The sequence below is a fragment of the Hemicordylus capensis genome, chromosome 3, assembly GCF_027244095.1.
Source record: "Hemicordylus capensis ecotype Gifberg chromosome 3, rHemCap1.1.pri, whole genome shotgun sequence".
Lineage (NCBI taxonomy): Eukaryota > Metazoa > Chordata > Lepidosauria > Squamata > Cordylidae > Hemicordylus > Hemicordylus capensis.
In genome coordinates, this window is record NC_069659.1 from 1389700 (window position 1) to 1458821 (window position 69122).

A 69122-nucleotide genomic window follows, 5' to 3' on the forward strand; every position below is an offset into this window, starting at 1 on the left:
ATGGGCTTCCCGGGCCTGGAGCAGCTCCACCCTTGGCTCTCCATCCCTTTCTGCGTCTTGTATGCCGCCTCCATTGCTGGGAGCTGCACCATCATCTGGAGGGACCGGCGCCTTCACGATCCCATGTACTCTTCCTGTGCATGTGGTCCTTCAAGGACCTGGGCGTGTCCCTCTCCCCCCTCCCCCCAGTGCTGGCCCTCTTCTGCTTTGGGTTGAGCGAAGTTGCCTTTGATGCCTGCCTGGCACAGATGTTCTTCGTCCACGCCTTCTCCTTCATTGAGTCGGGGATCCTGCTGGCCATGTCTTTTGACCACTTTGTGGCCATCTGCAAACCCCTCTGGTACTCCTTTACTAACTGAGCAAAGAGGCACCTTTTAAAAGTGGCGATTCTCTTCTAAAAGCAACTGGCCCTTTTCACCCCCAGCACAGCATCCCTCCAGTGGCTGTGGCTGCCTTCTGTTTCTTTTTTAGACTGTGAGCCCTTTGGGGACAGGGATCTATCTTATTATTTCTCTATGTCAACCACCTTGGAAACTTTTGTTGAAAAGTGGTATATAAATATTTGTCATAGTCATATGAGTAAAACACAGAATAAGTCAAGATGCCATTTGTGTTGTGCTTTACTCATGCGCACCTGCGCACTGGGATGGAAAGGCTGCATCATGGTTGATTTGTTGTCATTGTTGACTAGCACATGTGGGCACATGGTGTGTTATCCCTGTGTGCACCTGTGCGTTGATGATGAAGAGGAAGGGGGGGAAGGTGGTGGCCAGGGGTGTAGCTATAATGGAGTGGATGGGCTCAAAGCACATGGGCCCCCCAGCTCCTGAGGGGCCCCCCAAGGGTTAGGCCCCCCTCCCTATTTTATCCATTTTCTCCCTCACTCCAAAGGGCTGCAGGGTAGAGGGGTGAACACGAGCCCCCTCTCCCCTAGCTACATCCCTGGTGGCGGAGAACAGAAGGAACCAAAAACTGACAAACTGTCCCTGCTATTAGTCTGGTGGCCATAGACCATCTCCAGCCTCAGAGGCAAGATGCCTCTGAGTACCAGTTGCAGGGGAGTAACAGAAGGAGAGAGGACATGTCCTCAGCCCTTGACTGTGGGCTTCCCAGAGGCATCTGGTGGGAAACACTGTGGGAAACAGGATGCTGGACTAGATGGGCCTCCTTGGGCCTGATCGGCTGTTCTTATAGAATAGCAGGTCTTTAAACATGACTGCAGAACCATAGAATGATCCCCCTGAAAGAGTGGCTGCACATATCTGCTATAATGGCTAATGGACATCTTGGACAATAGAGTGTGTTGAGAAATAGGAATATTATTTCCATACCATGAAGAAGATAAGAGCAGCCCTGCTGGATCAGGCCCAAGGAGGCCGATCTAGTCCAGCATCCTGTTTCCCACAGTGGTCCACCAGATGGTGCCTCTGGGAAGCCCACAGGCAAGAGGGGAGGCGATGATGATGATGATGATGATGATGATACAATATAATAATAATAGCACCCATAGTTGTTTGTGCCCTTTGGTGCAGTACCCAAAGAACCTGAACACCATCTCGACACCTTGGGCATTCATAAAATTACAACACATCAACTACAGAAAGCCACACTACTCAGGACAGCATGAATACTGCAATGATATCTTTAATTCTTTAGTTATCCTAGACCCTTGGAAAGGGCCTGATAATTAAAGTACCAAATACAGATAATAACATCTGGTAGACTGTGTGTAAATAGCATAATAATACAACCTGATTTATTAGCCACCCCATAGAAAAAATTGTTCTCTGGGCGGCTCACAGCAGAGGATTAAAACATACAATAAAACACACACATTAAATCATAAGACAACAGATTGTTCCAGTAAGAACTAATCAGCCTGCTTTCCTTTCACTGTCTCTACAATTGGACTAAATTTGGTTCAAAACGGTTAGGCGGTTCACAAGTCAGCCCACTTGTGCCTCAAGAGTTTACACATCTGCCACCTTGGATCGGGGTGGATGACATCATCGCAAACTACGTCGTTGAGGTGTCCCTATGTGTCCTTACAACTGTAACCAATTTGGTTCATATTGGTTCAGGTGTTGTGAAGTTGATGGGGGGGCACACACGGGGACACACACAGAGAATGCTGGGTGATCTCATAAGCCTACTGGAAAGTAGGCTAAAAAAAAAAAAGTGAAAAAAATACAATACAAAGCAGCTTAAAAACTCATTTCAAAATTAGTTAAAAATCAGAATCAAAACTGAAAAACCCGAATTTAAAAGGCCTGGGTGAACAAAAAGGTCCTTACCTGGTGTCTAAAAGAGCAAAGTGATGAAGCCCAGTGAACCTCACTGGGGAGTCTATTCCATAAACAGGGTGCAACCACCACACGGCATGGCCTCTCTCCAGCAGTCGCTCCCCCCTGCAACGGATTTGGGGGCATCTTGCCTCTGAGGATGTTGCTGGCAGATAGCATCAAGCAGTAGCCATTGATAGACCTGTCCTCCGTGAATGCGTCTAAGCCTCTTTTCAAGCCAACCAAGTTGGTGGCTATCATCATATTCCGTTCAAGAGAATTCCATAGATTAGTTATGTATTGTGTGGAAAAGTACTTCCTCTTGTCAGTCCTAAATTTTCTGACCTTCAGTTTTATGCGATGACTCCTGGTTCTGTTGGGAATTCTCTCTGGTAAGAGATACCCTTCTATTACAGCAGAGTGCACAGAGGCAAAACACAGCGGAGTCTGCCTAGGCATGTGCGTATGCTGAGAGTAAAAGAAACTTGGAGCCAGTTCATAGTCCAAGCCCCTTTTAAAGCCATCCCAGCTAGTGGCCACTATCACCACATCCCGTGGCAGAGAATTCCATCGATTAACAAAGTGCAGTGTGGAAGCACTTCCTTTTTGTCGGTCCTAAATTCCCCAGCCTTCAGTTTCATGGGTGACCCCTGGTTCTGGTGTTGTGTGTGTGGGAGAAAAATCTCTGCCTGTCCACTCTCTCTACTCCGTGCATAATTTTATACACCTCCCTCCTGTCTCCCCTTAGTCGCCTCTTTTCCAAACTAAGTCAGAATCTTTCATGCCTCAATCCACATTTCGCCCAAACAGCCGAGGAATCCCCTTTCAGCCTGTTGATTGCACAAAAAGCAAGTTCATGGATCTTGTCCCGTACTTCACACCAGATGCGCTTGTATAGTTCAAACAACTGCTTGTTAAAGGAGAGACGGTTTGGTCAGCACACACACACACACACACACACACACACACACACACGCAGGGGCGTAACTATAATAGGGCAAGGGGAGACAGTTGTCTGGGGGCCCACTGCCTTGGGGGCCCCCCAGAGGCAAGTCACATGACTGACTCCCCCAGCCACACACACACCTGGGCTTCCTTCAGTTGTATTCATCCTCCGAAATTGATGTGACTGTTAAGACCTGGAGCTACCCAAACAGCATCTAGTACCATTCAATGACATGAATTGTTCACAATTTACAAAACCTACTATGCTTTTTGTTACCACTATTCAGTCTCATTTAAGATTTCTTTACTTCATGAGCTGAGCTTCAGTGAAGGGGGGCCCATTTTAAAATCTTGTCTCTGGGCCCACTACAACCTTGCTACGCCCCTGCACACACGAAGCTTATTTAGTGTACCCTCTGGTATAAAGAAAGAACCAAATTACCCAAGATTAGTTGCGGCCAAACTCTCGGCTAGAAACAAATAAGTAAAAGAAAGTAATCTTCCTGCTAAGCCCAAGTCATTCAGGTAATTTCATATTACTGTTTTGTGCTAGTCTAACCACCCACGGTATGGCCAACATTAAGTTACTTCAAATCTATTTTGTTCTATTGTCTCTACTACTACAATTACTACTGATATTTATATATCACTTCTCAACAAAAGTTCCCCAAACGGTTTACACAGACAGAGGTGCACCTAGGCAATTTTGGAGCCTGGACCTGAAGGCCTTTGGAGGGCCCCCCGCCCCGCTGCAAGTTAAGCATCATCTTGTAACATGTAGGTTCTTGAGGGCACAAACCACACACCACCCAGGACAGACTAAAGATGCTTTGGGGGGCCCCAGGGGGTGTGGAGGCGGCCCTGGACTTCAGCCCCAAAGTCCAGGGGTAAGAGCGCCTCTGTACACAGGTATAAATAAATGAAAAGGCTCCCTGTCCCCGAAGGGCTCACTGTCTAAAAAAGAAGCATGAGATAGACCCCAGCCACTGGAGGGATGCTGTGCTGGGGATGGAGAAGGCCGGTTGCTCTCCCCCTGCTCAATAAAGAAAATAGCCACTTTTAAAAGTGGTTCTCTTTACTCAGTGAGCAGGGGAACCCTCTGTCCCCAACAGGAGCCGACTGTGCAGTCAAATGTCTGAGCACACACTACGGACACTGCTGGGCAAGTCTGTACCAGCCATTTAGCTGAGAATCCGTTGACCTCAGATCAGAGGCAGGGAAGAGACTCATCTCTCCATATTCTAACAATACTCTGCTTTCTATGTATCCAGTTCTCTCTTCTCTCCGACAGCAGCTTCACTCACTGTGCTTCAGCCAGAATTTAACTGTTTGCAATATCTGAACCACCAAATATATCTGCAGAAGGTCCACAACTTGTGTTTTAACACTCAACTCAGTTAACACTCCAAAGAAATACCTTTAAAAGGGTAGCGTGCTGGCACTGACTCACTTAATCTGGGAGTTTTTTGAACAGAAAAGCCATTCATTATTTTGCTCTCTCGTCCTGGAGAGAATCTATCTACAGGTATGTGGTCACTAAGAGTCGACACTGACTTGACGGCACTTATCAATCCAAGATTCTGCTCTCACCCTGACCTTCCCTTTGTTTCATTTGTTCTTCTTAACCACCGACAGTTTTCTTCCGCAAGAAGACCCACTTGGAAACAGACACTCTTCATTGACTAAGAATAAACAGAGTCCCTGATGCGAGGAGTTCTCTTTGGCAGCACCATTGGTGTAGATGGCAAAATTGGCCTTGCGTATCTCATGCCTAATCGTAAGCTTGCACAAACATTCCAAACATTTTGTACATAGTTTTCTTGCCAGTTTCTGTGAACAAGCACCTGTAAAGGAGAGAAAGCAGATCTCAGTACCAACTGCATCCACATGGTTGCCCTATTTCTCTCATATCCTAGAGCAACCTATTGATAATGTGCCTGCAATGCTCAGTACAGAAAGGGACCATGTGACGAAGGCCATGGCGAAGCAGTCCTCAGCTTAAAAGGTTCATGCTAAAACCAACGCGGTGTCAGAAGTGGGGTTAGCAATGAAATAACCCCACTTGTTAGCTGGGCACACCCTGAAGCAATCCTCGGGCTGGTTCCCCATATTCCAAACTGGATACCGACCCACGCAGCCCACATCTTCCCATTTGCCCACAAGACTTATCCCAGAGGCCAGCTTGCTTGCTTCCACTCAGAGGCTGTTTAGTGTAGCTTCAGCTTGAAGAAGGGACTTCTCATAGGCGATGGGGCGGCATCAGTCCTATTCCATTGTTGAGGGAAACAGATGGAAGTTGACTAGGAATTGGGTAGGTGAGAAGAAGCCCCCACCCATCTCTTCAGATTTGCCACACCAAAAAAGCAAGCCCTGAGCAGAGGAGCCCCTCTGGTGAAAACTAGTCCGTGCATTGTGCCATTTGTGCTGCTTTGATCCAGTCCAGGCACACGTCTCTGTCACCCAAACAAAGTTGTTCTTATCATGTATTCAACTCCCCTCTTTCTCAGCTCTATGCACTGCCAGCATATTACTTGCAATCAAACTAAGCCCTTTGCTTGTCTGAGCAACCCACCTTTTGTGTTTTTGGGGGCCAGGCGGGTTGCCTGCTGGTTTTATTGCACAAGGACCGATGGTACTCAACCTTATGTAGGAAGCCTGTAGTCAGACAGTCAAGCCAGAACATGTTCTAATGAATTCAACACATTAGGAACATAGGAAACTGCCATATACTGAGTCAGACCATTGGTCTATCTAGCTCAGTGTTGTCTTCACAGACTGGCAGCAGCTTCTCCAAGGTTGCAGGCAGGAATCTCTCTCAGCCCTCGCTTGGAGAAGCCAGAGAGGGAACTTGGAACCTTCTTCTGCTCTTCCCAGAGAGCGGCTCCATCCCCTGAGGGGAAGATCTTGCAGTGCTCACACATCAAGTCTCCCATTCAGATGCAACCAGGGCAGACCCTGCTTAGCTAGGGGGACAAGTCATGCTTGCGACCACAAGACCAGCTCTCCTCTCCATTGTCAGATTAACCGGTGTGTGTCCTACTGCTTTAATTCATAAGTAAAGGTAAAGTGTGCCATCAAGTCGATTTTGACTCCTGGCACCCACAGAGCCCTGTGGTTTTCTTTGGTAGAATACAGGAGGGGTTGACCATTGCCAACTCCCACGCAGTATGAGATGATGATGATGCCTTTCAGCATCTTCCTATATCGCTGCTGCCTGATATAGTACCAGTGCAGATTCGAAATGGCAACCATAAGAGATGCTATAAATGCACCCAATCCAACTTCCTTTGCAGGGGATGGGACACCTCCAAGTTGATGCAAGCGTCACAGACAAAGAAAGTACCAGAAAAATGAAAAGTTTGGCTTGAGGCCCAGATTTATGAGAAGTCAGCTGTTAATCAGCCTACATTGCGTAGACTTGGCTGCTGTGGTTTACAACAAGAGCAAAGCACAGACAACAGCACTGCTCTTCCAAAACCAACTTGCAGGTTCATCAGCAACAGAAGAGAAAGATATTAACCGGCTGCTTCACAGTCAATATTTTTTTTAAAAGTCTATTTTCATTTAGGCATCACCATATACACCATCAGGCATGATACATACATACTCTTTTTGCGGGGCGGGGGGGGGAACTGTGTGTATTGGAATTCAGGAGAGCTGGACTTGTGGTAGCAAGCATGACTGGTCCCCATAGCTAAGCAGGGTCTATCCTGGTTTGCATTTGAATGGGAGACTAGAAGTGTGAGCACTGTAGGATATTCCCCTCAGGGGATGAACCCACTCTGGGAAGAGCATCTAGGTCCCAAGTCCCCTCCCTGGCAGCATCTGCAAGATAGGGCTGAGAGAGACTCCTGCCTGCAACCTTGGAGAAGCCGCTGCCAGTCTGTGAAGACAATGCTGAGCTAGAGAGAACAAGGGTCTCACTCAGTGTATGGCAGCTTCCTATGTTCCTATGACTGCCCATGGGACCCCCCAGGCGGCCCTCAAATATTCCCTATGGACCCCTGGCCCATTTATATATTTCCATGAGGGTCTCAGTAAAAATTAGAGAGGACAAGGACTCGGTAGTTATTTTCAAGAATTTTCTTCTGGCTCAGCAGGAAGCACATTCAGTTCAGGGCAGCAAAGCTTTTCCGGGGGCCTCCTGGAGCTTCCCCTGGGACCCACACAGGCACTCCACGGAGCCCGGGCCGTGTGAACTGTGGTGTGAGAGTGAACTGTGGGACGGCCGGGGGGGGGGGGGGCGGGGAGGGGGCGGGCTCCCCCCCCCCGCTCCGGTTGCCTGCTCCTCTTGCCTGAAGCCCCTTCTGCGGTGCTGGAGTCCTGGGACAGCTGCCTCGGATCTGCTGAGCTGCCTTCTTTGCCGAGGGCTGCATCTTAGCAGGAGAGCAGAAGGACGGAGGCTCCAGCCCTGGTGACTGTCACGGTCTCTGGGTAGGGCTGGGAAAGACCCCTCTGGGGAACCCGGTAGAGCTGCTGCCAGTCAGGGCTGACCATGCTCAGCTAGAGGGACCAAGGCTCTGACTCAGTAAAGGGCAGCTTCCTAGGTCCCTGCCCCCACGACGGGGGTGGGGGGGGGCTGCTGCTGAGAAGGTGAGGGAAAGGGGCCCTGGGAGTCCAGGCAGGCCCATCAGGAGGGGGGCTGAGAGGGGGGTCCTGTCGCCCCCAACCCCTGCGAGCGTCTGGAGGAGGGAGGGGGCCTGGCTCCTTCCCAGGAAGGAGTCTGCGCCTGCAGGGAGCCAGCGTGGCTGGGAGGGGAACAGCCCCACTGGCCCAGTGACCAGGCTGGCTGGAAAGAAGGCAGGTAATGCCTGGTGACCCAGAAGAAGAGGAGGAGGAAGGGGCCCGAGAGGAAGACCAGTGTGGGTGGAGCCGGAAGCAGGGGAGGGAGAGAAGGAAGACGATGGGGAAGGATGGAGCTGCGGGCCCCTCAGGAGCCAGAGGCCCCGGGGGCTCTTGAACCCATCGCCCCTCAATTGTAGCTACAGCCCTGGCGGGAGGCAAACAGGGAGGGTTGCCACACTTTTGGACAAGCCTTGCTGCTGTGCCTTTAACAGCAACTTGGTACGCAGGCGCTGAGCTGGTGGTGTTTCTCCCACTTCTTGAAAAGACCCCCGACTCCCCCACCCCACCATGCTTCTTTTCTGCACTGCCAGGAGGAGAGCGGGGGGGGGGGGGAGGGCAGCCCAGAGCCAGAGCCTGCAAGCCCGGTTGGGTCTGGGGCCCTGAAGCAAAGCTGGGTGGGGGTTTTTTTTGGGGGGGGGAGTCTGTTGACTGGAGGGAGGGTAAGAGGGAGCCCCAGAGCTTCGGCCCAGCTGCAGCGGGGAGACCCACAGCTTCAGCTCTCTCTGTGGACCAAAGTGGCGTGGGGCTGCTGGGGAGGGGGAGAGTGGTGCCCTCCCGGTGGGGGGTGCTTGGCTGTGCACGGGCTGCCTCCCCTGAGTCCTGTGGGTCACCCCCTTCCTTGGACCCCCCCCGCCCTGCCCCTTTGCTCTCAGAAACACACCAGCACCACCTCTGCCTGCCTGGCTTGCAGGAGGCATGATCCGGGAGCATCACAGGCAGGAGACAGAGAGCCCACTTTTTTTTGCGGGGGGGGGGGGGGCTAAAAGCTGGGGATGGGCGGCTCCGGCCACTCGGCTGAATGGCTCCAGCTGTGCCGCCTCCCCCCGGCCAACTGATACGGACAGGCCTGACCAGAGAGAAGTTCCAGGAAACGGGGCACTGGTGGGGCCTGGACCCCCCGCCCGCCCCGCCCCGCCCCTCAGGGCCGGCAGAGGGCTCCTCACGCCGTTGGGCAGGGATGCCCCCCCCCCGCCGCCCACAAAGACACCGGACTCCGCTCGGCTTGCAGGAGGCGAGTTTTATTAGACATTCCCGTCACATCGTGCTTGGGGGGAGGAGGTTGCTCTGGGCAACGGGGGGGCGGCGGCGGCGGCGGCTCAGTGGTACATGCGGGCCAGGCTGTGGGCCACCGTGTGGTTCAGCTTGTTCATGGCGGCGTGGAGCTCGGGGGTGAAGTCCCTCCCGAAGTGGACGGCCAAGCGGTTGAGCAGGACGTCGCCCAGGAGCTGGAAGAGAAGGCGGGGCGGGGCGGGGGGAGAGCGAGGCGGCGCGCTGAGTCCCGCGGCGGCTGCTGGGGGGGGCGGGGGGGGCGCTCGGAGCTCTGCTGCTCCTCGGTGCCCCCCACGCGCGACAGCCAAAGCGAGCCACACGCGTGACGACGGAAGCAGGGCAGGATGGAGACGCCCCCCCCCGCCGGCCCCAGGACACAGAGGAGCGGGTGGTCTTCCAGGGGTCGGGGCGGGGGGCTCTGGAGGAAATGCCCCCCCTCGCTCGCCCGCCCGCCTCCGCCTCCTGCTGCGGAGGGACTCCCTGCCTGGCCAGGGACGAGTCTGGCCAAATGTTCGTCCGCCGCCTCTGGAAAGGGCCGGCAAGCCGCCCTGCTCTCGGCTCTGGCTGGCGGGAACCCAGGGCCCCGTGGCTGGGCAAGAGAGTCCCTCTCTCACCCCCCCGCCGCTTCCAATCCCCTCCTTGCCCCCCTTGAGGAATTCCTTCTTTCTTTTCAATTTTCTGCAAAACTCAACTCCCGCAGAGGCCGGCCCAGAGGACACCAAGAGGAGAGTCTGCAGCAGCAAAGTGGCAGAGGGGGGGCCTGCAGGCACCCCTCCTCTCCCCCCCTCCGGCAGCCCTCCACAAAGGGGCAGCCGCCTGCCTGGCGCACCTTGAAGTTGTGGGGGTCCACGTGCAGCTTGTCGCAGTGCAGCTCGCTCAGCTCGCAGAAGGTGGCCTTGATGTTGTCCAGGTTCTTGATGGCGTCCCCGAAGGCGGTGAGCACCTTCTTGCCGTGCGCCTTGACCTGGGGGTTGTTCAGGATGTAATCGGCACTGCTCAGGTTCCCAAAGTGGGAGAAGTGCCTCTGGGTCCAGGGGTACCCGATCAGGAGGCTGCAGAGAGACAACGGCACCAGTCCGGTTACGCGGAGCAGGGGGACCCACAGAGCCGGGGGTGGGGGGCCTGGCCACTCTGGGCCTGCCTGGGACTTACGTGCTGAGGGTGGCAGCCCCTTTCTCGGGCACATTGACCTTGGCCCAGCAGTTGGTGATCAGCTGCTTCTCGTCTTCGGTCCACTTCACCATGGTGCTCGGTCGGGGCTTCGCGCGGCTGTTAAAGGGAAGTTCTAGAGCTGAGCCCAGGAGGTTCCCCTGCCAGCCCTTTATACCCTGAGGAGAAGCTCCTCCTGGGCCGGGGTGGTGGGGGCCGCCCCACTGGGTGGAGCCGGGGGGGGGGGAGCACAGGAGGGGGGCTGGTGGAGAGCCGGAGGGAGGGGGCCGGCCGCCCCCATGCTGGGGTGTGGCCCTTCTTGGCAAGCGGGAGGCCCAGATAGCGCCTGGCCAGGCCGCCTCCCTCAGAGCTTATCAGGCTCTGGACAGAGCCCAGCAGTGGGGCAGGGGCCTCCTTCTCCTCCTCCTCCTCCTCCTCCTCCCTGGGGGCTGGCTGCTGCTGCTGGAGGCCTGCTTGATTCAGACCCCCCCCCGCCGCCCCCAGCACATGGCAGCACCTTCCACTGATGCAGCCAGGATGGTCTGGGGGTGGCCCAGCCAGCAGCTGAATGTTCCCTAGAGACTAGCCCGGGATATGGCTGTAGGCCCCCGCCAGCCTCAGAGGCCTCTGAATGCCAGCAGCAGAAGCCAGGGCCGGCCGGCCTGCCTGTGGGCTTCCTTCCCAGAGGCCTCTGGTGGGCCACTGTGGGAAACGGGGCTGGGCTAGCGAGGCTTCCTTGGGCCGGATCCAGCCGGCTCGCCTCCTCTTTGGCCAGCAGGGCTAGTTGAATCCAGAGTCCAGTCCCCCTCCTCAACCCCAGGATATGGCCCTGCCCTGACTCCAGCTCAGAAGAGTCCGCTGTGGGCCTGACACGAACGGAGACAGGGACCTCGTCCTCCCGGGGCCGCTGAAGCCAGTGCTTGCCAAACAGTCAAGAATACACCACCAACCCCCCCCCCCCACTGGTCGCCTTTCAGCTGCAAGAGCCTCTGTCTTCTCCAGGGAAAGAGACCCCCTTGAGTCTTTCTCCCCGAATCTCATCCCCACCGGGGAGGGAGCCTTGCCCCCACGCAGGCCTCCGCTTCAGCCCAAGCCCCAGATGGGCCCTCAGCCCCCTGGAAGAGGGTGCGGTGGAGGGAAGCATGCTCTGGGGTGGCCTGTGGGGCCTGGAGTGGACACCGGCTGCCCCCCTGACTTCCGAGCCAGCTGCCCCGGCACTTCCATCACATCTCGCCCTGCGGGCATCCCCCAGGGCTTTCCAGGCCAGCCCCCCCGCCCCCCCTTGCTTCTTGTGGAGAGAAACCAAAGCCACGGCTCTTGAGGCCAGGCGGAGATGTGCAGCAGGGGCTGGGAAGAACAGCTGGCTCCGGGCACTGAGGTCCAGGGCGGCAATTTCGTTCTCCAACATTGCAGAGTCGGGCACAGAGACCGCTGTGTGTTGCTAACGCTGGTTCTGCACCAAAGCCTACAAACTGAGCCTCCCCCCCCCCGCACACACACACCCCTGCTAAACTCTGCAAGAGTTTCCTGGCCCTGGGCGAGCTTCTGAAACAAAGCCTCCATTCACCACCTGACCCACAGAGTTTCCCAAGAAGGTTGACCCCGCTGGGACCCTCGAGTCCCTCACAGATGATGGAGAAGGCGCCACTCCAGAGACACCGAGCAGCATTCAGGCTCTGCATAGGCACAAAGGGGGGTGCAAGCATCTCGCAAACGCTGCTCCAAAGGAGAGCACGCCCATCTGTGCTAGAATGGCCAGTTCCAGGCATGGGGTCATTAGGAAGGGGACTGGAAATAAAGCCGCAAATCTCATAAAGCCCTTCTACCAATCGATGGTGCAACCACACTTGCAGTACTGCGTGCAGTTGTGGTCACCACACCTAAAGAAGGCCACTGTAGAACTGGGGAAGGTGCAGAAGAGGGCAACCCAGAGGATCAGGGGGCTGGAGCACCTCCTTTCTCTCCCCCTCATGAAACTGATTGCTAAGACATTTAAGACGGACAAGAGGAAGCACTTTCCCCTACAACACATAATCAACCTGTGGAATTCTCTGCCACAGGATGTGGTGACTGCCGGCAGCTCCTGAGAGCAAGACTCCCTCACGTGGTGGAACAAGAAAAGAGCACCCCTGAGTCCTCAGCAACTTCTTCAGTGGCATTGCGCCATGTGTGGGATGAGAAGCAAAGAGGGCAGAGAAGGCCTCTGTGATGGAACCCACGACTGGAGCTTGGGCAGTCTGACTCACACACCCCTGCTCCAGGGCAGTGCCTGGTAGTTGCTGCCACCCCTCTCTGCCTCCAGAGAGAGCTCAGGGGTGGGTCTGAACCAGCCTTTGGCGAATCTCCCCATCTCCGCAGAGCTCAGGGCCGCCCTGCAGCTGAGTGGGCTGCTCCAGAGTCTCTGCACAACACGGACCCAATAAATGAGACCGTTCTTCTCGCTCCGAGGTTGGTCTACAGGAGCCGGGGGGGGGGAGCAGGAGGGGGAGCAGGTAGGCCTGGGGGGAGCAAGCCAGAGGCATTCCGAACTCCCAGCAGAGTCTGCAGCCTCCAGCAAAGCACCTGCACATCGCGATGGAGAACGGTCCAGCGGAAGATGGCAAGTGAGCCGACAACAACCCAAGCAAGGGCCACAGACCACTCAGGTAACACACCAGGAAGGGCAGTGAGCCCCCCCTCCCCCCAGGACAGTCAGGAGGGCTCCGGTTGACAGCTCCCCCTCCGCGAATGAGCAGCTGGTGGGTGGGATGTCCCAGTGGGCAGAGGCGACGGTGGGGTGGTGGACACCTCTCTGTCTGTAGGCCATGGGTTGTGCAGCCACAGGTCCCGCAGGGCAGGTGGGGCGAGAAGGGGGCCACTGTGTGGAACAGGGCGCTGGACTAGAGAGGCCTCCGTGGGCCTGATCCAGCAACAGGGCTGTCCTTCCGTTCTAAGTGTCCATTTCTCTTGGGCTGGACTGGGCTAGGGGAGTGCGGATGTCACGCCCGGCAGATGTGGTGACCGCGGTGCTCTCTCTTTGCGATGATGACGGCTCTCTCCCAGCACGCAGGTGGCTGCTCTACAGCAGGCCTGCAAGGAATGCACCACGGACGAAGAGCCCTTCAAGGCCAAGCGGAAGAGAGGTCATCTGGAGAGAATCGGTCGATGTGGCCGCGACGAGTCGGCCCCGACTTGATGGCAACCAGTCGCTCAACCCATCAATCAGGCCTGCACAACATCAGGCCCAGGGGGACCCCCCCCCCCGGTAGTGATCTCCTGCAGCAACCCAGGAGCTGGAAACTGCCTTAAGGCACCATCCTCTGCACCTTCACTCGGAAATGCACCCCACGGTGCCCCCAGCCAGACTTATTTCCCAGTAAACATGCCTAGGATTGCAGCCGGAAAGCAAGAGTGACTCAGGAAGAGGAGAGGACGGGGCATTTGTTTGGGGCTGGCAGGTGCCCCACTGACGGAGCAGGGAGGATAGGGCCATTTCTGGGCCACTCTCCCGAGTGGGGGCAAGAGCCACCAGCCACCAACCCTCCTTTGAATGGATGGAACCGTGCGTGGACCACGGGCCTCGGCGGCCCCTGCCCGCCACCTGGGGGCTGCTGCTGGCCTCCGAGGGCATGGGGGCTCTGCAGCCTGCCCTGCTCTCCCGCCTCCCTTTCCCCGCAGCCCCTCCTCTGCCCACTTCCCCGAGGGCTGCTGGGCTCTTTCTCTCCGCTGCTGGCTCTGCCAGGGCCCCGGACTGGCAGGCCGTTGTGCCCAGCCTGCTTGGCGTGCTGCGCAGGGCTGGCCATAAGCAGACCTCGGCAGTCCCGGCCTCGGGTGCTAAATCTTGGCGGGGGGGGGGAGCAGGCGCTGCTGCTGCTGCTGCTTCCCACGGTGCATCGCCACGGCAGCGGCTGCTCCCACTGGCCCCAGCCGCCATGCGCGCGCACCGGCCATCGGAGTGGCCAGGCGCACTGTGGGGCGGACTCCCCCCCGGGCATTTCTGAAGGTCGGCTCTGCTTCCACACTCTCCTGAGGAATGGCCACCCTGCAGGGTGCACGAGAGAGAGAGAGAGGAGCAGCCCCAGCTGGCTCCGTTGCCCCCTGCGCCCCCCCCCCCCGGCCGGGGCTCCTTAGGACCAGCTGCTACTGCCTCCGCCGTAGCCAGCCAGAATGAAGCTCTCTTGAGAACGGGGGGGGGGGGGAGCTGGGCTGAATCCCAAAGGCAGAAGCAGTGCCCCACACCTGGCAGAGCAGCTCCGTCCCGGGGCCAGGAGAGGCCAGCCCCCAGCCTGCAGGCAAAGGGGCTCTGGGGTGGGGCAGGAGAGGGAGGAGCTGCCGGAGCTGCTGCCGGGAAGCAGAGGCCACTGCCCCTCCGTGGGCACCTCCTATGCCCCCCACCCCACCCCCCGCGGCTGCTGGAAGGAGGTTTGCCACTTTCCGGTGTGCAGCAGCCCCGTAGCAGGCGGTGACGCTGCTGCCCAGAAGGTCCGCTCGGGACTGGGAGAGGTTTGGGGCTATTGCGGGGGGTGGGGGTGGCGACAGCCATGGCCTGGGGCGCTGGCCCACCTGGAGGAGAGGGTGGCCCCGTTGGCAGTCAGGGCCAGGTGGGGGCTCCTTCCGCCCCTGGGAGCCAGAGTCAGGGCCAGCCTCTCCTGGGCAAGCGAGAGGCTCTCCTCAGGGGGGGGGCAGCCTTGGTGCAGGAGGCGGGGTGGGGGCTTCGGAGCAGGCCGCCTCCCCCTCTGCTCCCCAGCGCAAGGCTGTGTGCAAGAGAGCCGGAGGCCTGCTGGGGCCGGCCTCAGGTGGGAGGCGGCGGCAGCTGGGCTGCAGAGGCCTGATAAGGGCAGCCCCCCCCCCCCCGCCCGCTATCAGGCGGAGGGCTCCCATCTCCAGGCTCCTGCCTGCAGGCTGCTGCCGCCGACAAGCTCTCTGCCTCAAGGGCGACACTCGAAAGCGCCTTGCGGGGAGGACTGCGGGAGCCGCTGCGGGTCGGGGCCTGCTAAACAGGAAAGCCCCCCTCCCCACAGAGGCAGGGGATTGTTAGACTTGGGCATAAGTGAGCAACCGGCAGGGAACGGGGCAGGCGGGCTGCCGGGGGTGGGGGGTCTTGCGTGGCCAAGCCAGCGAGAAACACTCCGAGCCAAAGCAAGACAAAGGCACCTGCACATCCCTGAAGCTCGCGCCCGCACAAATAACGTTTCTAAATGTGCCTCATAAGGGGCCGGCTGGGGGGGCCTCTGCGCCCCCCCCCGCCCCTGCTCCTGTGCATGCTGGCCCTGGCCAGCTTGGGCCCCTCGGCCTTCACACCGCCCTCCATGCTCAGCGCAGTGCTGGCCAAGGCCTGCTTTGCCCAGCTCTTCTCCGTGCCCCACACCTCCTCCGCCCTGGAGTCTGCCGTGCTCTTGGCCCTGGCCTGTGACCGCTTCGCGGCCATCTGGAGCCCTCTGAGGTTTGCCTCCACGGCGACCTGCTCCGCCATTGCCAAGAGGGGCCAGGCCACCGTCTTCCGGAGCGTCAGCCTCCTCCTTCCTCTGCCCTGCATGCTGCAGCGGTTAGGGTTAGGGCTAGGTGTCCCCGCCAACATCCTCAAGCTGGCCTGGCTGGACACCCCTGTCTGGGCTGCTTCCCACACTCGGCCCGGACTCCGCCCTCCTCCTCCTCCTTTCCCGAAGACTGGGCCGAGCCTCGCCCCCTGGAAGGAGAGCTTCAAGGCCCCGGACACCTCTGGGCCGCTCTCCTCTTCTACGCCGCCCCGCAGACCTCCCTGCTGCTCTCTTAGCTCCACTTCCTCTTGCCACCCATGCTCAGCCCCGTGACTGGGTCCTCCTCGGGATGGTTCCTCTGAAGGGGCTGGGGAGGTGTGGACGGAGGGGGAAGCCGGCCTGGCCCTGCAGGCTGACGTCTGGGCAAATGGCTCTGTGTGGCCTCAAAGAGCGGCTTGGCCTCGGCACACCCACGGCTGACCGTGAGGGGAGGGAACACCCGGCACTGCTGCCGGGGGACCCCCAAGGAAGCTCAGCGCAGGCCCAGGGGCGGCGCCATTCTGCTCAGGAAGCGAGGAGCTCAGATCTCTGGTCCAAGCAGCCGGACATGGCGCCATTCTGATCCCAAGGATGGCCACTCTGGGAGCCCGGCACGGAACGCCTTCCCAGCAGGGAGACCGGAACAAGCACAACGGACGGTGCACGGACGGCCCATGCTGGGTTAGGTGGCCTGGTCCACAGTCTCCTCACCTGCAGGGGAACGCTGAGCAAAGCTCACGATGCTCCTAGGAGTGACCCAAATCACACTCACCCATGCCCCAGAGGCTGTATTATCCCATCCAAAGGGGTGCCCCAGGATCCTTTCCAAGTACTCTGTCACAAAAGCCATGATGGCCTTTGATGAAAAGGCCAATGCAACTGCAAGGTCACCGCAAGCAAAAAAGGAGCGAGCATTCTTCATCAAGAGCAGAGGTGAATCAACCACACGGTTTAACCAGAGTAAGGAATGTGTCTCAAATCACACAGTTTGGAAGATGGAGCTCCTCGGATGGGGAGAAGAGGCTGCTGCTGGTATCTTGTGCAGGCTGGCAAGTGGGGCGGAGAGTTCTTTGGGCAGGGATGTAGCTCTCATGGAGCGGATGGGTTCAAAGGACCCTGGCCCCCTGCCCCCAGCTCTTCTTCATTATCTCCCTCACTTTGAGGGGCCACAAGAGCTGGGCTCGTGGGAGCAGCAAGCATGACTTGACCCCTTAGCTAAGCAGGGTCTGCCCTGGTTGCATAGGAATGGGAGACTTGATGTGTGAGCACTGGGAAGAGCAGAAGGTTCCACTTCCCTCCCTGGCAGCATCTCCAGACAGGGCTGAGAGAGACTCCTGCCCGCAACCTTGGAGAAGCCACTGCCAGTCTGGGCAGACAATCCTGAGCTAGATGGACCCAGGGTCTGGCTCAGTAGTTGGCAGCTTCCTCTGTTCTGTGTTCCTATGAGAAGGGTGAACACGGGCCCCCTCTCCCCTAGCCCTGCCCGTCTTTGCGACAAGGGGAATGAGTTATGGTTGGCTGTCGTGGGCAGGGAAGGGGAATCTGGAGAGTTGGGATGTGCATGGAACCAGGCGGGGGTGTCACTTTAAGGGCAGGGGAGGGTGCACATAACCTCCCCCCGACACACACCAACACTCAGTGTCTGTAAAAGCCTTCTGGGTGGCAGAGTACCTCCCTGCCGCCCCTTCCCCCTCTTTGGCTGGACGTACTGGGTGTGCATGCACCCGTCGTGTGTGCGGGCCGTCTGATGTGCATGCACGCAACATGCACATGTGCACTTGATACTTCGGGCCAAAGATGAGGAAGGGGCAGCAGCGAGGTATTCTGCCACCCTGAAGGCTTTTACCGACACCGAGCGAGCGTGGGGGGGGGGAGGTTATGTGCAACCCCCCCCCCCGCCCTTAAAGTGACACCCGCCCCCCGTGTTTGTGCACATCCCCACCGGAGAGACACAGGAGGGAAACACGGGAGGTTTGGGACTCTTTGTTTTCAAGAAACGCGGGATTCCTTCTCGAGCTGCGGCCACTCTTGCTGATCGTGCTTTTCGGAGCGCTTCCGGCACGCGAAGCTGGCGGGCCGGCCGGCCGTGTGTGAGCGAGCGTCAGCCGCTCCTCGCCTCAGGCATCCCGGCTCATCTCCATCCCATCCGGCCGAGGCGCAGCACCGCCCTCTTCGTTCCCCGCAAGCCCACCGGCCCGCCCTTTGCTAGACGGCGGAGTCCCGGCCCAGGCGCGACACGGGATCCCAGGGGCGGCGGGGCAGCCGGCGGGCCCCCGCTTGGCACGGCCCGCCGCTCTGGGTCGGGGCTGCCGCCGCCCGTCTGCGAGGGGCGGCCAGCCTCCGCCGGCACCCCGCCACCCTCACTCCCCACGCCGGGCCCCGGCTGTGGCCCCCGCAGCAGCAGCAGCAGCAGCAGCAGCAGCAGCAGCAGCTCGGCGGTGTCTGCGCGGCTCTCGCCCTCCTTCCCTGCCCCAGAGTAGCCGCGCTGCCTGCAGGCTGGCCACTCGTCTGGTAGAGCTGAAGGCTTGAGCACGCGGCTCCATCTGACGGACGCCAGCCCAGGTAGCTGGCTTGGCGCCCCTCTCTCTCCTACTGCCCCGCCCGAGAACCACGCAGCCCGCGAGCAGCAGCAGGCCATTCGTCAGGTAGAGCTCCGCCTGATGGAAGGCCAGCCGGCAGGGCAGGCAGCGAGGCTCGGGGAGGGTGGGGACGCTGGCTGCCGCAGCCCGGCCGCGCGCTGCTCTCTGCTCTGGGCGGGACTCCGGCCCCGCCGCCGCGTCCCGGAGCTCCTCCCGTGCCAACGCAGAAGCGAGGGACGCTCTAGCCTCCTCCACGCCCCGTCCCCGCAGCTCTATGGCCGGAAGGTGGACTCTCTGGGCTCCCCGTGACAGGAAGTGGCGGGGCGGGGCCTCCCCGGCCTCTGGCGGCGGCGCTGATTGGCTGGCGCTCCGGTTTGAACGCAGAGGCGGCGGCGGCTCGGTCGAGACGAGAAAGAGGGAGAAAGCCTGGAGGCGGGTGAGTGGAAGGCCGGCCCCCTCCCCTTCCCTCCCCCCCCACCACCCATGGCCCCCGAAGGACCGCCTGGCCCGGCCTCAGCAGCCCCCCCCCCACACTAGCTGGCTGCCCCTGAACATGGAGGCTCCATCAGCCCGGCCAAAGGCGGCGCCCCTCTCGCCCCCTGCCCGCCGGCCTCTTCCTCCAGGCTGCTCCTGGCCGGCCTCCGCCCTGCTGCTGCTGCTGCTGCTCCTGTGGCAGCCCGTTCCACAGAGCGGAGGGAGGGAGCCCCTCCTTCACTCTCTCCAGCCGGTCCCCGGGGGCAGGGGGGCAGGCAGGCCCCTCTCTGCCCGTCATTGCCCTTTTGTGCTGCTGCTCCTCGTAGTAGGAGCCTCTTCCTCCCTCCAGACTGGGTGGGAAGCTGCCCCAGACAGGCAGACCGAGGCCTTTCCTCCCTGCAGGGGCTCCAGCGGCCGCAGCCGTCTCCTCCTCCGCCTTTCCTGCCCTTTCCCTGTGTGCTGCAGGCAGGGGGCCGAGCGTGGCCACCCCATCACCGCTCGGGAGGAGGGCAGGCTGGGTCTCTTCTTCGAAGCAGGGTCCCCTGACAGGGACCCCCAGGTGTTGTTGACTACAACTTCCATGGACCCCCAGCCAAAGCCATTGCAGCTGGGGATGCTGGGAGTTGTAGTCTGCAACGTCTTGGCATCTCTGTCAGAGGGGGCATGGGTTCCAAGTGTGGCGTTTGCCGTCCGCGTGGCTGCCGTGTCGCTGCATGCAGTCACTCTCCACAACCTCAAGTATGTAGTACACCACTCTGGGCTCCTTGGAGGAAGAGCGGGACATAAATGTAACAACAACAACAACCACGCCAAGATCTCCTTCGGGGTTTGTTGCCAACTGCTTGGATTCCAGCCGTGCACATATGGGATCTGCCCCAGCGTGCATCACTCTACACTTATTTGCATGGAATCCTGACTGTATCGCCTTCCTCATGTTTGCAGAACATCCCTTTCTGCCATCCTGACTGGCTGCTCATTTCCATCTAGCATGGCATTATTATTATTATTATCATTATTTATTTTCCTTTCCCTAAGGTTTGACCTCTCATCATGGCTCCAAAGAAGAGGACCACACGATGTACCAATAAGAATTCTGTGAAAAGCAAAAAGGTGGATGCGTTTCTAAAGGATTTTGACCAGGAAGGTAACAGCCTCTTTTGTTTGAAAGACAAGCAGTGTTCAAGGACCCCAGAACCCCTGGGCTGTTAAGGAGGGAGGGGTTGTTCTGAATCTGGAGACGGGGACTCTTACACGGCATGCCCAGGGTGGCTTCTAAGCCCTGCAGGATGAAGGCCGCTGAGCCTCCTGTAGCCAGATGGTCTGCAGGACTTAGAAGCTGTTCAGGTAATTCCAGATATCAGTTGAGTGTGTGGGGAGCAATGAAACGGGGGCTTTGTGAAACCAGGTAAAGGGGCCAAGCAGATGTACAGTGTTTGCCACCCCATTGCTTGTGTGGCCCCGTTAATTATGGCACAAGGTGAGGGTGTGGGCTCTCTCTTAAATCTATAGCCAGCCTTGCGGTAGTGAGCATAGATTTCTGCCTTTGCTAAGCAGAGTTTGCCCTGATTTGCATTTGGATGGGAGACTACAGGTGACCTCTGTCTGCTGCGAGATACTCCACTCCACATAAGGGAGCGGGCCACAGCTCAGAAGCAGAGCATCTGCTTGTGTGTAGGAGGTGCCAGGAGCTGGGAATGATTCCTGCCTGGAGCCTGGGAGAGCCCCTGCCAGGCACTGTACATGGACCATGAGTGACGTGGTATCAGGCTGCTTCCTGTGTTCCTACCCCGCTGCCTTTCTAGGTTGCAGAAGTGGATCCGTGCCCTTCTACTTGCCCCTGCTTGCTAACTAAGGCTCCAAATTAGGCCTCCTCGTAAAGTTCTGTAATCTTGGAAGTACACACGTTTGATTGAGTTGTTTTTATTATATGTAACTTGTGCCTTGATTTTTCTGTTTTATAGAAAATGCTCAATGTGTCTAACAGTATACCAATAAAACACACTACACAGGTGGACCTTGTTATCTGCAGGGGTTCTGGTCCCACTGATTTCTGCAGGTAACACAACTGCAGATAATGCATCAGTTGATGGCAGTTGCCTGCAGGACCAAAAAAGGCTAAAAACAGTGAAAACGAGAGAGAAAGAGTGCTGTACCCTGCTCTGCAAGTCAACAACTGTCCAGTGATGCCCTCCCCACAACCCCCAATTTCGGGGATTTTTGGTGTACAGATTAAAACAATTGCTTTTAAAGAGCCACAAAACAGCTCCTTTATGCAAAATGGTGGTCAGAAATGACATATGAGGTTTTAAACCCTTTTATATACCATGTATACTGAGGTTGGGTGTCAATTGCCTGACCCTGGAACTGCGGATGTTGGGACCATGAGTGACGAGGTCCACCTGTAGTTGCTTAAACACAGTACATTAAAACAAAAACAGTAAAAGGCATCAACACCAGAATGTAAAGTGGCAGAGGTAAAAATGACATTAGTAGCATCGGACCAAAGAATAGAACTGCACCCAGAGACAAGAAAAGCCTGTTGGATCCGGCTAATCTTCTCTTGGTGGTGAAATGCCTCCAGAAGAGAAGTGAGGCAAGGCTCACTTGGGAGGGAGCCCTGCAATCAGGGCAAAGCCACAGAGAAGGCTCTACACACACACACAAACACACCCCATCATCAATTTTATTACAGCCATTGGCCAGCAGGAATAGAAATAACAAACATATCCAATACAACAATACTAAAACACAATAAAACAAAATACAGTCATTCATAAAAAAATAGTTTAAAAAGCATAAACAGCTCCCACAGTTAAGCACTTAATTGAGACCTTAACCTAATGGCAATATAAAAAATTTTTGCTACAATTTTTGTAATCTCAGAGCTTACATCCTTGAGATGGTAATATGTATAAAAACGCTCGCACCTCCCAGGAAATTTGAGTAACAAAGGGGAGATAAGTTCTTCACACACACACACACACCAGGTGCTCTCCCAGGGCATGGAAGATACCCTCTCCTACACTGGAATGTAATAACACTCGTGCTGGATCAGGACCAAGAACCTTCTAGTCCAGCATCCTGTTTCCCACAGTGGCCCACCAGGTCATGCCTGCCAACATGAGACTTGCGTTTTGGGCGGTAGACAAATGTGTTAAATAAAATTAACATGCCCCTATTTTCCCATTTGCTGGAATGGAAAAATAGGGACATGTTGGCAGGTATGCCAGGTGCCTTTGAGAAGAGGAAGAGGTGAGGCTGTGTCCTCTCTCTCTCTCCTGCTGTTGCTTCCCTGCATCTGGTATTTACAGGCTTCTTGCTTCTGAGGCGGGAGGTGGCCTCTAGCCATCAAGACTACTAGCCATTGATAGTCCTGTCCTTCAAGAATTTATCTAAGCCTCCTTTAAAGCCATCCAAGCTAGTGGCCATCACCACATCCCATGACAGAGAATTCCATAGTGCAGTGTGAAAAGTACTTCCTTTTATCTGTCCTAAATGTCACATCCTTCATTTTCATGGGATGGCCCCTGTTTTGAGTGTTGTGAGAGAGGGAGGGGGAAAAATCATCTCTTTCTACTCCATGCATGGTTTTATAGACCTCCCTCATGTCTCCCCACAGTGGCCTGTTTTCCAAAGTAAAGAGCCCCAGGTGTTGCAATCTTCCCTCATAAGGAAGGTGCTTCAGGCCCTGGTCATCTTGGTTGCCCTCTTCTGCACCTTTCCCAGTTCGACAATGTCCTTCTTCAGATATGACTGTATGCAGTACTACAAATGTGGCTACACACCATAGATTTGTATAAGGGATTTTCTATACCAAAACAGGGTGCTGGACTAGATGGGCCTGTGGTCTGATGCGGCAGGGCCGTTCTTACGTAGATCACTTTTGAACCAGTTAAAGAGCACCGGTCCCAGTACAGATCCTTGGGGACCCCACTCCTTACTTTCCTCCATGGTGAAAACTCTCCATTTATTCCTGCCCTGTTTTCTGCCCTTCAACCAGTTGCCAAACCACACATGAACCTGCCCCCTTATCCTTGACTGCTAAATTCCCTCAAGAGCCGCCTTAGCCAGCAGGTTGCAACCTCTGGGCAAGTTCATATGGAAAAGGCTGCCCTTCCGGTCCCTGGGCCCCAACTGTTTAGGGCTTTCCACAGTCAAAAGCAGCACTGGGAGTTGTGTTCTGAGCCCAGGGGTGGGCTCGGGGTGGGCGTGGGCAGGGCTCTCCTTGCAACCAGGGAGGTGCCTGTTGCTCTGTCCACAGCCTGCCTGCAACGTTTTGAGCCAGCTGCAGTTTCCAAATTCTCCTTGAAAGCCACACATTTGCTCTGCTATCTGGTAGTGCTGCACGGGCTTCTTATTTGCTTGTTTGATGATGCTGAGACCCGAAGAATATGAGTGAGGATGAGGCTCTTATTGGCTACTAGCAAATATAGACTCTTATTGGCTACAAGTTGGTGGCTCTAGGCCACCTCTAGCCTCCGAGGCAGGATGCTTGTGAATACCAGTTGCAGGGGAGTCACAGCAGGAGGGAGGGCATGCCCCTCTCAACTCCTGCTGTAGGCTTCCAGTGGCATCTGGTGGGCCACTGTGTGAAAGAGGATGGGCTTCCTTGGGCCTGACCCAGCAGGGCTGTTCTTCTGTTCGCGGTGCCCAGTTGCGTGTATGACTGTATAGATCAGATGTGCTGTTTCCTGTTTGAGCTGCAGTTTGTTCATTAGATTCTTGGGTTCTCTGAGTCTGGGGAGAGCAGGACAGAAGTCGATAAACGTTTACAGGAGTGTCTCTCCTTCTCTGGAAAGGGATGCATCGTTGACTTGTCCTACACCGGGCTCCTGGCTGCCAGTGCTAAGCCTTGTGGGGAGGTCAGAGGCCACCGGCCGGCCGGGACCCCGTAGAGCAGATCTCCAGCCTGATGGAGTCTGCAGCCAATTCTCCCGTGGAGGCTGACTCTTGCCCTGCTCCGCTTGCCTCCTAGTCAAGACACGGGTTGACCGGATCAGGGCGGAAGGCGAGATCCTTCTGAAGGAGATCAGCACCCTCTACAACATGGAAGTCCTCCGCCTCCCGACGGCCCTGAGGGACATGAACTGGCTCACCTACCATGGTACTCGGCTCCAGTCCTCGTTCGCAGAGCGGTGGGGGGCAGCAGGCTAGGGGGGCTCCCAGGCGCAGCGGCACTCCCGGTGGGCGTGTCTCGCGGCCAGCTTTCTTCCCTTTCTTGCTGTGTGTTGTTTTGCCCCAGTACTAGCACCGCGGCTCCAGTGTGCGCAGGCGCTCACTGTCCTCACCCAGCTGCTGGGCTCGGTCTTATTTCTGATCTGTGTGACGGGGTAGCCCAAGGCCCTGTGGCACCCCTGGTGGGGGGCAGCCCCCTTTCAGAAGCCCCCTGGCAAGCTTGGGAAGTGGCCAGGAGCCTCCTCTCCTCTCCTTCTCGTGCTGCTGGCAAGGAGGGTGGAGAAAGGCGGCTCTCCCTGCAGCGCTGCCTGCCAGGGCCAAGGGGGTCCCCAAGAGCTGCTCTGCTGGCAGCCTCTTGCCACCCCAGCCGTCTGTGGCCGGCAGCCATCGCCCCACCCGAGGGCCAGCCCTGCGCACAGCGGTGCTGCTTCTGTAGCTCTTCCTGCCCCTCTAGCTCCCTCGGCAGCACCCAGCTCTTGGGGCCGGAGAGACGAGCGCCGGGACCTGCTTGTCGGAGTCCTCCTGGCGGCCAGTTTTGTGGCTGACTGAGTCACTGGCCCACCCCCCACAGCTGTCCTGCCTTCCCCACGGACAGCCACCCCGCCTCGCCATTGCTTTGGGCTTGTTTGGGTCCTGCTCTCATCCAGACCTTTCGCCCTTTAGCTCTCGGTGGAAGCGAAAAGGCCCTGGAGCAGGCAGCCTCGGTAGGTACCAGCTGCCCACCCCCTTGGCTGCAGGGCCAGCTCCCTGAGAGGCTGTGCTGCGGCCTCCGGGACTCCCTCAGCAACACACACACACACACACACCCCTTGCTTCTTTTCTTCCATGTTTGCTGCCAGGTGGACTTGGACATCCTGGAGATTACCAAGGCGGCGTCTGAAGCTGTGCAGACTCCTCTCAAAACCCTCCGGAAAGGTCCGTGGGGGGCTGCCTTGGCCTGCTGGGCTTCGCCTGCCCTGTCCAGGGACTCGCAGAAGGGATGCGGCGGGGGGGTGGGGCGCAGTGGCACTGTGTTCTGTCTGCGCGTCACTTGGGAATGGTCTGCAGCCCTCTGTGTGTGTCTGAACTTCTCCCAGCTAAGAAAGTGAAGAAGGCGGTTGAGACCATAGAAGAAGGAGAAGAGGAGATGGACGCCCCACGCCTGCCTGCGGGGAAGAGGTTCCGGCAGGAGGGCGGCATTTCGGGGGCAGCAGAGCCAGTGCCTGTGGCAGCCCATCCTCGCCACAAACTGGAGAAGGTACGGGCCCGTCCAGCACCACCAGCCTGAATTCCTGCAGCCAGGGTCCGGGGCTGGGAGCAAGCAGGGCCTCGGTGGGGTGTGGCTCTTGAGCTGCTTCCTTCTGAAACCAGACCGGGTCGCCCAGTTGCCCCACTTGCTGGGAGGCGCCGGTGCCCTGGGGCAGGAGGGGGCAGGCGGCCCTGGAGAACCTGCCCACAGCAGCTGGCCTTTGGCCCCCTCTCCGGCTGCTGGGGGACAGGAATCCCCCACTCGGCAGGGCCCAGGGCAGCTGCCGGTGTGTGGAGCACCAGCCTCGCTGGAGACGCCAGGGCTGAGCCAGGCGCCGCTTCTGTCTTGCAGGCCAAGAGCGGCACCAAGAAGGCCCCGGCTCCCAAGAGGAGCAGGCCTCCCTCGGCCCGGCCCATTCGCCTCAGTAAAAGGTGAGGCAAAGAGGCCGCTCTCGGGGCAAGGGCTTTGGCCACGGCAGTTGGGTCCCGCTGGCTGCGCCGTCCCTCGCTGACGCCGGTGCTTCCTTCCACAGGCTGATGAGCAAAGCAAGCTTTGACACTCTGGCCAGCCAGGGAGCCCAGCCTGCCCCCACCGGCACGGCCTTTGCCACAAAGTTTGATTCCAGGTGAGCCAGCCCCGATCCCCGGCCCGTGCCTGCAGCTGACGTGAGCTGGGGCGAGGCCTTCTCACCCGCCCCCGGGAGGTGGCCTGCCTGGGCTTGGGTCCCAAGGGCTGGCTGGCTGGCCGGCCTTCTGAGCTGGAGTTTGGGTCTTGTCTGCCCCCAGCGTGTTCAAGACCCCCGGCCTGCGGGCCCCTGCCGCTCACGAGCGCGTCTTCAGCATCTCTGCCAACGGGAGCCCTCTGGCCGACAGCAACGACATCTTCATCACTGTCCCCCTCAGCGGAGGGGAGGTAAGGCCAGGAGCGGCTCCTGGAGGCTCCGCCCCGCCCAGGCAGCAGCTCTGCAGTGCCCGGGGACTGCCTGGGCTCGCTTGGGGCTCTCTCCAGGAGCAGAGTGGCCCCAGGGGTGAGTGCCCAGGATGCCCCATGCCAGGAAGTTCCGGGGGGAAGTTCTGTGCCAGTGGAGGCCCAGCTGCCTCTGCAGCAGCTCCTCTCTCTCTCCTGCTCCACCCAAGGGGCGTGCTGCCTGCAGGCTGGCAATGCATCAGGTCAGCTCTACCTGATGAATGTCCAGCCTGCAGGCAATGCAGCTCTCCGGTGGGGTGGAAGATGAGGAAGCACCCAGGCCCCCTCCTTTGGTGCCTGCCAGCTCCAGGATGAGCAGCTGCTGCTGGGCTTGGGGTGCCAACAGCGGCGGGACACGCAGGGCGGGGCTGGTCAGAGCTGCCTGCCTTCAGCGGCCGAGTAGAGTTGGGCTGCCCCCTTGCCCGGGGCCTGCAAAGCCACCAGCCTGCTGGGGCAGAAGAGCCTCTCAGCCGAGAAAAGGGGAGGGGGTGGGGTGGGGGGGACGGACGACTCGGGCGGTGCCTCTGGCCCGTGGGCCCTGCGGCCGTCTCCCTGTCGGGCGTCCGTCTCTTGGCTGGGGCTCGCAGGGCGTCGGAGCCTCAGGGGTCTCTCTCCTCCCGCCCAGAGCCTCCGCCTGAGAGCCAGCGAGCTCTCCAAGCACAACTTGCTGCACCTGAGCCAGGACGCCCTGGGCAGCGTGAAGAAGCTCTCGGTAAGGCTGCTGCTGCTGCTGCGGCGGTGCTCCCTCAGGCTGGCTGGGGCTGGCCAAGGAGCCCTGCTCGGCTGTGGGCTGGGAGCGCCTGCTGGCCCCCCTCCCGGCCTGGCCTCGCGGGAGGCAGCTCTGAGCTTGCCAGGGAGGCCCCGCAAATCCTTCCAGTGGGCGAGGGACGTCCGCTTGGCTCCCCTTCTCCCCCGCCCTGGAGTGGCCTCTCCTTGCAGCTCCCTTCGGCGCAGGGTGGCCGCCTCTCCCTCCTCCGGCCCTCCCTTCCTGCTTGGATGAGCCAGCTGGAACTGGGGGGGGGCTGCCCTTCTTACCACCGGGGGGGGGCAGCTTCCTGGCTTTGCCAGCCCCGTCTCTGCAGGCACGGGGGGCTCCAGAGGCTGCTTTTCCCTCCCCCAGGCTCAGCTGGTGACTCTCTGCGGCAGCCTCAAGAGCCAGAAGTGAGGACGGCCATCTCCACCCGCCGGGCCACTCCGGGCCTCCGCGGCTCTTCGTTGTCTCTGCTTGTTTCTAAGTACTGGTTGGGAATAAAGGCTTTGGGGTTGCGTGCAAAGCACCCGGCTGGCGATTCCTTGCCTGGAGCTCCTGCCCTCCGGACTGCTGCGCTTTCTCCTCTCTGCAGATCACAGCAGGCAGCACAAAGACCGGCCTCTCCCGGCGGAGGCCTTCCTGCCCCGGAGCCTTGGAGACCCCTCTTCTCAGCCTGGCTTTGCATTTCGCCTGGTTTTCCTCTTCATGAGCTGTAATCTGGTTTCAGTGTTTTCTGTCTTCGGGTAGACTGCCCTGAGCCCCTTTAGCAAGCTGGTGGATGTACACAGAACTAAAAAAGGAAATAAACGCTTTTAGAAGATCATGGGTGACAGCAGCAATGGCAGGCTTTAGGTCACTGGCAATGAATGGATCCGGCCCGTAAGCAACCTGCAGACTGAGCCAGGGAGACACGGCAGTGAAGCAAAGCTAACATGAAATGGAACAACCCTTCCCCCTTCTCTCCACCCATCGACTTCCAGGAGCCTGATTGGGGGGGGTGCGGTGTCTAAAGCATGATAATGGAGGTGCCCGATGCATCTCCCCTGGGAGGGAGTTCTCGGGCTTGAGGTGCAGCCTTGGAAAAGGCCCGTTTCCTGGCCTCTGAAAAGGATCTCGGGCCAAACATGTGCTGGGTTACGGCCAGTGCGCTCCTGCTCCAGCAGTGCTGGGCTCCCTCGGCAGCCTCCCTGCCAACTGTGCCTGCAGCAAAGGGCCACCAGGCTCAGCGTGGTGCCCCTTCAAGGGTGTGCCCTGGGCAACTGCCTGGCTTGCCCACCCCCGGGCCGGTCGTGTGTGTGTGATCCCACTGAGACCCAGACTCCAGGCCAAGCTTCCAAGGGCCCCAGGGTTGCTGGTGCCTCGGGATGCTTCAGCTGCTGGGCTTCACCTGCATCCCGCCCCCCCTCCCACGAGAGACTCTGGCATTACTGGGGCCTGGCGTGCAGACGAGCAGGATCTCCTGGGGATCCGAGCCTGGCTTGCTGGTATTCCCCAGGCCTATAGCCCCCCGCCCACTCCTCAGCCCTGAGAGACCGGGGGTGTGACGCTCCTGGAGTTCAGCCGGGACCTCCTCCTCTGGCTTGGTGTGTGTGTGTGTGGGGGGGGATCTCTCTATCTGACGGTCTCCCTACCGCACAGCTGCCTCATCTTCTCTGCTCCTTCTCACCCAAGGCCTCCGCCCTGTGGCGCCATCGTGGAAGGCCCCTGGCCGCTGCTGCGGATGAGAGGGAAACGCTGCCGCCTCCTGCGCCAGGGCCCACGTGGGCAGCCACGCAGAAGGAGACTCTCCTTGCAGCGGCCGCGTTGTGCAGGAAGCAGGGCCTGCCAAGCTTCCTCTCTCTCTCTCTGTGAGATAGGGAGGCAGGGGAGCAGGCGGCCAAGGCTCCAGACGCCTCGCCAAAGCCCGGGCAGGCAACCAAGGAGTTCCCTGGGGTGGGAGGAAGACCCCCCCACCCACCCAGAGCAAGAAGCCAAGATCTGGAGAGGTCAGCTCAAGGGCCTTGGCCAGTGAGGAAGGGACTGGCCTGATTGGGGAAGAGGAGGGAAAGCGGGGCTGGGAGGCCTGCAGGGAGCTCAGAGGACAGCTGCCAAGAGGGAGAGGGGGCTGGAGACCCAAGTCCTCTCAGGTGCCCCTTCCGCTGGGAGCTCCCCCCCACCCACCCAATTGGCATGTGCTGTTGCCAAGCAGGCTTCCCCGGCAGCTTTGGAGGGAGGTTGGTGGGGCAGCCCACGGCGCACCAGTGGGGTGTTTCATTTTGGCTTTAGGGGCAGCCGTGGGGCGAGCTGTTTGGGGCATTCAGATGCAGTCCCCCAAGACCCACGAGCTAGGGGCCATGTGTGTGATTGCTGTGTCACTGAACTACAACTCCCATCTTCCCCAGCTGCATTTTATTGCAGCCAGGGAAGATGGGATTTGTACTTCAGCAACATCTGGAGAGTCACCCATTGACTAAACCTCCCTTCACTAGTTTCCATTGATGGGCTTCCGAAGGGTGGAAGCTTCCATCCGCAAACCTCAGCCCCATTCTTCCACCTGATGACAGAATCCAGCGGCCCCCGAAGGGGGACAACCTCCCTCCAGCTTCCGTGGCCCCAACCGCCACCAGCTTCTGCCAGGTCCGTCAGCCAACCTTCACCCCTTCGTGCCATGGTTACCGCCACTGCCGCCGCCGCCACCACCGGCTGAACGTGCCTGCTCTCCCTGGCCTCCCGACGCCCTGCACTCTGCTGCCCAGAGGCTGCTGCTGCTGCTGCTGCTGCTGCCCCAGCTCATCCCCTCCTCCACGCGGTGCTGGGCTTGGCCTGAGTCCTTGCACTGGCCTGTAGGGTGCTTGCAATGAAGCTGTGATCAATCCTCTCTATCTTCAAGCAACCCTCCCAATCCTTTGGATGGAGGGTCTCATGGGAGTCGTGGGCCTTCCTTTCCCTGCTGGGTAAAGTCCCACTGGCCCATCTCCCCTCTCCTTTCCTGGGGTCCCCGCTCGGTCTTCTCTCCCTCCTCCCAGGAATCCCCCTTTCCCCCACCCCTCCTTGGCTCAGCTGCTTGTCCTGCACTCTGTCCCTGGGCCTAGTTCCAGGCATCACAAGCAGGCAGCAGCAGCAGCAGCCACCCCACCACCACCACCACCAATGGGGAGGTCTGGGGAAGAATCCATAGGAACATAGGAAGTCAGACCACTGTACTCCTTTTAGCTCAGTATTGTCTTCACAGACTCCTTATATTGATTTGAAACTATGAACTGGCTCCAAGTTTCTTTTGCCCTCAGCAAACACGCATGCCTGGGCGGACTCCGCTGTGTTTTGCCTCTGTGCACTCTGCTGTGATAGAAGGGTATCTCTTACCAGAGAGAACTCCCAACATGGACTGTGGCTTCCTGTCCTGTGTATAGGTTTCTCATGAGAACAATGAGATGTTCTGGGACACTCATTTTCCTAACAATATTCCACAACCTGACATGGTCGACGCATTGAAGGCTTTTCTGTAGTCAATAAAGCATATATTGACTTCTTTTTGGTATCCTTTGGCTTTCTCAATTATCCTGCGTGCATCAGCAACGCTGTGTCTTGTTCCTCGGCCTTTTCTGAAACCAGCTTGAACATCCGGCATTTCCCTTTCCACATAGGGTTCTAATCTAGCATTATTTTGCTAGCATGTAAAATTAAGGATATAGTGTGATGGTTTGTGCAATCTGTTAAGTCTCCTTTCTTTGGTATGGGTATGTAGACTGACCTCTTCTCCACTCTGTTGGTCATTGTGACGTTCTCCAAATTTGCTGGCATAGTTTGATTAGAGCCTTGACTGATTCTTCTTCTGTTGCCTGGCATATTTCTGTAGCGATTCCATCAATTCCTGTAACCTTCTAACTTGGTAATTGTTGGAAGTGAAGGACTTTGCGCTGTCTCTTGTCTCAAAAACAGTGGAGGACAGACTAGTGAGTCAGAGGGCTAGAGGGTCAAGTCATTGCTCATACCTTCTCTACTGCTCTGACACTATCTCTTTGGAATGTCGATTGCTACTCTCAGGGGACTTCCTTCCTTCCAGCCACTTCCTTCCTCTCTTCTCTTCCTGTTCCTTCTACCTTGCAACATGCAAGCTCCTCTCCCCTGCACCATGTGTGCAGAGAGATGCAGAATCCATCTGCATCCAGCTAGCTAGCTAGATTAGAGATCCTAACTCCTCACTTTCCTATCTAGAATGGAGTTCTCTAATAAATACCATATATATTGATTTGAAACTATGAATTGGCTCCAAGTTACTTTACTCTCAGCATACATGCATGCCTAACTAAATCCGCTGTGTTGTGCCTCTGTGCACTCTGCTATAATGCGAAAGGGTTTCTCTACCAGAAAGAATTCCCAACAGGTTATGGGAGCCCAGTATTTTGAGCTGTGTGTACTGCAACTAGAGAGTGAGGTTTGTTCCAGGAGATCCAGTGATATCTAGCCGTGGACACTTTGAGTTGCTAATCTACAGCAGCTGCCCTTTATTCATTCATTCATTCATTCAGTTTTTATACCGCCCTTCCGAGCTGGCTCAGGGCAGTTTACAATTAAAAAACAGAAATCATTAAAAACAATTAAAACAGAAATACAAATATAAACACCAATTTAAAAACAGCTTAAAAAACAATTAAACTATCAAAACAATTAAAACCCTGAAAACCAGGTTAACATTAAAACAAAACTAATTAAAAACCCTGAAAGGCCAGGCCAAACAGATGGGTTTTAAGGGCTCTCTTGAAGGACGGTAAAGAATTAGGATTACGAATTTCTGCTGGGAGTGCATTCCACAGCCCGGGAGCAGCTACAGAGAAAGCCCGCCTCTGAGTTGCCACCAAACGAACCGGTGGTAACTGGAGATGGACCTCCTCAGATGACCTTAATGTGCAGTGGGGATCATATAAACGAAGGCACCCTCTAAGATATCTCGGACCCAAGCCGTTCACGGCTTTAAAGGTAATAACCAGCACTTTGTATTTTGCCTGGAAACATATCGGCAGCCAGTGTAGCTGTTTCAAAACAGGCATAATATGGTCTCTCCGGGTTGCCCCAGAGACTAATCTGGCTGCCGCATTCTGAACTAGCTGAAGCTTCCGGACTACGTACAAAGGCAGCCCCATGTAGAGCGCATTGTATTAGTCAAGCCGGGAGGTTACCAGCTGATGCACCACTGTTTTGAGGTCATCCTCTTTGAGGAATGGGCACAGCTGTCGAATCAGCCGAAGCTGATAGAAAGCACTCCTGGCCACAGCCTCCACCTGAGATACCAGGGTGAGGCCTGGGTCCAGGAGTACTCCCAAGCTGCGCACCTGCGCCTTCTGGGGGAACGTAACCCCATCCAGCACATGAAGATCTAACTCATCCCTCAGATTCTGAGCCCCCACAATGAGCACCTCCATCTTGCTTGGATTCAGCTTCAATTTGTTATCCCTCATCCAGCCCATTACTGCTTGTAGGCAGACATTTAGAGAATGAGTGCCATTTCCAGAAGATGAAAAGGTGTAGATTTGGGTGTCATCAGCATACTGATAACACCCAGCACTAAACCTCGTGATGACCTCACCCAGTGGTTTCTTGTAGATATTGAAAAGCATTGGTGACAGAATGGAGCCCTGGGGGACTCCATATAACATCTCCCATTTTGAGGAGCAACTGTCACCAAGCTCCACCATCTGGAATCTACCCGAGAGATAGGAGTGGAACCACTGCAAAACGGTGCCTCCTATCCCCAACTCCCCCAGACGATCCAGAAGGATACCATGGTCGATGGTATCGAACGCCGCTGAGAGATCCAGAAGAACCAGCAGAGTCACACTCCTTCTGTCGATTCCCCGGTAAACGTCATCCATCAGGCCGACCAAGGCTGTCTCAACCCCATAGCCAGCCCTAAAGCCAGTTTGAAATGGGTCTAGATAATCAGTTTCTTCCTAGACTGCCTGGAGCTGGTCGGCCACCACCCTCTCAATCACCTTGCCCAACCAAGGGAGATTGGAGATTGGCCTGTAACTGTACATCACTAAGGGATCCAAAGAAGGCTTCTTTAGGAGTGGTCTAATCAATCCCTCCTTAACCCTACCCTCCCTCAGTGATGCGTTTATGATATTAACTAGGCCATCTCCAACAGTCTCCCTGCTAGATAGAAGCAGCCAAGTCGGGGAAGGATCTAGAGAACAGGTGGTAGGCCTCAGTGCCCCAAGCAGCTTGTCCACATCCTCAGGAGTCACAGATTGAAACTGAGCCAATCTAATACTGCAAGAGGGATTGCTGGACACCTTCTCCATAGACCCTGCAAAAACAGTGGAGTCCAAGTCGGCCCGAATACAGGAGATCCTATTCGCAAAAAACCCATTAAAGGCATCACAGCAGAGCAACTCCGGGGACTGATTTGAAGTAGAAGGAGCAGAAACCAAACTCCTCACAACCCGGGATAGCTCTGCTGAGTGTGAACCTAAAGCCGCAATGTGCGCAGACCAGAGTCTCTTTTTCGCTGTGCGCACCGCCACTGCATAAGCCTTCAAATGGGTCACATGCTGAATCCTGTCAGATTCGAACTGAGTTCTCCTCCACTTGCGCTCTAGTCGCCTACCCAACCGCTTCAGCCCCTGCAGCTCCTCCGTATACCAAGTGGCCATTTTTGCAGCCCATTGGAAGGGATGCTTAGGAGCAATCGTGTCTACTGCATTGCTGAGTTCCCTGTTCCAGGTTCCCACCAGGGCATCGACAGAACCACTGGCCACATCAACGTCAAAATCCTCCAAGGCCTTTTGAAATCCCACTGGGTCCAGCAGCCTTTTTGGACGGACCATCCTAATAGGTCCACCACCCCTGCAGGGGTGGATTGCGGCCTTGAGACCAACCTTAACCAGGTAGTGGTCCATCCATGACAATGGGGAAACCACTGGATCCCCCACCCACGGAACACCCCCCTGATCCGAACAAAAGACCAAATTGAGTGTGTGGCCGGCAACGTGAGTTGGTTCAGAAACTAATTGGGCTAGGCCCGTAGTTGTCATGGCCGCTATGAACTCCTGAGCCGCACCAGACAAGCCAGTCCCAAGTGGATATTGAAGTCCCCCAGCACCAAAAGTCTAGGAGACTCCAACACCAACTCCGTGACTAGTTCCGTCAGCTCAGTTGGGCAGCGGGGTAGACGGTACACCAACAGAATCCCCAATCTATCCCTAGTTCCCAGCCTCAAAAATATGCACTCAATATAAGTCAGCTGTCTCACAGGGGCCCTGGTAAGGGAAATGGGATTCTTATGGACCACAGCCACTCCACCCCCCCGCCCACTTCCCCTGGCCTGCTCCATGACAGAGTAACCTGGTGGGAGAAGCTGAGCCCACCCTGGACCACTCGCCTCCCCCAACCAGGTCTCAGTTATACATGCCAGGTCAGCTCCATGATCAAATCGTGGACAATTTTGGTCTTATTCTGAACTGACCTGGCATTGCAGAGGAGCAAGGCCAGATTCTGTGGGTCATTGGAGCTACTCCCCAAGGCCGAAGAGTTGACAGAACAGTTGGAAGTGGAAACAGATACTAAATTAGTGATTTCCCTTCCCCTGTAACGGCCAGCTGCTCTGCCAGCGCCAATTCTTCTATTTCCCACCACTACAGTAATAGCTGCCCCCGAACTGCTAGGCACACCCCCAGCACCATCCCACTCAAGAGAGCCCAAACGCAGGTCTGCAAGAGGCCTGGCTCAACCCAACCCAACCCAACCCCACCCCCAGCCCTCAGTCCCACCCACCCCAAGGCTGGCCCCCTTTGGCGGCTGCCTACAGGTGGCCTTATGGCTACGCCTATGGCAAGCCTTCTTGCTATTAAGCTTGCAAGCCACAGAAGCCACTCCTCACACAAGCAGCTCCCAGGACAGGCAGCAGGTGATAGAACTTAAGCAATCTTCAGCAATCTGGGAGGCTGGCAATCAGCCATTTGGAACTTGGCAGCTGACAAGCAGGCTGCACTCTGTCTGTGCTGGAATGTCCACAGGAGGCAAAGGGGCTAGATGGCGAGTCCCAGCAAGGCAGATGGAATAGCCCTGCTCCCCCTGTTACCTTCCTCTCTTGGAGCTCAGTGAGGATGGCTACTTTCCTAGAGGGAAAGCTCAGGCTGACTATCCTGAACGCAGACAATTACTTGGAATGGAAAACCCGACTGAGGCTTGCATTGCGTGCTGAAGGGCTGCAGAAAGTAACTGAACAGGAACACACACACACCCGCACCCCGCAGATGGAACTACAGCTGCTGAGAAGACCACTAAGGAGACATGGCTGCTCAAAGATGCTCAAGCTCAAGCTTTGATAGCTTCTTCTGTGAGTAAAAACCATCTTACTACTATATGTGATCTTGAGACCTCAAAAGAAATGCTAAGCAAGCTAGATTCCTTGCATATGAAAAAGGGGTGGGAATACACATATAACCTGAGAAAGAAAATACAGAATCTCCAGTATAAAGACGGGGACTGTTTGCCACGCATATGGGATTGCTGTAAGATTTTTTCTTTCAATTTAAAGCTGCAGGGGAGGAATTTACAGAGAGTCAGAAGCTGGAAGCTCTGTTTAATTAAAGACCTGATAAACTTGCTCAGATTGGAAGATGTGAATCCTACACCAACTCCAATGGAAGTGAACAACATAAATCAAGAAGATCAAACTGAGCCACTATCTGACAACCATAGATATCGTGAAACATTGGGTAAGCTTCTATATATTAGTACACTCACTAGGCCAGATATTAGTACAGCAGTTGGCTTACTTTGCAGAAAGACTGCATCACCAACAGTCAAGGACTGGATTGCAATTAAGAGACTTGTTAAGTACCTAAAGGGTACTGCGCACTTTAAGCTCAAGCTACCAGCTAACAGTCAACCAAAACTAGAAGCATATGTAGATGCAGACTGGGGTGGAGACCTAACAGAAAGGAAATTCACCAGCGGTCACAGAATTTTCTATGGAGATGGAGCCATAAGCTGGTCAAGCAGCAAGCAAGACATAATAGCATCATCAACCACTAAAGCAGAATATGTATCAGCTGCACAGGGCTGTCACAAGATACAATGGCTGTGTCAACTAGTGAAAGATCTAGGTATAGATGTACCACAGCCCATACCAGTGTATGAAGACAACCAAAGCTGCATTCAACTCTCCAGACAAGAAGATGTAAAGAGGAGTACCAAGCATATTGATGTGAAGTATCATGTAGTGAGAAGTCTGCAAAAGGATGGACTAATCAAGCTGATCTACTGCCCAACAAATGAAATGCTTGCAGATCTACTCACTAAGCCACTACCAAGACCCCGCTTTGAAAAGCTGAGAGAGAAAATGAATCTTGTGAACTGAGTCACGAGACATCGAGAGGGGGTGTTGGAAGTTAAGGACTTTGCGTTGTCTCTTGCCTCAGACAGTGGAGGACAGACTAGTGAGTCAGAGGGCTAGAGGGTCAAGACATTGGTCATCCCTTCTCTACTGCTCTGACACTATCGCTTTGGAATGTAGATTGCTACTCTCAGGGGACTTCCTTCCAGCCACTTCCTTCCTCTCTCTCTTCTCTTCCTGTTCCTACTACCTTGCAGCATGCAAGCTCCTCTCCCCTGCACCATGTGTGCAGAGAGATGCAGAATCCATCTGCATCCAGTTAGCTAGCTAGATTAGAGATCCTAACTCCTCACTTTCCTATCTAGAATGGAGTTCTTTAATAAATGCCATATATATTGATTTGAAACTATGAATTGGCTCCAAGTTACTTTACTCTCAGTATACACGCATGCCTAACTAAATCTGCTGTGTTGTGCCTCTGAGCACTCTGCTATAATGAAAAAGAGTTTCTCTACCAGAGAGAATTCCCAACAGTAATGACTGGAGTGCTGATCTAACTTTATCTTCTCATACCAGATGTTCTTGCAAGTAGGCAATATCTTTCTTGGATATTGACGTCCATCCCTGCTGTACAGATTTTCAGTATACTCCTTCCATCTGTGTTTGATCTTTTCTGAATCAGTTATGAACTGTTTCACAGGTTCAGTTACATCCATCCATTTTGCTTTCTCTGTTTCTTGGTCTTTGGCAGTCTCTTTTCACATTCGTCCTTAACAACTTCTTTGATTTCATTCCATAGTTCCTCTGTTTCCCTATCAATGAGGTTCAGAACTTCAGAGCGGTTCGTGATGTTCTCCTTGAAAATGGTGGGTACATTCTCAAGACCATATTGTGGAAGCTAGATAGCTTTGTTTTTCTGCTTAAGCTTGACTTGGAGCTTGCACATGAGCAATTCCTGATCTGTTCCACAATCGGCCCTCGGCCATGTTTTTGCTGTTATAACTGTGCTTTTCCCCTCGTTGCACCAATAATGTAATCAATCTGATTTCTGTGTACTCCATCTGGTGATGTCCATGTGTTTAGGCACTGCTTTGGTTGTTTGAAGAATGTGTTAGCAATGAAGAGATCATTGGCTTGGCAGAAACTAAGAAGTCATTCTCCTGCTTTGTTTCTGTTTCCTAGGCCATAAAGTCTGACTGTGTTTTCCTCCTTACCTTTTCCAACTTTGGCATTCCAGTCTCCAACCACCAGCATCACATGACATCACCGGTTGTGGGGGAGTCACAGCAGGAGAGAGGGCATCCCCTCAACTCCTGCCTGCGGTTTCCAGCAGCATCTGGTGGGCCACTGTGTGAAACAGGATGCTGGACTAGATGGGCCTTCTTGGGCCTGATCCAGCAGGGCTCTTCTTATGTTCTTATGATCTTGCTTTCATGTTCTGTCAATTTCAGACTGAACTTCAGCATAAAACTCATCAACTTCCTCTTCTTCTGCATCAGTTGTTGGGGCATAGACTTGAAGAACTGCCATGTTAAAGGGTTGTCCACGAAATCTAATTGATATTAGTTGGTCATTGATCGCATTGTACCCAAGTACTGTCATTGCTATATCTTTCCTGACTATGAAAGCAACACCGTTCCTCCTTTGGTTTTCATGTCCTGAGTAGTAAACGGTATGATTTTCTGACTAAAAGTGTCCCATTCCAGTCCATTTTAATTCACCGATGCCCAAGATGTCAATCTGTAGTCGATTCATTTCATCTTTCACTGTGCTGAGCTTTCCCATGTTCATGAATCGTACTCTCCACGTTCCCATTGTAATTCGGTCTTTGCAACTTCGGGTTTTCTTTTCCCGCACGGCAACATCAGCTGCTAGACGGACGTCCAAAAGGCTTTCGTCTAACCGCATCATAAACACTGAGATCCTCAGCTCTTCCTCAGTAGCACGTTGAGTACCATCTGACCTGAGGGGCCCATCATCCAGTACTACATCAGCAGTCATTCTATTTTGTCTACCCATGTGGTTTTCTTGGTAAAATACAGGAGCGGTTTACCATTGCCTTCTCCCACACAGTTTGAGATGATGCCTTTGTCGTTGTCACTGAAGTGATCGTCTGCCTCCAGCATCTTCCTATATCGCTGCTGCCCAATATAGGTGCCTGCTTGCTTTAGCTGGGCAGCTGAGATGACCTTTGCGCTTTGGGTGACCCTACTGGGAGTATACCTCCTGGTGTACTTCGCTCATCCCTCCCTGGAACACCCCCTCCCCAGCCAGAATGAGGCAGCATAGCAGGACTTGGGGTGTGTGTGTGAGATAAATAAATAAATTTTGATAAATTCATAATTAATATAATTAATTCATGGAATTCTCTGCCACTGGATTGGTGATGGCCACTAGCCTGGATGGCTTTAAAGGGGCTTAGACAAATTTATGGAGGGCAGGTCCAGCAATGGCTACTAGTCTGGTGGCTATAGGTTACCTCCAGGTTCAGTGTCAGGCTCTCTCTGAATCCCAGTGGCAAGGGAGCAGCAGGAGGAAGTGAGGGAGGGAGGGCGTGAGGGTGTGTCCTCACCTCTTGCCTGTGGGCTTTGTTCTCAGTTGCATCTGGTGGGCCACTGTGGGAAATGGGATGCTGGACTAGAGAGGCCTTCTTGGGCCTGATCCAGCAGCAGGTCTGTTCTTATGGTGGATGTTGTCCAGCTTTCAGACAGTTTCACTTCTCACGTCAGCTGTCATCATATCTGAAAATACCGTGCACTTGGTCATGACAGCAACTTCATTTCCCCAGTTGTTTGAAGTGTCTGAACTATTTGGGCAGACTTTGAACATTGGCCTTTGAAAGCACCCTCCCTCTTTCCATACCCGGGATTTTGCTGCCCATCCTTCCTGCCTGATGAAGAGTTCAGTGTAGCTCAAAAACTTCCACACCCTTCAAACAACTCATTTTGTTGCTTCCTAAGCTCTCAGCAATATTAAGGCATGGATTTCTCCCAGTGGGCAGTCCATTAACAGAGGGCCAGAAGTCCCGAGACTCCAGCAGCCTGTAAGCGCTGAGCCCCTTGCCAGCGTCTCAGCAGATCTATCTGGTGATGGTCCCACACAGCTTGACTACTGAGAGCTCTCTCTCTCTCTCTGGCTCTGAACCTCCCTGGCCAGCAGTCTTTCGACTAACGGTCACCCAGCCAAGACACAAACTCTCCTTTGGGCCTTTCTTCCGTGCAAGCCAGTTGCGGACACAGGGAGGAGAGCTGGTCTTGTGGTAGCAAGCATGCATTGTCCCCTTTGCTAAGCAGTGTCCACCCTGTTGCATTTGGATGGGAGACTACATATGTGAGCACTGCAAGAGCATATACACAGCAAAATCTTGAGAAGTCAATAAAGGTGAGTATGCATCAATTCCCAGACATTATTGGTTGCAATGGACCACACAGATCCGAATGGATTAGTTCCAAAATTTGTTTTGACTGAATATCTGTCCTAGCAGGAAAACTTGGTCTTACTCCTTTATTAAGTACTAGTATTTTTCAGCCTGTTAAAATAACGGGCGCTAGTGGCACTGGGTGGGGGGTACCTTTAAGAGCGGCGGGAGGGTTTACTTACCCCTCCCACCGCTCTCTCGCTTGCCGCCATAATTATCTGATTAATTGGGGCGGCAGGACACCAGCCGCCCCCACCGTGCCCCCCCCGATTAGGGGCCAAATCGGTCCAAACTACTGCCGCCGTGGCCGCCGCCCGCCCGCCCTCCCAGCTGCCCGAGTCCTAACCTTCTACGCTGATCAGGGACCCATAATTGGAGAAGGAGAGAGGAGCTTGCAAACAGAGCTCCTCTCTCTGCAAAGCCTCGGCCCGAACTGGCACTTTGGGTGCAAAGGATGCCTGGGAGCAGGCGTCCCAGCGTCCTTTGCACCCAAAGCGCCAGTTCGGGCTGAGGCTTTGCAGAGAGAGGAGCTCTGTTTGCGAGCTCCTCTCTCCTTCTCCAATTATGGGTCCCTGATTGGCGTAGAAGGTTAGGACTTGGGCAGCTGAGAGGGAGGGCGGGCGGTGGCCGCGGCGGCAGTAGTTTGGGTCGATTTGGCCCCTAATCAGGTTTGGGGGTGGCAGGGGCAGCTGGTGTTCTGCCGCCCCAATTAATCATATAATTACGGCGGTAAGCGAGAGAGCGGCGGGAGGGGTAAGTAAACCCTCCCGCCACTCTTAAAGGTACCCCACCACCCAGTGCCGGACCGCAGTTTGCGGTTCTGTGCACACCTCGTCGGGCCGGTCTCTTCTCCCTGCTCTAATCTCCCCACCGCTTCAGTTTTTAACTCCTTCCATTGCCGTCTCTGCTCTCCCAGGTCCCCCCGCGGCCTGTGTTTTTACTCTTTTCTTTTCTCCCTGCCATTTTTTTTTTGTTCCCCGCTGCCGCCTCTGCTCTCCCGGTTCCCCTGCTGCCGCATTAGCCCTCCCGGTTCCCCCACTGCTGCCTCTGTCCTCCCAGTCCCCCTGTGGTCGCTAAACATGGCCGCCCATGTCTGGGCGGCCGTATCTTTCACGGACATTCTGGGCACGCACTCCGCGCATGCCCATAACAGCTGAGGAAGACACAGGCCGAGAAATGACACGGGATCACGCTGAAGGCTTTTATTATAGAGGATGCAGCCCTAACAATTGCTGGCTCTTTCTTTATATGCATCTACATTCAAGTCTCTGGTCAATTCTCTCATTTGAAGATCAGCTTTAATCTTTAGTTTTTCATGGCCTGTTCTCCTGAGCCATAAAAGATCACCATTTCTGTGTTGGCATGTGCCTGGCTATATTTGCTAGTGCAGTAACACAGTCTAATGGAAAAGTCCATCATCACGTATATGAGCAGTCATAATCAATTCATCATCTTTGGAAATATAACATGCTTCATTCTCAAAAATCACCTTGCATCCTCTCTTAAGTCCATGCCCAACTGAAATCAAATTGGTTTGCATTACTGGTACTAAGAGTGCATCATTCCTCAAAACCTCTTGGATTTCATTATCTGCTCCCTTGCAGGGGATTTTAGCAGTTCCTCCGGAATCCACAATAAAACCAAGCTTGTTGTCTGTGATCAACTTTACATTGTAGGTCTTGGGTTTAGGTAAAGACATCTCAGAGTTACTGGCTTTCCTTTGTCTTCCAGAGTGACTGACCATGTGGTCTGTCCTTGCGATTACCTCTTTGTCTGACACCATTGCTGGCCTGTGAGTTGTCTCTCTAGCCATGGCAACCAGCTCTGTGGCCATGGTTATAACTGGGCTTATAGCCTTTGAATTTCACACTCTCTCTATTACCAAATGAATACCTTTGTTTGCTCAAGACAGCTGCTGCGTTTTGGCTTGCAGTTTACCCACACCTGATCTCTTCCTACCCCATAGCTTTCCTCCCACCTCCCCATTCGCCTGCGACTCATACACCACCTATCAACACCTTTCTCCCAGCACACACAGACACGACAACCCTGCATCAGTCGGGACAACTCCATCCTTCTATGTCACGCCCCCCAAACTCGTGCCTGTCCTCCAACATCCCCTTCTCTTGCAAGCAAGCACCAACTCACAAACCTGCTGTGCTCCCTGCAATGCAAGAAGCCTCTGCTCAAATCAGCCAGTCCTTGTCACGTCCCATACAGCATTATTATTTTATTTTTATTTTTTAAATCCGTGAATTTGGGAGGGGGTGGTAGGCAGCATAGCACTGGCGCTATGTGAATGGTCCATCTAGTCCCCTGAATTAAACTGCCTCAAATCTGCTCTGAAGTAGATTTGCTCCTTGGATAAAGCCATGTGTGAATAACTCCCTGGCCAACTATTTCTCAGTTTGCAAAGGTGATGGGGATGATGATGTTGGGGGTGATTACTTACACAGCAGAGTTTTTCAGAAGCTAACTCACTCCCATTACAGCAGAAGTTAACAGAGTCTCAAGGGCAAGAGCTTGCAAATGATAAGCATGGAGATTCATGTAATGTTAAACTAATCTTCTTTATTCTGAGGTCCATGATGATAGGAAAGACCTATATCTAACCACTGGCTACATGTTGGTCAGAGAGAGACCTATAGAAGCAGGGTGCTCACAGAGAGGGAGCAAGAAGCCTTCTAGGGAGGAGGAGGAGGTCACTCCCAGGAAGTTCCTGAGTACATTCTATCAATGTACTCAGGGAGAGGAGAACTAGTCTGGTGGTCGCAAGCATGACTTGTCCCCATAGCTAAGCAGGGTCCGCCCTGGTTGCATCTGAATGGGAGACTTGATGTGTGAGCACTGCAAGATATTCCCCCCAGGGGATGAAGCCACTCTGGGAAGAGCAGAAGGTTCCCAGTTCCCTCCCTGGCAGCATCTCCAAGAAAGGGCTGAGAGAAACTCCTGCCTGCAACCTTGGAGAAGCCGCTGCCAGTCTGTGAAGACAATACTGAGCTAGATAGACCAATGGTCTGACTCAGTATATGGCAGCTTCCTATGTTCCTAACTGAGGGGTCCTACATAGTCTGCATCATCCCAAATTGCCTGGAGCTGAAGCAGAGGCACTCTGCTGATGGGGTGGGTGTGCCACAGTGCTTTTGACGAGGGCAGCTGCAAGCTGCCCCAGGGGCTCTGTGCATGGACTGGGTGATAAGCAATCTCCCCCCACCCCCCATTCATTTGGTCAGTGTACAATCTCCATGTCTTCATCTGAATGTACATCATCTGCAGTATTTATGGATATTCTCTACTTGGCTCATATGAACCACAACGTAGCAACAATAATTTCAGATTGCACATATTGCTTGATACAAATCTCTCTCTTTCTCTTTCTAGAGGCAGTACTGAGCCTGTGGAACTCTCTGCACAGAGAGACCCTAGTATCCCTCTTGGTGTCCCTTCTTCTTCCTTGTAAAAGCTTGCCTGCACGTGATGATACGTTGTGAAATGCTCTGAACTTCGGAGAGGGTGGGATATATGTTCCTTAAAATAAATTCTTTTCCATTCACCAATGTTCAGAAGCTGTAACCCTAACCCTAACCCCTCTGTGCGAGAGTCCCGTTGCCAATTGTGGCCGTCTTCTTGGCTTTACGCGCCTCAGTGCATTCAACTCTTGTATTTGGTGGGGGCCGCACACAAAGGGTGGCTTGGGACAGGCAGGCTGGGGGGAGGGGGGGAGGCTGAGGCCCGGGCAAAGAGGAAGATGCTGCAGGAGGAGGAGGCTCAGGCCGAGGCCGTGGTGGCTGGATGACCAAGGGGAGCTGATCGCCTTCCAAGCTGCCCCCCCTCCAGTGCTGCTGGGGCTTGCTGTGGCGGCCAGAGCCGGCACCCCCAGGGACCCTCCTCCCTCCCGGGAATGTGCCACTCAAGGCCTGGCCATTACTCCCTCGCTTGCCATGCAGAGGGAGGGGACTAAGGACCCTCCCTGCTGCTGCGGCCAACACCCCACCCCCACGACTCAGCCAGAAAGCTCCGCACCGCCCCTCCCCAAAGCCCAATGACTGGCACTGGCCCCGCCGCACACATTGCCGATAAACTTGGGGGCGTAACAGAAGCCTCGGGTTCTTTTTTCAAAAGCCGCTGGAAATAGAGGATTTTTTAAAAAGCCGGACATAATTCAGGCTAAGCCAGAATATGCAGCCATGATTTGGGGTGTGTGTAAAATAGAGTCCTGGCTATACTGGTCCCTGATAGCCTGCAGGGAGTTTGGGGTAAGTGCAGCTAATATGTGGGCTGGCAGACTCCCTTCTGGAGGAGATTCGCACTCAAAGCCATGTCTGTCCAGCCTCCAGGTCCCCACGCGCCTCCCCACCCCTCCCCAAGCCACCGCCCCACACCGCAGGGCTCCTCCCACCCACCTGCCCAGGGGACTCCTGCAAGGCCAGCCGCGGCGGCCAGAGCTCCCTTTCTTCCCAGGAGGAGCCGGTGCTCGTTGGCTGCCCCCCCGCCCCCCACCCCCGGGAGAGATCCTCCGCAGGCCACGGCCAGGCAGAGGCCCCTGCGCAGAGCATAAGCACCCTCCTCCTGCCCGATCCCGGCCAGGCCTTGCTCCCGTGTCCTTCAGAGGGGGCTGGTGGGCTAGGGGCTTGCCAAGAGCCCAGCAAAGAGATCCCCACAGAGCAGCATCCCTGGCAGGGGGTGGAGGCACCGTGGGTGGGTGTGCCCAGCCCAGCTGGAAGAGCAGGCGTGTGGGGGGGGGAGTGGGAGGGAGGGGACAGAGCCACTCCGTGGGGGTGACCTGGAGTTGGCAGAGAGCTGGGCTGGGGAGCAGGAACCACCCCTCCCCCTCTGTCTGCCCACTCCAGGATGCAGGACCCCCCGCCCGCACCCCCCCCGGTGCATTTATTTTTAAATTTGATTTGATGTATATCTTTGAATCTGTGCCCTGCCTGTCTGAAAGGTGCCCCAAATAATACAGCGTGGATCAGCTTGGGAGTGCCCGCATTGAGGTGCAGTTTCTCCCACGCTGTGGAGCAGAAGCCCACCAGGCCAGTCTCGCGGGAGGCCCTTTCGGGGTGGCCGTCAGGAGGGCTGCTCAGAGCAGCATCAGGCCACCCTATTTAGCCCCAGTGCTGAGCATTGCGCCCTACTGGCCAAGGCCACGTGCCGGGACGGAGCCTGTGGCTGGAGCTCCCTTCAGCGCCCCGCCCTCACCCGGCAAGGTCTTTCTTTCTGCCTCTCCAAACCCCCAATGCCGGGGCTGGCTCACACTATCAGAACTCCACTCGAAGCTGAGAACAGCCCCCTTCTTGGAGACGGCCCTCTTTCCCTCTCCCTGCCACCCCCGATCCATCTGCTCCTGCTTTCCCCACCTTCCCTCTATACCAGCCCCCTCAGCACAGTGGCATCGGTCTTGGTGCACCCCCCTCTCAGACCACCTGCCCCCTTTCCCACTCCACCTCTGTGTTTCTACCCCCCGCCCCACCCCACCTGCTTCCCCATCTTTGCCCCTCCGTGCCGAGCTCAGAAGTGGCCACGGCAGCATCCAGCACCACTTTCCCTCTCGAGGGCGAGGCCAGGATCCAAGAGCAGCCCCCGGCAGGGCGCCTTCCCGTGTCACTACGGGCCCTCCAAGGATGCTTCTATACTGCCTGTGTTTTGACATCGCAGTCCCTGCGCTGTGTCAGCAAGGGGCCGTCCCATGGCCGAGGCCCTCTTTCAGATTTTGGCCTTGTGTTTTAGCCCTACAACATTGCATGTGCGTCACCAGAACAAAGAACAAAAAACCCAGCTGTCTTTCCCCGCTTCTAGGAGGCTTGTGCAAGCGATTTACACTGTCAAAACGATCCTGCCAAGCTGAAGCATTTCCCTGCTGGACAGCCGGTCATCTGGACAGCGCCCAGTGGAGATGGGAAACCTCTGGCATGCACACGCACGCACGCACGCGCGCGCGCGCACACACACACACACACACACACACAGTCAGTGCGGGACCAGGTCCCACAGATTCTGTGTCAGCGGCACTGTCGGCCCGTTGGAGTCCAGTGGGCCCAGCCCAAGTGCTGCAGTTGCCTCAGGGAGCCCTGCGCGGCCTGGAGCTGGCTTCCCTGAAGGAGCAGCTTGGCCAGACAAGCCTCGCCAGGCGGGTGGTCAGTTTCGGGCCTTTGTGGGGTCAGTCCCAGAGATGGGCTTCTTGCGTGGCCACTCCTCAGCATTGGCCTCCCTGTCCCAAGGATCCACTAAGCCTCCATCCTCTCTCTTTGTAAGTGTTCCATAGACTCATAGGAGGTGTTGGGAATTCTCTGTGGTGAGAGAATCCCTTTCTCATTATAGCAGAGTGCACAGAGGCACAACACAGCGGTAGTTTAGTTAGGCATGCGTGTATGCTGAGAGTAAAGTAACTTGGAGCCAGTTCATAGTTTCAAATCAATATATATAGTATTTATTAGAGAACTCCATTCTAGACAAGAAAGTGAGGAGTTAGGATCTCTAATCTATCTGTCTAGCTGGATGCAGATGAATTCTGCATCTTCTCTGCACACATGGTGCAGGGAGAGGAGCTTGCCATGTTGCAAGGTAGAAGGAACAGGAAGAGAAGAGAGAGAGGAAGTGCAAAGCAGGAAGGCAGGAAGTTAGTCCCTGAGAGTAGCAATATACATTCCAAAGGGATAGTGTCAGAGGTGTAGAGAAGGGATGACCAATGTCTTGACCCTCTAGCCCTCTGACTCACTAGTCTGTCCTCCACTGTCTGAGGCAAGAGACAGCGCAAAGTCCTTTAACTTTCAACACCCCCTCTCGATGTCTCATGACTCAGTTCAGAAGATTCATTTTCTCTCTCAGCCTTTCAAAGCGGGGTCTTGGTAGTGGCTTAGTGAGAATGTCTGCAAGCATTTCATTTGTTGGGCAGTAGATCAGCTTGATTAGTCCATCCTTCTGCAGACTTCTCACTACATGATACTTCACATCAATATGCTTGGTACTCCTCTTTACATCTTCTTGTCTGGAGAGTTGAATGCAGCTTTGGTTGTCTTCATACACTAGTATGGGCTGTGGTACATCTGTTCCTAGGTCGTTCAGTAGTTGACACAGCCATTGTATCTCGTGACTGCCCTGTGCAGCTGATACATATTCCGCTTCAGTGGTTGATGATGCTGTTATGTCTTGCTTGGTGCTTGACCAGCTTATGGCTCCATCTCCATAGAAAGTTATGTGACCGCTGGTGGATTTCCTTTCGGTTAGGTCTCCACCCCAGTCTGCATCTATGTATGCTTCTAGTTTTGGTTGACTGTTAGCTGGTAGCTTGAGCTTAAAGTGTGCAGTATCCTTTAGGTACCTAACAAGTCTCTTAATCGCATTCCAATCCCTGACTGTTGGTGATCCAGTCTTTCTACAAAGTAAGCCAACTGCTGTACTAATATTTGGCCTAGTGAGTGTACTAATGTATAGAAGCTTACCTAATACTTCACGATATCTATGGTTGTCAGATGGTTGCTCAGTTTGATCTTCTTGCTTTATGTAGTTCACTTCCATTGGAGTTGGTGTAGGATTTGCATCTTCCAGTCTGAGCAGGTTTATCAAGTCTTTAATTTTCTGTTCTTGGTTGATGAGGAAACTTCCATCTTTCTCTCTTTGTACTTGAATGCCCAAGTAGTGTGCAATGTTGCCAAGTCGCTTGACTTCCACATCTCTGTTCAGACGATGCATTATTTCCTTGCTGTCATCTGGATTTTCATAGGCAAGAATCAAATCATCAACATACGCCAAAATGTAAGTCCATTTGCCATCTCTGAATTTCGTGTACAGGCAGGGATCAGCTTCACTTCTTTTGAAGTTTGCTTGAAGCAGCATATCATTTAGTTTTATGTTCCATGCTCTGGCAGCCTGTTTTAAACCATAAATGCTCTTTTGCAGTTTGCATACAAGGTCCTCTTTGCCTTTCTCTAAGAAACCTGGTGGTTGTTGCATGTAAATGTCCTCTTCTAGTTCGCCATGCAAGAATGCAGTTTTCACGTCTAGGTGTTCAACATGCATTCCTTTGCTAGCAGCAATACTTAACGGAGTCCTTACTGTGGTATGTTTAACCACTGGTGGTTCATCATAATCTTCTCCATATTTCTGTGAATATCCTTTCGCTACTAATCTGGCTTTGTAGCGCTGAATCTCACCATCAGCATCATGTTTGAGTTTGAAAACCCATTTGCAGCCTATAACTTTCCTTCCTTGAGGTAACTTAGTAAGAGTCCAGGTTTTGTTTTTCTGTAGAGCCTCAAGCTCTTCAATTGCAGCTTGTTTCCACTTCTGGGCTTCTGGTTGTGGTAGCTGGGATATTCCCTCCCATGATGAGGGTTCTGGTTGTTCCACCGTTCTTGCGAGGTAGGACAGTCTCGGAGCTGGAACACCTCTGTTTGAGCGCGTTGATCGCCTCACCTCACCCTCTGTGGTCTCTCCCATTATCTCAGGTGCGTCTGGTGGATCACTGGGGGTCTCTGTGTCAAGTGTGGTTAGATCTGGATCTGCTGTCTCCTCCTCCTCAATTTCTCTGAGATCAGGATGCATAATCCAGTCATCAGGGTGCTTGGTCTGGTTGCTTGCTTCGGTGTAGGCCCCCTCTGAAGGTGTAGCTCTTTCATTCTCATCAAAATACACCACTCTGCTTATGGTTATCTTGTTGGTGTCAGGATCCAGAATTCTGTAGCCTTTGGACTGTGCTGAGTAGCCTTCAAAAATCCCTTTTGTGGCCCTAGCCCCTAACTTAGTCTTTTTTTCCTTTGGGATGTTTGAGTAAGCCGTGCTTCCAAAGACACGCAGATGCGTCATGGACAGCTTATGACCATGCTAAAGTTCATATGGTGTTGTTTCTATAGGCTTTGTGTTCATTCTGTTCTGTATGTATGTAGCAGTCATGATGCCTTCTCCCCAGAGTTTCTGTGGGAGGTGTGCGTCAGCAAGCATGCATCTTACCATGTCCAGTAGACTTCTGTTCTTTCTTTCTGAGATTCCATTTTGGGATGGGCTGTAAGCTATCATGGTTTGATGCACGATTCTATGTTCTCTCAGGAACTGCTGTGTGGCGCTGGACATATATTCTCCTCCATTGTCTGTGTGCAGGATCTTTGGCTTCCAGCCAGATTTGTTGCTTGCCATGGCCACGTAGTCCTGGAGTTTCTCGAGCATCTGTGATTTCTCCTTTAGTAGAAATACAACGGAATATTGTGAGAAATCATCTGTGATCGTTAAAAAATATTTTTGATTACCTATGGTTGCTGGTAGTGGTCCAGATATATCACTGTGGATCAGTTATAGGGGTCTTCCGGTCTTCCTTTCACTCTGCTTAGGAAATGGCTTGTTCACTGCTTTGGACTCAAGACAACAAACACAGTTAGTTATATTGTCATATGGTACAAAATCAATGCCATTAGCTAATCCCTTTTCCTTCATGTTCTGGATTGACTCATAGCTCCTGTGTCCTAGGCGTCTATGCCACAGTTGCAAGCGGTTTTCATGCAGGCATGACTGATCAAGGTTCACTTCATTAGGCTGGTATGCCTCAGGTTTAACATATACATCCAGTAACTTGCAATACAAAATTCCTCCGCCTTTCTTCTTGGCTTTAATTGTAGTATTATTGGCCAAATAAACAGTCTCTTCAGGAATATCAAACAGTTCAGTATAGAAATCCATATTATTTGATATATGAACTGAAGAACCAGAATCAAAAACGAACTTTTCATCATTTTGCATCAAGCAAACATTAAAGCTCTTGTTGGAATATCTTTCTGTATGCTTCAACTCCTCATCTACATTCCTCTTAGTAAAATCAATCCTTCTTGTCTGATTCTTGGGACAGTTCGCCACCTTGTGGCCAAACTGGTTACACAGAAAACATCTAAAGGCATTAGTCCCAGTTGGCCTCATTCCAGGAGCAGTCTCCCTTCTGGCGGTCATGTGACCTCTCTCTCTGGACTGAGTTTCCTTGGCAACGAAGCCAGATCTCTTTGTATGTAAATGTGGGGGTCCCATGTGATTTTCTCTTGCAGCATTCCCTCCCCACATTGGGTTTCCTCTGGAATGATCAGTTGTTGCTTTAAGTGCAAAGTTACTTGCCAATTCACTATCATAGCGAGAATTCAAAACTTTTCTCCTGTTTTCCTCTGAAGATAACGTTTGTACTGCTTCCTCAAAGCTTAGATTGGTGTGGGTTTCCAATTGGCCAATTATACTGCTATAGCTGAGGGGCATGCTTAGGAACAGAGCTTCCAGCTTCTGACTCTCTGTAAATTGCTCCCCTGCCACTTTAAATTGAAAAAAGAAATCTTCCAGAAATTCCATATATGTAGCAAAACAGCCCCCATCTTTATACTGGAGATCCTGCATTTTCTTTCTCAAGTTAAAGATGTATGCCCACCCCTCTTCATATGCAAGGAATCTAGCTTGCTTAGCATTTCCTTTGAGGTTCCAAGATCACATATCGCGTAAAGGTAATTTTCACTTACAGAAGCTGCGATCAAAGCTTGAGATTTTGCATCCTTGATCAGCCAATTTTGTCTGGCAGTCTTCTCAGCAGCTGTGGTTCCATCTGCGGCGGGGTGGTGGTGGTGGTGTGTGTCTTCCTCAGTAACTTTTTCAAGTCCTTCTACCTTGCAACATGGCAAGCTCCTCTCCCTGCACCATGTGTGCAGAGAAGATGCAGAATTCATCTGCATCCAGCTAGACAGATAGATTAGAGATCCTAACTCCTCACTTTCCTATCTAGCATGGAGTTCTCTAATAAATGCCTTTTATATTGATTTGAAACTATGAATTGGCTCCAAGTTACTTTACTCTCAGCATACACGCATGCCTAACTTATTTCCCCTGTGTTGTGCCTCTGTGCACTCCGCTATAATGAGAAAGGGATTCTGTCACTACAGAGAATTTCCAACAGAAGGAACAGGAAGAGAAGGGAGAGAGGAAGGAGGAAGTGTCCCTGAGATTAGCAATCTGCATTGCAAAGGGATAGTGTCAGAGCAGTAGAGAAGGGATGACCAATGTCTTGATCCTCTAGCCCTCTGACTCACTAGTCTGTCCTCCACTGTCTTTGAGACAATAGACAGCGCAAAGTCTTTCACTTCCAACAGGAAGCGCCCGAGAGGGCTTCTGGCCCACCCCCCAGCTCAGTGCAGGATGCTGCTCTTGCTTCCCTGACAGGTGGACATCCACGGCCAGCCTCACTTGGGAAACCTCCAGCCAAGGAAAGTCCATGACTTTCCTGGGCAGACACTTCCACCCCAGCCCAGCCTTTTGCCGTTAGGAAATTCTTCCTAATGTCTGGCCGAAATCTGCTTCCTTGTCATTCCCCCCGATTGAGTCTAGTGTTGCCCTGAAGAGCAGCAGAGAGCAAGGCTCCTCCTCCTCCTCCTCCTCTGAGACCACCCTTTGGAGAGGGATCTCCTCTCCCACCCCCCGAGTCCTCTTCCCCCAGGCTCAACATCCCCTTCTGCCGTCCTAGTCAGAGCTGCAGTCAGTTCTGCCGGAGGCAGCATTCATCAGGACCTCTGGGCAGTGCAGAATTGCTTGCAGCCGTGACTGGTGGCCATCTTGGCACTCAGCTTCTGTGAAGGCAGCCCAGGGTGCTTTCCAGGGTGCCTTCCAGATGACCGGCTGTTCAGCAGGAAAATGCTTCGGCTTGGCAGGATCGTTTTCAAAACATAAATAGCTTGCACAACCCTCCTACAACAGGAGAATACAGCTACTTATTTGTGAGCTCTCGACGGACTCCCTCCTCCAAGCCCTTTACCTTGAGCAGCACAGAAGGGCCCGGGAGAGAGCCTCGTTGTGACTCTCCTCTCAGTCTCCCGGCCAGTTGGATGTGGAGCCATTCACGAGCCCTTTCTGGGGACAGTTATCCAGTCAGCTGGGAATCCACCGAGCAAGTGTCTCTCTCTTCCAGCCTGCATTTTACCCCTGTGTCAGCAACAAGGAGATCATAATGGGAAACGGCATTAACTGCTTGCTTTGCTGGAAGAAAGACAGGCTACTTCCATAGCATTCCCGTGATCTACTAAACTAGTCGCTGTGTCCAGAAGGGAGTGGAAATTAGTCTGGCGTGACTGCTCTTGACAAAACCAACTTTGCTGGCTCCGAGGTGTCACCACCACCTTCCTTGTTTTGTAAGTGCTCGCAGCAGAGACCAACTGCTTCATCAAAGGAGCTCGGTGCTTTCTTACCATCGCTTTAGCCCCTTTGTCCTGCAACAGGGCAATTGCTGCTAGGCTGGGCCAAGGTCTCTTGCGGGAGAAGATAGATGCAAGGCGTTAAGCCGCTCTGTCTTCTCTCCATCACCCACTGCCATCTAGCCTCTTCTCCCAGCAACGGACCCGTTGCTTCCTGGACCTTCCTCTTGTTCCGGACATATCTGTAATAACCCCCATTTGGGTTCTTTTGGCCTCCCTCGCAAGCCTCAGGTCATTCTGAGCCTTCACTTTCCTGACAGCATCCCTACAGGGCGGGGCCACTCTTTGGGGTTCTTCCTTCCATGGTTATGTCCCCTTCCTCCATTTCCTGTATTTCAGCTGTTCAGAGAGTTCTCTGTGCATCCACCCTGGTTTCTTGAGTTGTCTCCCGTTTTCTCTTCTTGTGGGAAATGTTTGCAGTTGTGCCATCAGTATCTTGCTTTTCAGAATCTCCCATTCCTCTTGGAATCCTTTCCCCTTTTTATGATTTCTAGCCATGGGATATTTTCTTTCTCTGAGCGCATGCAACCTGTCTTTCCTGAAGTCCAGGGTGCACATCTGACATCCTGACGTCCTTGATTTCATGCATTCAGCTGGGGGGCGGGCAAGGCCATTTCCCCCCAGGTAGGGTTGCCATATTCTGGCTCTCCAAATCCAGGCACCCTAATTTGCATATTATTTAAATTGGTTTGAAAAAAATCTAAATAATATGTAAATTAACAGATGCATTTTCCAGTTGACTTGTATTTGTTCTGGATATCTACCAACAATAGTTGGGGGAAATATCTTTGCCTGACTATCCTCCTTGACATATTAACAGCAGCAATAGAACCAAAAAAAGTGCACAGCTTTTTAATTAAGACTGCAATTCTGTACACACTTATTTGAGAGGAGATCTGATTGAAAGCAGTGCTTGCTTCTAAGTAGACATGCATAGAAACCTCAAAGCCAGTCGTTAAACTTGACAATACACATCCTAGAAAGTAGGCAGTGATCTATCCTCTCAACTGCCTGATAAGCGATCCCCTGCTGATAAAAAACAAAGGCAACATTCCTCAGGGGGTTACTGTCCTGAAAGCCACACAGCACACAGAAGCAGCTGGGCAGAGATTTCTCAGGCTGCTCCTTTTGCTCCGCCAGTAAAATCTGGGCAAACTGGAGGGCACATTGGAAATCAGGGCAAACGATGGGTGATTTCAGCAGCCAGGGGGAGGAGCCAGAATTTGGGGGCTGCCCGGAATTCCAGGTGACATGTCAAAACTACCCCTAGGGTCCCCCCGACTTCCCCTTCATCAGCCAATTCTTCTTGGTTGCTCAGGGCCATGTCCAGAGTGGCTGACCCCACCCACCCCGTTCCTTCTTTTGCCTTCTCTAAGGTGAAGTTGTCAGCAAGGCAGGTCAAGAGCTCCCTGGACCCCCGACTCTTAGCAGAGTGCAACTTCCAGCAGACGTCAGGAGAGGTGAACTGCCTCCTCACCTTACTGCTAATGCCGACCTGCCTCTTTCTAAATGTGGTTCTCCTTCGAAGGCAGGCATCATCCATTTTCCCCTTTGGCAGGGCGGTCTCTAGTCCACTCCCACCCTGGCATCGCTGTTATTCCTCTCTCCTTTTATGGCCATGCTCAGCTTCGCAGGTGTCCATGAAGGCGCACTCACCCTCTCCGTCTCATGCAACTCCCCCTCTCTTTCTATTGGGTCTATTCCTTTCGAACAAGTTACACCCTTCAGGTACTATATGCTGATCCAGAGTCTTCTAGTGTTGTGTGAGAGGGAGAAGAATTTCTCTCTCTCCACTGTCTTCACTCCATGAATGATTTTGTAGACCTCTATCAGGTCTCCCCACAGTTGTCTTTTTTCTAATTGGTGTTGTAGCCTTGCCTCATAAGGAAGCTGCTCCAGGCCCCTGATCATCTGGGTTGCCCTCTTCTGCACCTTTTCCAGTTCGACAATGTCCTTTTCTAGATGTGGTGACCACTCCAAGTGTGGCCGCACCATAGTTTTGTATAAGGGCATTATAATATTAGTCATTTTATTTTCAATCCCCTTCCTAATGATCCCTAGCATGGAACTGGCCTTTTTCACAGCGGCTGCACACTGAGTTGACACTTTCAACGAGCTGTCCACAACACAAGAGGTGTGTGGAAGCACACTTCAGAGATTCGTCATGACCTCATTGCAGGCTGTAATCTAGAAAGCGCACAAGAAAAGTGTTTAACTGCTGATTTTTACTGATTTGGCTGCTGCTTGGTTTTACTGCTGGGTCTCTCTTTGTTATTGCTTTTATATGCATTTTTAATCCCTTTATTTTGTTGTTGTTCACTGCTCTAGGAGGACACAGTCCTGAAAGGAAGAGCATAAATATTTTCATGAAAGCGTCAGAAACGCTCCGTAGCAGAAAGACTTGGAGGAGGGCGGCCCCTGATCCCAAGGGAGAAATGGCGGCAGACCATGCCTGCACCCCCGTCCCTTCCCACACCCCCTCACCAGTAGTAATCCTGTCTGTGTTTTCCTTCTGCACACCTGCAGGGCTTGGAGAACAGCACCAACCTGCCCTCCTACCATCACCACCGGCAGCAGCAGCCACCAACATCTCCCTGCCTCACCCCGCCTTCTTCCTCCTGACCGGCATCCCGGGCCTGGAGATGGTGCACGGCTGGCTCTCCATCCCATTCTGCTGCATGTTCCTGGTGGCTCTCCTGGGCAACGTAGCCATCATTCTAGTTGTGGGCAAGGAGCAGAGCCTCCATGAGCCCATGTACGTTTTCCTGGCCCTTCTGGCTTTCAACGACATGGCCCTCTGCTTTGTCATCGTCCCCAAGATGCTTGCCATCTTCTGGTGGCATGCCCAGGAGATCTCCTTCCACAGCTGCCTCGCACAGATGTTTTTCGTCCACGCCCTCTTTCTCTCGTTCTCTCGGAGTCCATTTTGTTAGCTATGGCCTTCGATCGGTACGTCACCATCTGCTGGCCCCTGAGGTATGCAGCTGTCCTAACCAGCAAGACCATTGGCAAGATAGGCATCTGCCTGGTGGTCCGGAGCGTCTGTGTGGTGGCACCCGGGGTCTTCCTCCTCAAGAGGTTCTCCTACTGCCGGACCAACGTGATTCCCCACACCTATTGCGAGAACATGGGCATTGCCAAACTGGCCTGCACCGACATCACAATCAACAGTGTCTATGGCTTAACCGCCACCTTCCTTACCACCGGCTTGGATGCTGTCTTCATTGTGGTGTCCTACATCCTCATCCTCAGGACTGTCTTGAGGCTGCCATCCAGAGCTGCCCGGCTCAAGGCCTTCGGCACCTGTGGGACCCATGTCTGCGTCTTTGCACTCTTCTACACCTTGGCCTTCTTCTCCTTTTTCACCCACCGCTTTGGCCTCAACATCCCCCACACTGTCCACATCCTCTTAGCCAACCTCTACCTCTTGGTACCACCTACTCTCAACCCCATTGTGTATGGGGTGAAGACAAAGGAGATCCGAGGGCGCGTCCTTGGCCTCCTTTTCCAGAAGGAGAGGGAGTCTGACTTCAGTAGATGAGAGGTCATTTGTCAAACATGGGTGAAATGGCACACAATATGGAGGGATTCAAAAAGCAGTCCAGAATCCCAAGAACCTTGGCTGACCCACCTTTTGAACCCCTCGGTTTCTAGGTCTCCACACTGGATTTTCGTTTGAAAACCCAGAGGAGGTTCTGCTCAGAGCTCCAGGATTCCGGCTGTGCAGCATGCATGCCCTGCGCGGCTAAAGGCTCCTCCCTCCCGGCCTGCAGCTGCCTCCCCCCCCACCTCTCCAATGAAGCCGCCCCTCGTATGGGACTCTTCCCTGAGAGGGGCGCTGCAGCTCTGCTCTGGTGGGTGTTTGGGGGCCCGGAAATGTATATGTTTAACTCCTGGACTCAATAACCACATCTTGTCAAGTTTAAAACTGAACTTTGTGTAAACCACTTGGAGATGTTATATATCAGGCGGTTTATACATCTGATAAACAAGCAAACGAATGTTCTGTTCAAAGACTTGGGGCATTCAAATGGTAAATGTGTGGCAATAGAGACACCAAATGTAAGCATGAGCAAACTGTTCAGTTTGAAGAAACACAGGACAAGCTGAGCTAAGGACAAGCGACTCATATAGCTGATTATCGAGGAGTAGAACTGGTTGCATAGATTAAGCACATGTGTTCAGAAGAAGATACTTTTAACAGGAATGATCTAGGTCGAGGCGGAAAAGAAAGAAAGAGAAAATAATCTCTAGGAGGGAAAATGTCTTGGACAAAAGATTCAAGAGAGGAAAAGTTCAGGGGAATGAAATGCAAGAAGGGATAAAGTAAAATAGGAGGAAACAAGAGGGGTGGGTCTGCTGCTTTTCTGATCACTTGCAATTTTATATCCCCCCCACCCATCAAAAACAGACATCTCTCCTTTGTCTTCTCAGATCATGATTGGTTTCCACCTGTTCTGCCCCAGATTCGCATTGGTCCTTTTGGTTCCCCATTGCCATAGATACTAGAAACAAAAACAAGGTCTCTGCAGCTCCACATTTTATTTATTTTATTATTTATTTATTAAAACATTTTTATACCACCCAAAATTTATGTCTCTGGGTGGTTTACAACAGAATTTTTAAAAAGTAAAACATTAGTTAAGACAAAAATAAAGAATTTAACACATTACAACAATTTAAAAATTTTAAAAGAATATTTTAAAACAGCATTTAAACCATTAAAACAACATTAATTAAAAGCCTGGGTGAAGAGATGTGTTTTCAAAGACTTTTTAAAAGCTGTCAGAGGTGGGGAGGCTCTTCTTTCACTAGGGAGCGCATTCCAAAGCCTCGGGGCAGCAGCGGAGAAGGCCGGTCCCTAAGCGGCCACCAGACGAGCCGGTGGCAGCTGCAACGGACCTCTCCAGCAGATCTCAGTGGGCGGTGGGGTTCATAGCAAAGAAGGCGTTCCCTTAAATACCCAGGGCCCAAACTGTTTAGGGCTTTACCGGTTATAACCAGCACCTTGTATTTTGCCCGGAAACATATCGGCAGCCAGTGTAGCTCCTTCAATACGAGAGTTCTATGGTCTCTCTGAGATGAGCTGGAAGCAGACCCGCACTCAGCTAGAAGTGGCTACTGTGGGGTAGCCAAAGGGGAGCTCATGGGCGGGGGGTGGGGGCACCACCAAGCCAGGCAGAAATGGCAACAAGGCCGGCGGCTACCCAAGCCCACAACTGCTCCCGCTGAGCTCTCTCTCCTGCGGCTTCCCTGCTGGAGATACGCTTGGAATGTTCTGAGGGTGGAGTGGCCAGGTCTCCCCCAAGCCTGCCTGTTGGGGTGGGGGTGGCAAACTCCTCCGGCACAGACACATGGCAGCACAGGCTTGTGGGCTCAGTGCAGGCCATGGCAGATCTTCTTTGGATCTGGGAGAAAGGAAAGATGGTGCCATCAGAACCCTGTGGTTTTCTTGGTAGAATACGGGCATTTTCCTTCCAGATCACACGTTGCAACAACAGTTTCCTAACGTGTCCAACAAGCACCCCTCCACATTGTTCATGTTTTGACATCACAGTTGTTGTGCTGTCACTAGGGGTACCGTCCATATTTCCCATGCCTTGTTTCGGGTCTCTTTGATGCGTTATGCCCCTATAATGTGGTAAATGTTCTGTAGGAAAGTAGCTGTATTTTTCCTTTGTAGGGAGCCTCGCCCCACATTTTATGCCTTGTAGCATGTGGTGGTGTGGATTTTTTTTTCCCATGCATGGAATAATGCTTATCTGACTGCCTGCCCTCAACTCCTGCCTGTGGACTCCCCAGAGGCATCTGCTGGGCCAGTGTGTGAAACAGGATGCTGGACTAGATGGGCCTCCTTGGGCCTGATCCAGCAGGGCTCTTCTGATGTCCTTATGTCCTTATGTTCTTCTCCCCCTGCGTGGCAGGTAGGAAGGCAGGGGGTCACGGGTGCTACTTACTGGGGGGAAGGAGAGAGGCTCCATTCCCCCCACCATCAAGTGGGGTTAGGGCTAGGGTTAAAGTTGCAAGCAAGGTGCGGAGAGGGGGCTCCACTGGCCGGTATTGTTAGCTTTCGATCAGAGCATTTTTAACTCTGGGGTTCTTGAGACATCCCCTTTCAATTTCCTATTCATTTGCCTTCATTCGCTAATTTGGCAAGTTCTGATTTCAGCCTTTGCTCATTCAGTGGCACTTTTGTTGAAGAGGAAGCCCATTGAACTGAAACATTGACTTCAGTGCAATCCCGTTTGCTTACTATGGTCCAATAGCATTGTGATGACTGGTTGATTTTACAGCCCCGCTCCGACCCACCCATGAAGTCGCCCGGATGGCTCGTTCCTACAAGGCAGGCTGGGCTTCTCCAAGAAACAAGCTCCCCATCTGAGAGGCCTCCTGCAGCAAACCTGGCTCTCCCCGCCCTCTCTTCCCCTTCTGCCTCCCCCATAAAAGTCCCTTCGGCCAAGAACAATTCAAAGCAAAGGCTCTCCTCACGCACCACACTCCCCCTCCTTCCTCATACAGGGAAGCCCCCCTACTCCCCAGCCATGCAAATGCCGGTTAAAAAACCCCAAAATCTCTGCTCCCTCCTATTGGCCCCCTCTCCAGCATTGGATTTTATTTTATTTTATTTAAAAAGCGTTTTCATTGTTATTACTTGTATAGGGGTACAATTATGCAAGCAAAACAAAGTTTTTTCATTTTGGAATGGCGCTACCCCCTGCTGGCGGATTTGCACAAGGCAGCTGAGAATCTTTTTTTTTTAAACCGTCCTGTCACCTGCCCACCCCATGACTCCATTGGCCCAGATGGAGCAGGGAGGAGGGGCAGATAAAAGCATTTCAAGGAGAATATGGACAAGTCCTGCCTCAAAAACACGTTGCAGAGAACGGAAAATACGAATGGCCAGCAGCCTACAATGAAGCATTGAACAACCCGGTTTGGAAATGTTGCACTATTCCGGCATACTTTGCAATGCTTTAACTGATTGTTGCAAATCTCATTGTCCAGAAAACACCCAGGAGGGGTTGACCATTGCCTTCTCCTGTGCAATATGAGATAATGCCTTTCAGCACCTTCCTATATCGCTGCCGCCCAATATAGGAGTTTCCTATAATCTCTGAAACATACCAGCGGGGATTTGAACCAGCAGCCTCCTGCTCCCTAGGCAAGTTGCTTCCCCGCTGCGCGAAGCAGTCCCAAAAGGCATGAGCCAGACAAAGGGCACTAAACAAAACCACCTGAAATTGGGGGCAGAGGGGGCAAGTGGGCTTCTCTTTATCCCCTCGGCAAGCAACATACTTAGAACAAACACAAGGCTGTCCGGCACAAATAAAGATGTAATTAAACAAGTCCGCCTCTGGATATCCTAGTCTGCATGCCTCGGTTCAGTTTCTAGGTGCTGTGGCTCCCTGGCACCTGGGAATTCTCAAGTGTCAGTGAACAACTCCTCCTTGCCCCTTTCTCTGCTCTTCCTGCCTGTGCAGACTGCAAACACTTTTTTCATTTACATTTATATCCCACTCTTCTTCCGAGGAGCTCAGAGTGGTGTACATGCTTATTTTTATCGTCACAAGAAACCTGTGAGGTAGGTTAGGCTGAGAGATACTTGACTGGCCCAGAGTCACCCAGTGAGTTTCATGGTTGAATGGGGATTCGAACTCGGATCTTCCCAGTCCTAGTTCAACACTATAATCACTACACTATGTTGGTTTGTCAACTGGAAATTTGTATTACAGCCTGGTGTAAAGCAAGTATAAAGCAAGGAGAGGAGAGCTGGACTTGTGGTAGCAAACATGACTTGTCCCCGTAACTAAGCAGGGTCTGCCCTGGTTGCATATGAAAGGGAGACTAGAAGTGTAAGCACTGGAAGATCTTCCCCTCAGGGGATGAAGCCGCTCTGGGAAGAGCAGAAGGTTTCAAGTTCCCTCCCTGGCATCTCCAAGATAGGGCTGAGAGAGGAGACTCCTGCTTGCAACCTTGGAGAAGCCGCTGCCAGTCTGTGAAGACAATACTGAGCTAGATAGACCAATGGTCTGACTCAGTTTATGGCAGCTTCCTATGCTTCATATGTTCTATTTTGCCTGGAAACCTATCAGTAGCCAGTATAGATCTTTTAGTTTAGGAGTAATATGTTCTTTCCTAGATGTCCCAGAGACCAACCTGGCTGCCACATTCTGTAACTACTGCAGTTTCCGGATTACGTACAAAGGCAGCCCCACATAGGGAGCATTGCAGTAGTCAAGTCTGGAGGTTACCAGTAGGGATGTTCCTGAATCATTTCGGCACCTCTTTGAAGAGGTGCCAAAATGATTTGGCTCCCTGCTGCCGAAATATTTTGGTGCAGGGCGTGGGGTTCCCTTAAGAGGAGGTGGGCAGGTCCTCACCTGGCCATCCCCCAAGCCTCCGCCACCCTGCGCTGCCCGAACGCGGTGCTGTTCTTACCAAAGTTGCTCTGTGAAAGAGGCAGCCTGTGCCACGGGCCCCTTTAAAACGCCACGCCCCCAGCATCCCTCGCGTGGCACCGGCACAGAAACGGCACCGTCAGCGCATGCATCAAGGCCATTTGCAGGGCCAGCGTGGCGTCAACATCTGTGCCGGTGCCATTTGCGGGCCGATGCTGGGGGAAGCATCCCGTCGACACAGAGCAGCGCTTTAAAGGGGCAAGCAGGCAATCCATGGAAGACCGGTCTGTCAGTGGCTGCCAGTCTGGTGGCCATAGGCCCCCTCCAGCCTCAGAGGCCGGATGCCCCTCAGTGGCAGCTGCAGAGGAGCCACCCTCAGCTCTTGCCTTTGGGCTTCTCAGAGGCATCCTCTGGCGGGCTCCTGTGGGCAATGGATGATGGGCTAGGTAGGCCTGGGGCCTGATCCAGCAGCCGGGCTATTCTTCTGATGACTTGCCACACAGCCCTGCCCAGAGCGGAGGGTCCTGTGTCTAGGCCTAGCCACCCCCCAACCACCCCCCACCCTCCACATCAGCAGGAGTCTGGAGTTGCAGCTGATGCGTTGTCAACAAATGCACGTCTGCGGGGGGGGGGGTCAACTTTCTTGGGGGGCTCTGTGCGTCAGGCGGGGAATGGAGGCCCCGCTTCAGAAGCCCGCCCAGGGCCAGCTGCCTCTCGCAGAGTTAACGGAGAGAAGCTCCAGCTGTGGGGGGGGGGCGGGGGGAGAAGAGCCCTTCGGTGGGGGGGGGAGGATTCCAGTTGTGCTCCTGCTTCCCTCTGGAGAGGCCGTGCTGCTGGAAGGGGTGCCCAAGCCTCTCTCTCCTCCACTGTGACAGGCAGGCAAGGGGGGGGGCCCTTCCACAGCCCAGCCAGGCAGCTTGAGAACATGCAGTGCCTGGCATGGAGGGGAGGCTGGCAAGACACCCCCCCTTCCCCCCCCCCCACACACACACCCGGGAGCCTGTGGCGCAGCTGCCCTCTTCCCTGGGGGTGGCCAGCAGCCCCTCGCCTCCCCCCACCCCTTGGCCTGCAGGCGTCTGCTGCGGCAGAGCAAAGGGGCCTGGCTTCCAAGCTGGCCACACCGAGCAGCCCCAGAGGAGCCTCCCCTTCCCCACCGCTTTGGGGGCGAGGGAGGCCAGCAGCCCTGCTCCTGGGACTCCCTCCAGGGCACTATAAGCCTCTCTCCGGCTGCCCTTCCTCCTGGCAGTGCCGGATCCCCGCGGCGTCAGCACCTCCCACCAGCACCAGCATCTCCTGGTGAGGCTCACCGCTTGCCTGCATTGGTGGAGAGTCCAGGCGAGCAGGAAAGCCACCCGCGGCTCTGAGCGGACTCTGCTGGAGGAGCCAAGGGGGCCGGATGGCCTGTCCGCTCCCGTAAGCCTTGTGGGGTGCTGGCCCACGTGTTTTGCGTGGCCTGGGCTTGGGGAGGCAGCAGTGGCCACTTTGACACACTTACTTGTGCACACCTATTCCTCTAGCTCAGAAACATTTTTAACAGATATGCCTCTTACTGTGACCTGATATGTACATGCATATGACCCCTAGCAATGTTCCTATCCCTATTTGCCCATTTGTTCTCTCTCTCTCTCTCTCTCTCTTTCTCACACACACACACACACCCCTGATCAAGGCTACAAGCCGTCTTCAAGCTCAACAACCAGCACTTAATAAACCAAAGGACAGGGGAAAATAGAAAAAGATCTCTGTTAGTGCATTTTTCTTCGCTCTTGTTATTTTCAAAGCTTTTAATACTTTTTGTAGTGACTAATGTCCTCACAAGAAGGTAGACGATTGGGGTGAGGAGGTTTGTGTTGGAATAGTTTTGGCTTTCATTTGGCGCCTTGTTGTGCTGCTTTGAAATTTTTTTTAAAGCTTAAATCTCCCTCTCCAGATTAGACCCTGCAAGGGGGTCATGTTGGATCTCGGAAGTGGCTCCCACACGGCCTGTGTTGTGACACCGCAGTCCCTACGCGGACAGCAGGGTGCCGTTCACATTGCTAATGCCTTGTCTCAAATTTAATCGCTGTGATATAGAGCAAGGACGTTGTATCTCCGGCGTGAAAAAGTGGCTGTTTTTTTGGGTTGTTAGTTTCCGTGAGACTGCTCCCCCTGCTGTTTACATTTTGAATGCGACTTGCCCGAACGGCGACATGTTGCTGCTGTCGAGCAGCTAGTCTGGAAAGGGCTCCCCTTTCTCAATCTCTCTCCCTCCCTCCCTCCCTCCCCCGCTTTCTGCTCTGTATACCATTTTGAGAACTTGTTTGAGAACAGACCAGCCAATCAACTCCACCCCCTCTGCTCTCCCTCTGACTTTCTGCTTTCCTCTCCACAGAGAGGAAAACCACTCATTGCAAGTTCCGAGGGGAAGATCACATGGTGGGTCAGGGCTTCTTGGGAAGAACTCAATCATTTAAAATCATTTTTTAGAAGTTAAAAATCTCTCCCACAAGCACGAACAAGGGCTTGGGGATGCGGAAGAAACACACCCAGGGAGGTTTTCAGTTAGGGATACTCTCTCTCTCTCTCTCTCTCACACACACACACACACACACACACACACACACACACACACACACACTCTTCATGAATGTGGGAAGGGGGAAAACACACGTTGGCTTCTGAGGGAAGAAATCACATTCCCCAAAGAAACAGAAAAGGGTGGGTGGGTGGGTTGACGTCCCTTCCCAGCTCTCCTCCTTGTGGCTGTCCTGCTTCCTTCCTGCCAAGGAGGACAACTCATTGCTGAGGAGCACAACTCAAGGAAGGAGGACCAATCCCTGGGCTGGTTTAACCCTTTCCTTTCTCAGCAGTTATCGCCGTCCTCCTGCCTGAAAAAAGAGAAACAGCTCTCTGGCCGTGATTGGGAGTCACGCAGCTGGAGCGGGGGGGGGGGGGGGGAAGGGGGAGAGAAATGTTTGGAGGGCAATGTCACACCCTGACCACAGGCCTGTAGTCTTGTGGGGCCCCTTGACCCTCCGGGCCTGGGTGCAAATGCACCCCCTTGTCCAATGGCCCCTACGCCCCCGAGCGGAACCTGTGGCAAAAAGGTCACCTCCGATCTGAAGCATTCTGTTGGTGTGGAAGCCACAGGAGGGCAGGGCCGTGGGTGGGAGGTCATGTGGGAGACCTGAGTGTCTTTCTGGGTCTTCTGGCTGGATATGGTCTACTCTGTTCCTCTCAGGAGGAGGATGGTCTTTTCTTTCCGTCTTTCTCTTGTTTCTGGCTCTAAGATGCCCTCTCTTAGGCATCTCTCCCCCCCCCCGCCCCATAGCGTATGTAACTTCCAGCAGGCAGCTGTCACCAACAGTCCTCAAGCGAGGATGCTTTCCCTTGCTCCCTTCCCGCTTCTCCCAATTCTTTCTCTCACTCTCCTCCCCACAGACTTCCGTTCTTACTGGCTGTGCCCCATTGATTGACAGAAGGAGAAGAACCTCCTCTTGGAATCTTGGCTCTAGCCATTCCTGGCTGCCGATTGTTGAGGGCTCTGTACTACTTGCGGGTGGTTCTTGGCTCTGGGGCAGAGGTCCAGGCTCCCCCGCAAAATTAACATTTTGGGGCATACCTTGTAGTAGTCTCTGCCAGCTGCACCCCCAAATGCCCCCCTCCTTATCAGGAGCGTGTGGAGGTCCCATTATCAGCCAGCAGTACATTACCAGCTATCCTGCTTTCCTCCTGACTGGTAGCTTACAAGTAGCTGGCAAGGAACAAGCTATTTGAAAACTACCCAGTAATGGCCTCTTCACTCATCACTGAGCCAGGGGTGTTGAGCAAACTCATGGAAGGTGACCCAAAGGTCAGCCTGGAAGGTCTGGCTGGGACTTGACCCCTCAGCCCAGATCCTGACTGTCTCTTCTATCCTGCCTCCTGTTGCCTGGCTGGTGTCATGTGTATTTCCTTTCCCTCCTTCTTTCTTTCTTTTCCCTCCTTCTGCAGAAACTGCCCTGTGGACCGCACCTCCATGTCAGCAGCCCATGAGATTATCTTTACATTTGGAGAAGGCTGTATGAGGAATGAGTTGTCATGCTCCAAGATGCCACCCTGTCCTCCAATCAAACCAGCTCTTACCCAACGTCGTTCATTCTGGTCGGCATCCCGGGCATGGAGGAGTACCACACCTGGATAGCCGTCCCCTTCTTCCTGATGTACCTGGTGGCCCTCTTGGGCAACCTCTCCCTGCTGCTCACCATTGCAAGGGAACGCAGCCTCCACCAGCCCATGTATCTCTTCCTGGCCATGCTGGCGGTGGCAGACCTGATCTTATCCTCCTCCACGGTGCCCAAGACTCTCGGCGTCCTCTCGTCCCTTTCTAAGGAGATCTCCTTTGATGCCTGCCTTGTCCAGATGTTTTTCACTCACACCAGCTTCCTGGCAGAATCGGCCATCTTACTGGCCATGGCATTCGATCGGTACATGGCCATCTGCCACCCTCTGCGGTATACAGTGACCCTGACGCCCTCAGCCATTGCCAAGGTGGGAGCGGCAGCCCTCGTCCGGAGCTTCTGTGTGATGTTTCCAACCATCTTCCTTCTCAGGAGGCTGCCGTACTGTGGGCAAAGGCAGATGCCACACTCCTACTGTGAGCACATGGGCATTGCCCGCATGGCCTGTGCCGACATTGCGGTCAACATCTGGTATGGCTTCACCACCACCCTGCTGTCTCCTGGCTTGGACATTGTGCTCATCTCTGTCTCCTACCTCCTGATCCTCAGGACAGTCTTCAGGCTACCGTCCAAGGATGCGCGTCTCAAGGCGCTTGGGACCTGCGGCTCTCACCTCTGTGTCATCCTCATGTTTTACACCCCAGCGTTTTTTTCATTCTTTGCTCATCGGTTTGGCCGCGGCAGCATCCCCCAGAACATCCTGGTCCTCCTGGCCAACGTCTACCAGCTCCTGCCACCTATGCTGAACCCCATTGTCTACGCCGTGAGAACCAAACTGCTCCGGCAGAGGCTGGCTCAGGGATTTGTGCACACTGGGAAGTGGTGCTGAGCACCCTCAACAACACCAGACCCAAATGGAAAGGTCTAAAGGAGGGGAAGCATCTCACCCCAAACAATCCCTCAGAAAGGTCCCCTTTGGTCTTGAGACTCCCCCCACTCCCACCCCTGCACTGGGGATGGTGTTCAGGGGCTGTATTCCCGGGGCTGTGTAGGGGTTCTTCCTTTTGCCCTCACCAGATGACCAGCTGTTCTTTTCTGACATGTGTTCAATATTCAGAATGTGACATTCTGAAAAAGAAGCTCTCCATTCTAGCTTTGGGAATGGAATATTTGATGCATTTGTCAAAGAATGCTTGTCTGGGTGCTCTTCAAGAGACTGTAGTGATTCCACTCAGACCTTAAGAAATGGTTTCTTCCCAAAAAGGATTGTTGTGGGAAAGACCCTGAAAACAGCACTCATGCCCAGATCAGGTCATCATAATGGCGAAGTCACTGCTGGACGGGTTAGGGTTAGGGTTAGGGTTAGACCCTCTCATCTTTGCTTCTCAAACCCTTCACAAACGTTGGACCTCTCCTTGTTCCCTTAATCAAGTTGGGCTTCTGGCAAGCTGTTGACCACTTTCTGCAGCTGTGTGATAAGGCTGAGGGCTGGTTCAGAGCTCCACTCTGGCCTCCTTGTGAATCCTTCCAAGCACTCCAGCTGGAGAAATCCAGGCAGGTCTGTCTATGTGTGGAGTGGCTTTCTCCCAGCACTGGGACCTGGTTCCAAAGGCAAACATCTGGAATAGGGGGGGAAGTGGTCGTGTGAAGGTGGTCTATGGGAGGAGTGTTTTAAGGAATGCAACCCCAGCATTGTAAGTGTCATGTGCAAGTGGAATCTGGGCCCAAACCTTCTCCCCACCTACTTTTGAAAACATGTGGAGAGGAGGACGCAGACTTGTGGCTCTATAATGCAGGACTGGTGACCCATAGCTTGGAGACAGATGCTGGAAGAGGTTGTGGGAGGCTTTGGAGAGGTCGTCCGCTGACAGAGAGCCTCTCTCTCTCCCCATTTCCAGTCCATTTCCCCACACGTTTCTCAACTGGGAGAAGGACGATGTGGCCCTTGTTCTTCCGCCCCGTGGGAAATGCATTCCTCCTTCCTTGAACCCTTCAACCTCACACATGTTTCCCTCCTATAGAATATGCTTGAGGGGCCGCTTCAGAAGCAGCAGGAAGGAACTCCCCAGACGGCCGTTTTGAGGAGCACCTCAGCAGCCTTGGCCAAGCCCAGCTCCTTGGAGCCAGATCCTGCTGCAGAGGGAGGTGGGTGCTGTCCAGGCTTCCTGTTTCTTCTTCCTGTGGACTCTGTGGCAGCCCCAGCTAGGAAAGGAGCCAGTGCGGAGGCATCTGTGGGACCACAACGGAGACCAGTTGCTCTTCCTCAGTTCTTTTGAGGGGTTTTTAGAAGTTTGCCATTGCAAGGTGGCACTTCTGTACAATGGCATCCCTCTGGCTTGCAGAGAACTGGTCCTGAAAACATCACCATGATAACTGGGGCGAACGCTTCAGGAGCTGGAAAGGCTTTATTGTGGGATGTTCCCCTTCTTTGCCTGGGGAGCCTTTTCACAAATGTGTTCATGCATTGTGCCAAGAATTAAAAAAAGATACCTTCAACTTATTTATTGTGTGGAAATTGGGCTTCTTAAGTCCAATATCCTCTTGAAATGTTAGCAGTCTTTTCTTTCCCATGTCAAAAGAGTCAAGATGGGACAGGCCAGGTTAGGCGACCTTTCTCTTCCTCCTGCAAAAAGTTAGGCATGAGTGCTTCCAGATCTTAGCATGTACCACAGTGAGAGCCAAGGCTCCACTCAGACCACCAGGCCTGCTCAGTGCCGGCTGCACGATCTATAGTCCGCAGCACTGTGGGCAGCCATCCTCAAGCAAGGTGGCCATGCAGCTGGGGAAACTTCACACACCCCACCCTCTCCCCGTTAACTTGAGAAAATCACTTGTGGAATTACTTGCAGGAAGTTACTTGTGGAACTGTGAGAACCAGTGGGACACTGTTCTCCCTGGATATAAACTCTATAGAAAGGACTGAGAGGGGCACCTTATGGAGGAGCACTGTATGTTAAAGAAGGCAGAGAATCTAACAAGCTAGAAAACCTAGGAGGACTGGAGTCCTCCACAGAAACCCTGTGGGTGACAGTACAAGGCCTGAAAGGGAACGTGCTACTGGGGACGTGCTATCGCCCTCCGGATCAAAACGCTGACAGTGACTGGGATTTGCAGCAGGAAATCAAGGAGTTGTCAAGGAGAGGCAGGGCTGTAATAATGGATGATTTCAGTTACTCACACATAGACTGGGTTAATTGACAGTCAGGTAATGACAAAGAGGTCAAATTTCTAGAGACACTGAATGACTTTGCCCTAGAACAGTTGGTCATGGAACCAACCAGAGTGAAGGTGACCTTGGACTTAATCCTGAGTGGCACCCAGGATCTGCTGCGGGATGTCAGTGTCATTAGGACCCTTTGGGGAACAGTGACCACAGTGCCATCAAATTAAGCATACATGCAGGGACAGCATCACCAAGGAAGTCTAACACAGACACAGAATTTCAGAAGAGGAAACTTTTCAAAAATGAGGAGTATGGTGAAAAGAAAGCTGAAAGGGTAAAATCAGGAGAGTCACTTATCTCCAGAATGCATGGAGTTTACTCAAAACCACAATACTAGAAGCCCAGTTAGATTGTATACCCCAAAGGAGGAAAGGTACCACTAAGTCCAGGAGGATGCCAGCATGGCTAATAGGTAAAGTCAAGGAAGCCATAAAGGAGAAGAAGACCTCCTTCTAAAATTAGAAGGCCTGTTCAAATGAAGAGAACAGAAAGGAACACAAACTCTGGCAAAAGAAATGGAAGGTGACAATAAGGGAGGCGAAAAGAGAGTTTGAGGAACATTTAGCTAAAAGTATCAAGGGGGATAACAAAAACTTCTTTAAATACGTCAGAAGCAGGAAACCTGCCAGGGAGGCAGTTGGACCATTAGACAATGAGGAAGTGAAAGGGATTATTAAGGAGAATATGGAGCTTGTAGAGAAGCTCAATGAGTTATTTGCGTCCATCTTCACGGCAGAGGATACTGAGCATATACCTGTTTCTGAACCAGGCTTTTGTGGGATGGAGGCTAAAGAACTGAGTCAGATAGAAATGACGAGAGATGATGTTCTAAACTGTCTGGAAAAACTGAAAACTAACAAATCACCAGGGCTGGAAGGCATCCACCCAATAGTCCTCAAAGAACTCAAATGTGAAATTGCTGACCTCCTTTGCTAAAATATTTAACTCACCCCTGCAATCATATATATATAACTTATATATATAACTTATCCCTGCAATCCCGGCTCTGTACCGGAGGACTGGAAAGTAGCAAATGTAACACCGATTTTCAAAAAGGGATCCAGGGGGTGATCTGGGAAATTACAGGCCGGTTAGCTTAACGTCCATTCCAGGCAAACTGATGGAAAGCATCCTCAAGGATAAAATTGTAAAGCATATTTTTCAGGCGAACTGCCCTGAGCCATTTTCGGAAGGGCAGTATAGAAATCAATCAATCAAATAAATAAATAAATATAGAAGAACAGGCCCTGCCGAGAGAGAACCAGCGTGGCTTCCGCAAAGGTCAATCTTGCCTCACAAACCTTCTGGAGTTCTTTGAGAGTGTCAACAGGTGTGTGGGTCAAGGTGGCCTCGGTGTTTCCCCAGGTCTCTCCCCACCTAGCTATGCCCGGATACATGGACTGTCAAAATCTCCTCTGGGTGCACGAAACAAGGCTTCCCTGGAATGGGGGGAGGTCTCTGTGCAAAAGTGAACGGGGGGCCTATGCA

The 69122-nt window shown here is 53.7% G+C and overlaps 3 protein-coding genes and 2 pseudogenes across 3 annotated transcripts; 4 read left to right on the plus strand and 1 right to left on the minus strand.

Moving 5' to 3' along the window:
* Positions 1–602, plus strand: part of LOC128351462 (olfactory receptor 51G2-like) — a 3669-nt pseudogene extending 3067 nt beyond the window's left edge.
* Positions 603–9075: 8473 nt separating this feature from the next.
* Positions 9076–10431, minus strand: LOC128351943 (hemoglobin subunit beta-like). The gene is made up of 3 exons (XM_053312035.1): positions 10275–10431; positions 9952–10174; positions 9076–9298 (listed from the first exon to the last, which is right to left on the minus strand). The coding sequence occupies exons 1-3, from the start codon at positions 10364–10366 to the stop codon at positions 9170–9172; spliced, it is 444 nt and encodes a 147-aa protein (XP_053168010.1). The 5' UTR covers positions 10367–10431; the 3' UTR covers positions 9076–9169.
* Positions 10432–18598: 8167 nt separating this feature from the next.
* Positions 18599–27774, plus strand: LOC128352190 (borealin-like). The gene is made up of 11 exons (XM_053312526.1): positions 18599–18781; positions 19855–19963; positions 23795–23923; positions 24658–24698; positions 24834–24909; positions 25071–25231; positions 25574–25653; positions 25755–25847; positions 26008–26134; positions 26814–26900; positions 27309–27774. The coding sequence occupies exons 2-11, from the start codon at positions 19870–19872 to the stop codon at positions 27351–27353; spliced, it is 933 nt and encodes a 310-aa protein (XP_053168501.1). The 5' UTR covers positions 18599–18781; positions 19855–19869; the 3' UTR covers positions 27354–27774.
* A 26534-nt stretch (positions 27775–54308) lies between these two features.
* Positions 54309–55414, plus strand: LOC128349509 (olfactory receptor 52Z1P-like; annotated as a pseudogene).
* Positions 55415–64331: 8917 nt separating this feature from the next.
* On the plus strand, positions 64332–65300 carry LOC128349510 (olfactory receptor 52B2-like). Its single transcript, XM_053305912.1, has one exon. It carries the CDS (start codon positions 64332–64334, stop codon positions 65298–65300), a length of 969 nt encoding a protein of 322 aa, XP_053161887.1.
* The last annotated feature ends 3822 nt before the right edge of the window (positions 65301–69122 follow it).

What these genes read in the sequence shown, in the direction of transcription:
- LOC128351943 (XM_053312035.1), bottom strand. Translation starts at nt 10,366, where the DNA reads ATGGTGAAGTGGACCGAAGACGAGAAGCAGCTGATCACCAACTGCTGG. An exon ending in GGGGCTGCCACCCTCAGCAC is followed by an intron (nt 10,175 to 10,274) that starts GTAAGTCCCAGG and finishes GTCTCTCTGCAG; the next exon opens with CCTCCTGATCGGGTACCCCT. An exon ending in TGGACCCCCACAACTTCAAG is followed by an intron (nt 9,299 to 9,951) that starts GTGCGCCAGGCA and finishes CTTCTCTTCCAG; the next exon opens with CTCCTGGGCGACGTCCTGCT.
- LOC128352190 (XM_053312526.1), top strand. Translation starts at nt 19,870, where the DNA reads ATGGCTCCAAAGAAGAGGACCACACGATGTACCAATAAGAATTCTGTG. An exon ending in CCCATTCGCCTCAGTAAAAG is followed by an intron (nt 25,654 to 25,754) that starts GTGAGGCAAAGA and finishes TTCCTTCCACAG; the next exon opens with GCTGATGAGCAAAGCAAGCT. An exon ending in GCAGCGTGAAGAAGCTCTCG is followed by an intron (nt 26,901 to 27,308) that starts GTAAGGCTGCTG and finishes TCCCTCCCCCAG; the next exon opens with GCTCAGCTGGTGACTCTCTG.
- LOC128349510 (XM_053305912.1), top strand. Translation starts at nt 64,332, where the DNA reads ATGCTCCAAGATGCCACCCTGTCCTCCAATCAAACCAGCTCTTACCCA.